Here is a 72,089-nt window from a genome sequence, read left to right on the forward strand (position 1 = left end):
CACGCTCAACGTTTATAACATCGGCGTGAATGCTTTTGCTGTCACGAGGACCTCTGTCAACATAAGGCGATCCGATGCGAACAATGACTCCAACCTTGGCCGATAGGAATTTTGCATCTGAAACTTTAATCATTTTCCCACCTTGTGCTTGCAGCTGACATGAGCTCCAGGCCTCTTTTTCGTGATTTCTTGTTTATTTTTCTGTAGTCTGCAAGACATTTTCTCTCCATACCCTCTGTCCGCTTCGTTACTGTGTATAGTAAAACTCTTCACTCGAAAATTTCCCAGCTTCACACCAACTATGTGTTACGACAAATGAGATGTCACTTAACTGATGTGTACTATGATTACAGTACACGCGAGGTGGCTAGTTTCTTCCTCCATCTCGAGTCGAATGCAGAGGTTCTGAGTAATTTTCACCACCTTGCATTCTTCTATAGTTGTTGTCTGCTGAGGAGAAAATAGCACGTAGGTCGTAAAAACGTTATGCTTCTGCTGTAATAAACCCTTGAAGGTTAACTGGTATTGCGTAAACAATTAGGTTTTGAATTGGTTTGCTTAAACAGGATACCAATCTCTTCTGATTATCAGAATACAAGAAACTGCAAACTATTGTAATTGACGTTACAAATCACAAATTATTTCCATTCTTCACACTTTCACAGAACATTGCGTGTTTGCGTAGTTAGTATCACACCAATTCTCAATTACATGTCCTAAAAACCAGAGGTTGCCTACTTAAATCTTCACCAGTACATACCTTACATCCGAACCACTTCGCTCGCTATCCAAGTTAAGCGCAATCCGGAGATCTACGATGTGCTTCGTCTGCCTTTTGGTTTAGCCACTGTTTATTCTTCTGCTGATGTTTAACACTTTTGAAATAATGAGATGATAGATTACTATTGAGAGATGCTTCTTACAGGAAATGCAAGTAAATTCACTTGTTTAGCGTTTCTAACATCAATAACCGAGTTTATCATTTTAGAAGCTGAACATGGCTTGTGCAAAGCAAGAAATACTGTCGACTACTGAATGCGTTGTGTAAACGAACAGTTTTTTGAATTGAATAAATTGAAGGCTCTCGCGCAATGTGTTGCTTCCTTCGACTGCATCTATATCGATAACGGAAAACTTCAATCAGTAGCACGCAAACACCCAGATTATAAAGTGCTAGCTGGAGGCGATTTTAGCCTACGAAGTATGGTCAGCGAGGCCTATGGATTCATTACAGGTGGTAGATACAGACAGTCTTACGAAGTACTATTGAACACATTTTCTGAACACTGCCTTGAGCAGCTGGTTCGACAGTCAACAACCAGTGGAAATATTTTGGACCTTAGAGCTGCAAACAGGCAGGACCTTACTGACAGCTTCAGTATAGAGGCAGGATTAGTGCTCCTGCTTTTCCTACTACGTTCAAGCTTCTGGCATTCCATGCCCCGATTCTTATCCATTCGATGGTTATCCATTCATTTTCTCATGGCCACCTCCGGTGCCGCAGTCCCTTCGTGGAGATCCCAATAGGGGACTATTCCGGATTCTTTTGCCAATGCAGAGATCATCATGACAGTTTCCTCAATTGCAGGCCTCATGTCTTGTGGATACCCCTCACGTGTTTTTATTGCAGTGCTTACGTTGCCTTCTTCACCCTCATGCCGTTGATCATTGCTAATACTTCGGCCTTTAGGGGCAGTTTCCTACCCCAAGGACAAGAGAGTGCCCTGAACCTCTGTCCGCCCCTCTGCCCTCTTTGACAAGGCCGTTGGCAGAATGAGGCTGACTTCTTATGCCAGAAGTCTTCGGCGGCGAGTGCTCATTAGTAATGAAAATTTAAGCAGTCACGGGTTTCGAATCCGGGACCCTGGACATTTTGACCCCTGGATTTCATGATGTAGAGTAGTGTACCATTAGAAAAGGGAATGGTAAAGTAGACTTGTTTGGTCTGTCAGTTTCCGAGGAGTATCTGGCAAGTCAAAAGATATGTTATCCTGTCTAACAAACAGGTTCCATGAAGGAAGAGAGTTGCCAAAAGAAAGGATAGGTGGTGGCAGAACAGGAAAGGATCGTAAAGAGGTAACTATTGGCATTAAGAATAATACTAAAAGAATCTAATAGCAGAGGACCATCCATGGAGGGGGGGTGTCTACAAGACGTTATTTGTCTTCATATCTCACAGTCAATAAAATTTCATGACATTTTGTGGAATAAGAATTAATTTAGAACTGAAATAATGCTTCGTGTCGAAATACAAGCATATTGTTTACAAACATTTCCCTTTGTCATTCGGGACACACCATACCGATACTACAGAAGAAGAATGATCTACAAACAAGAAACTGATTACGCAAAATTCGTGCAAAATGCTTTCATGACACAGTGAAGAGAGATGATTCTATTATCCTTTAGATTATGATACTATGAAGGAACATAATCAAACTGCTGTAGAGAGTTACTTAGACACGCAGCAATACTAGACTATTCCAAAACTATTAGTCAGTGAAATTTTCTCTGTTATGCAAATATGATGTACGATTTATGCATCATGATCCAAATTAAGAGCAAAATAAGGAAAGTAGCGTTCATAAACTCGTTGGAGACAGAATGTTCAAGAGGATGCTATCAAGTTACCTATTATTTGCTGGACTTCCTTTCTGACTTAGAAAAAAGGTCAACTAAACGATGGCGCAAATACTATAAATCTCTTATCGAATTCTCGATGGAAGCAAAATAAAACAGTTGTATGACGGCTATACTTACAGCATTCTTAGAAAAGAGCACAATATTCAGTAACATTCGTCACCTCATCCCTGTTCGTGGCCGTAGCTACACGTCTCCTTCCAAAATAAAAACAGTTTTATGATATCTATACTTACAGCGTTCTTCCAAAACAGCCCAAACTTTCCCCACTTCTTCCCTATTCGTGGCCATAGCCACATGTCTCAAGACCAAGTGTTGGACAGAACTGAGACGTCTTACAGAAATGGAAGGATCTTGTCCTCTAAGCAATTTTATGGTATTTCTTAAGAGCAAGGTAAAGTTCTAAAACAGAGACTATACTTTTAAAAATCAAAACGATAGTCCACAGAAAGTACTAATTGCAAGCCACCATTCAAAATTAATAACGAGTGTGTCATCCCATACAATAAATCAAAGGAAATTGTTAAAGTGTTAGGAAGTAATGCATACACTAGCAGTCTAGTACAAGTTGGCATCCTCTGACGAAATAAACCATGCCATCCAACAGCGCCAACATCTTCCCTTTTATCAAAACAAAGCATAGTAAGCAAAGGAGAAAGAAAGATGTTTCTGCTGCTAAAGTGTTTTAAAATTGGTGATGAAACAAAGGAGTTTCACGCAAATGTCCTAAACGAAAAATGCATAAATATAAAGGATAAAACTCGACAACAACAATCTTATTGTAACGTGCAACATATTTTATATATTCATTTCATATTTCCTGTAATATTCATAATAATGATTTAAGCTAAACAATTATTATAGAATACTTAGCACTGAATTTCTACAATTATTGTTTGTACTCTCCATAAAGTCGAAAACCATTCATTTAAAATATGCTATATAAAATAATAAATCTAAACACGCGCATCTTACAAGAAATCAGACATGTAACAAACAACATCGTATAAAAAATTGATTGTGGAGAAAATGCACAGAATTAAAGAAAGCAACATATGTTATACCAGCAATATTTATCATCATTTATCGACTTTTGAAAAAACTTCATCACTCATACCTAAGTATACTGTTACAAAAATCAAATTTTAATATATTTCATTACAACACTTCATTACCGTCAAATTATCTAGGGAAAAACCGAATAATTCATTTAATGGAAAACTGTATGTTTTGTATTTATCGAGTTTTGAGGAAAGGCTTCTATTGCTTTATTGCTAACTGTATTAAAATTTAAAAATTACGTTATGATACCAATACTACTCTTGTGGTCTCTGTGAAGGGAAAGTTCGTACGAAGAATGGTCACACGTGGCAGTTTGCATAAGTTAATTAAGTAATTGCTCATACAGGTATCGACTGTGGTGATATGGACAACAGCTGGATAATAAGGAGCTGTCCACGATGGTCAGTCTAAGATATCAGCAGAAGAGCTCAGACTGTCTCTTTAAAGCCACTGCAATAGCTTCCACCATATAAGTATTAACGTCTACGGCCATTGTATTAACTTTTACGGCCGTTGTTTTTTAACCCAAGCTCGGAATACCAACTGAAGTTCGTGAATTTTTCTTGAATCAGGATCAGAGAAACAAATTTTCTGGGATCAGAATGACGCTAACACTGCACTGACACTACCTGTAGCATATGTGTAATTTAGGTGGTCGTCCCCACAGCTGCATCTACCACCATACTCTGAAAATCACTGTGAAGAACATGGTAGATGCTGGTTCCCATTATACCAACTTTTAGGACTTTATTCCATTCTATTCACGGATGGAGTGCTAGAAGAATATCTGAATGCATAACTTTGCGTTGTGATTAATCTAATATTGTCCACCCCAGCTGGAGCGATAAATACCTAGCTGGAGCGATAAATACGGAGCTGCAGTATATACCTAGAGCCATCATTCCAAGTCGATTGTGGAAATTTCATGGGATTTCTTGTGTTTATATTCATGGGCCTGCCAGTTAAGATTATTTAGTATCTTTGTGACACTCTCCCAAGAATGGAAGAAGCCTCTGACCATTCGTACTGCACTCCTCTGTATGTGCTTCGTATACTCTCTTGGTCCTGTGTGGTATGGGCCCTACACACTTCAACAGTAGTATAGGATGCGTCGAACGAGTGACATCTATGCAATCACCATTGTAGTCTGATTGCACTTCCCGGGTAGTCTAGTAATAAATCGAGGTCTGCCACCCACTTTATCTGCGACAGAACATATGTGATCGTTCTATATCACATCCCTACAATGTGTTACACCCAGGTGTTTCAGTTGGCTGGCCCTTGCTGCGCCTCGCTGATAATTTAACTGGATACAACGGTATGCTGTTGTTTGGAGTGGGCAATTTAACATTTGTGAACATTTAAAAAGTAGTACAAATTTTGCACTACTTTGAAATCTTATCGAGATCTGACCACATACTTCTGCAGATTTTTTCAGTAGTTCATTATAAATCACTGCATCAACGACGAAAATTTTTCGTTACTGTTAATATTATCTATCACGTCATTAACATATAGTATGAACAGAAATGGTCCTAATACACCTACCTGGGGCATACCCTCAGTTACTGCTTCATCTGCCTATGACACTCCGACCAAAATAAAATGCTGCGGCCTTCCTAACAAAAAAACTCATAACCCAATCACAAATTCCGTTTGATACACCATACGATGATATTGTCTATAAAGAGAGTACATACAGTACTGAGAAAATGCATCTCCCAGATCGAGAACCACTGCATGAAACTACAGGCAAATGTACTTCGGCGGAAAAATCGAAAGCATTTATTAGCATACAGCAAACAACACTATCTCTGCTTGGGGAGGAGGGTAGGGGGGGAGGGGGAGGGATGGTAGAATATCGAATGTCAAGCTGCTGTAGATTATAGTGCGATTCTCAGATATTTGTGTGTATGTGTCTGTGTGCTAACATCTCTGTGGGTGCGTACTTGCATGTTTGTATGTGTTGCTCTTTGCTGGTATGAGCGCTCGTCGGTGTGTCTGTAGTTGTGTGTGCGCGCGTGTATGTGTGTGTGTTTGAGAGAGAGAGAGAGAGAGAGAGAGAGAGAGAAGGAGGGTACTTGGCGGATCAGTCTTTTCATTCCTGTGGCGAATAAAGCTGAAGTACACTGATCGAAATACATCGCAACACCAAAAAGTTATTAATGTAAAGTAATAAAATTACGGGAATACATTTGTCTAGGTAACATGTTTAAGTGATTAAAATTGCAAGATTTTAGGATAATGTAAGCGCGACATAAGCCATTGCAAATGTGAAATGCTCGTACATTAATGCCTAGTGTGACACTCAGAATGTTGAGTACAAGCCCGCAAACTTGCATGTATTGTGTTGTACAGGTGCCAGATGTCAGTTTGTGGGATGGAGTTTCACGGCTGTGGCTCATCGTCGATCAGTACAGGGAGAGTTTAGGTTGGTTAAGGATAATGCTGGTGTTGTCGTCCAGTAATGACTCATAGGTGCTCGATTGGAGACTGATCTGAGGATCGAGCAGGTAAAGACAATGTTTCGATGTTTTGTAGAGCATTTGGGTTACTAGTGGTACGTTGGCGAACGTTATGCTGTTGGAAAACACCCTCCGTGATACTGTTCATGAATGGCATCGTAACAGGTCGACTCACTAGACTGACGTACAAAATTGCAATCACGGTGCATGTGATAACCATGACAATGCTCCTGCTGTCGAACGAAATCGCACCCTGTACCATAACCCGTGGCGTGGGTCCTCTATTTCTAGCACACAAAAAGACTGGTTGTACGCCCTCAACGGGCCTTCTTATGACCAGTGGCAGAACCAACTTTCATTAGGAAACAAAATAGACTTCCACCCTGCCCTTCAGTCAGAATAAAAGTTGGTTGTGTCACTGTGGGGCCAAGAGCTTCAGAAATTTCTGACACAGATGGAGTACGATGTGCCAGAGCCATATGACAATACTATGGTCTTTCTTCTCGGTAACGTCAACTGGCCCTCATCTGGCCATACGTGTTGCGACTGTACATTCTAATGGCCACTGCTGCCAACAATCATGTACTTATCTGCCAAGTCTTTCTGCAGTATCGCAGAACGAACATCTAGTTTCGCGTAGACCTATTGCGCGACCTCGTTGAAACACAGTGTGATGCTGATAATGGCACCTAGACTAGCTCACCCAGTCAAACCTCTAAGGTAACTGATGCACACCACCATTACAGCGTGTAAAGCAAACCCGATTTTATTCCTTATCGTGACTCGTATGGAACTGGTGCCAAATTCAATAGATATCACCGTTCAGATATAGTAACACGCCTACATACTTTCGTTTATTTTGCAGTTCCTTTTTTGATGTTGCGCTTTTTTTCCGACAGTGTTGTTACCAACTGTAACTATGCCAAGAATGAGGTGTGGTGTAGGTAGATCAGTGAGCTAGAGATCCTGCAATGGCATATTTACAGTGACGGTATTAATTAACTTTAATAAGCAACCCGTTGCTCTGGTTGCCTGGGGATGTTGCTTAACCGGAGGCAGCTGAGAAGACAAACACAGTCCACAATGCGGTAATTTCTAGTCTAAGGTGGTAAAAGTGTTAGGATAGTTGTGTGCACAATCACAGATGGCAGAAGAATAGCGTAAACAAGGTGCAAAACTGCAGTGTATTTCTATAGCTGTCATTTACCTCCTGAAGGCTCATGCCAAATATTTTTCGACGTGATTATGGCCACACGAAGAGTATGGAGTTTGATCGCAGAACGGTAGCTGAAGTTCGATGCATAGGTCATTCCACTTCAGAAAGCGATACAGAATTCAGTATTCCAAGATCTACCATGTAAAGAGCGTGACGAGAATACCAGATTTCTGACATTAACTGTCACTGCGGACAACGCAGTGGTCGACGGGCGTCACTAAAAGCCGAGAGCAACGGCGTTTGCGTAGAATTATCAGTGCTAACAGATAAGCAACCAGCGTGAATTAACCGAAGATATCCATGTGTGACGTACGACTGACGTCTCTCTTAGAACAGTGCGGCGATGTCTGCCGTTCATTGGTTATGGTAGCAGACGACCGACGCCAGTGCTTTGCTAACAGCACGACATCTCCTGCAAGGCTCGTGACGATGTCGATTGGACCCTAGACGAATGGAAAACAGTGGCCTCGTCAGATGAGTCATGATTTCAGTCGATAAGAGCTGATGGTAGGATTCGAGTGTGCAGCAGACCCCACGAAGAAATTGACTCAAGCTGTCAACAGTGCACTGTGCTACCTGGTGATGGCTCCTTAATTGTATGGGTTGTGTTAGCATGGAACGGAATGGTCAATGACTGGCAGTCCTTATGTCGACTACCCTCAGATCATTTGCATCCATTCCTATACTTCACGTTCCCAAAAAACTGACTCAGATTTTATAGTTATTAATGCCCACTTTCACTGGACCACAGTTGTTCGTGATTGCTATGAAGAACATTCTGGACAGATCGACCGAATGATTTGGCCACCCATATCGCTCGACATGAATCCCATCGAACCTTTATGGGACATAATCGAGAGGTCATTTATTGCACAAAATGCTGCACTGGCGACACTTTCCCAATAATGGCCGGGTACAGAGGCAGCATATTTCTACATGTGAGTTCCAACGACTTGTTGACTCCTTGCCACATAGAGTTTCTGCTCTACATCCGGAAAAACGGGATGCCACACGATATCAGGAGGTATGTGTACATTACCAGAGACAAAGTCGGAATTAGAGCTCCCTTACACACCATAGTAAAATATCTTTTTCATTTCTTGGACATTGGACCTTGAACTCTTTTGTCATTGTTTTACAAACAGGTAGTCTAGACCTTGCTTTCTTCCTTTGTGATGCATGTATCTATGGATGTATTTTCAGATGTTAGTCTGTTGCATTCTTAATGTCCTGATGGAACTTAAGAATATACAACGAACAGAAACGTATTATGGGTGAAACAAAGAATCTGTCACACTGTTGAGGTGCAGAAACTGTCATGAACTCCCTTATGGAACAATTGTATGCCGGGTAGGAATTCTGCAACGAAACTTCCTCTTTCAAAGCAATGTTGACCATTAAAGTATCCAAACATGACTCTAAAGCCACCTACCTACTCCAGTAGGTCAACTCTCTAGTCTTAGGTACTTCTCAAGAGCTTGCCTTTGGACATCAGCGGGCTATCAACTTGTCATAGAGGCATGGGAATAATGAGACACTATCAGGTGAGCTGTGATGAAAGGCAGGGCAACTAATTCGATAAAGAAAGTATCAGCAATAATCTAAGGAGCTATTTGGTTCTTAACTTTAATCTTCACATCTTTTCATGTAATGGGTTGCTACGTCTCTCAGTTCCAAATGACACCATTCCGTGAATATTTTGCAATAGCCACTGAGAGTGGATTTCTATTCCCGTTGAAAAGATGTGGCACTGTGCTCACTTTAAAAAAAAAAAAAGAATTAGAAATCATTGTTAATGACGAACACCCCAAGGTATATAAATAAAAATTAAAGGTTTCTCATGAATAAGGATTACATTTTGCTATGGTTAGAATGGAACTACCTCACAATAAACGAATGTGGCTTTCATGGTGCCACATCAATGCATTTGCAATGAAATTCTTGCTCTTTAATCTGTGAAATTGCGACTTTCAGAAGTAAGAGTCACTGTAAATGTATGTTTTGTGAGACGTGTTAAGACATCAAGATCTAATAGAAATTAATTGTGAGTATATATCATGTAGTTACAAATTTTCATGATAACGTTCATGCATTGAAGTCCGATAGCAGCATACCAGTGCATACCTCATTACAACAGGTAGTGTTTACATATGGAGACTATTCAAAGAATTTAACTATTTGAACATCTTCATTCTCCAATAGGATACCTTATGGCTTTCTGTAGATTTCATATCTTTACTGATAGCATATACAACTGAGAACTGTAGCGGAAAATTTTCAGTTAGTTACTTTTAGTCTAAGAACTTAGAACTACTTAAACCTAACTAACCTAAGGACATCACACACATCCATGCCCAAAGCAGGATTGGAACCTGCAACCGTAACGGTCGCGCGGTTCCAGACTGAAGCGCCTAGAACCGCTCGGCCACACTGGCCGGCCTGTAGATATTGATTTCAACAACTTTTACATCATTACTTTCCCCTATTCACACAGTTAGTTACGTTCGAAATATAATTTATGATCATCGAGTCCAAATAAACCGATCCTTCTTCAAGTGCACCTCAGGAATTCTGGATAGCTGATTTAGTGTCGTTTACTATTCCCAATTTATGATCATAGATGAACTCAGAGCTCTTTACAGAAAGTACAGTTGTGGAGCTCAGTATCAAGACATAGATATCTGTAGGAAAATTAACATTGTCAGTCTGTACATGCAGTAGTATGAGATCCACTATACCGACAAATACAGTCGAACAGTATAGTATTTGATGTCAGTTGTACAGTATATCTCAAGACATCAAAGATTCATGTGGTACAAAGGCAATAGGATCTGTGGTGTGTTAGTGTATGAGGGCCTAGGAACGGAAGCCTGTGGATAGGAGAAAGGCACAATTAGTGGCTGTGCGTGTTGTCTGCATAAACGTCGTGTATGATAATACTATACTGGAAACAATTATCGTGCGATGAATAATCAAAAATTGGCGCGTTAAAGAAAGAGCAATTCTCTAATCTTCAAATCATCGAGAAGTTTAACCGTGCAAGTAGAGTGGTAATTTTGTTGGATTTGTTGCACGATATAGACAGAACACAAAGTACTGGACAGTAGAACATTATCTGAGTCACCAAAAAGGTTATTTTTACACAAAGCAAAGGCCGCAAACTGTTATTGATGTCAACATTTTGCTTTAGAGTTTCTAGATGCGTACGACACATTTTGTCACATGACAAACGTCTTACATTCAAGAAACGACTGCAGAAACCTACTCTAACATCCAATCATAAACGGCCTAGCTTGGAATTTGCTGATGAACATTTGTCATAGATTTTTGGATGGGATAAAATGAACTTCAGTGATGGAAATAAGTGTAATTTAGATGTGCCAGACGGATTTCAATATTATTTCATGATTTGAGAGAAGAGCAACAGGTAAGAATGAGCAGATATTTCGGTAGTAGAAGTGTTATGAGTGGCCAGCTTTCTGTGCTAACAGTAAATCGCCCATTGGTTGCATAAGCGCAATAATGAAATATAACATGTGCATGAAGATGCTAGAGATAGAACTCATTAGAATTTATGAGGACCTAGGACCGAAAGTCTGTGCTTTCAACAAGAAAATTCATTGTCCATGTCTCTGCTACAACCAAAAATGGTTTGAACATAAAGATATCGATGTGTTGCCCTCACCTGCACCTAGCATGGATTTGAACAACGTAGAAAACCTTTGGGGAAAACTTGCAACGAATTTTTATATCAGTGGAAAGGAATTTGATGGCGTACGTGAGCAGGAAAAAGTGATATAAGAAGAGTGAGCGACAATTTCACTGCAAGAAATATAAACCCTAACATAATTAATACCAAAGAAAATTTGAGAAGTAATTTGGAAGAACAGGGGTTTCAAGAGGCATCAACAATGCAACACAGCAATGCAAACATTAGATCAATTTCCATCAAGGAAATGGATTGCCTTATTTTGTTACTCCTGTTATGAATGAAACTATGTGACTCCATCATGATTGATTCTGTCTTATATGTATTTGCCAATTTCACATTAAATTCGATGGACGTTTGCTTCAGACGTTGTTCTGTTACTTTCATAGTAACCCTACCTCTATATTGATTTCCACTACAGTAGATGAGCTTTATCCTTTAGAAAAGTTTGCAATGTTTTTAGCTATATTTTTGTGTGTCAGTTGCAGCCTTAAGTGCCGAGTAATGACGTAGCTCGCTTGAAACAATTACTGCTTCTTATTTAGATGATACTATGTGTGTAACAACAACAACAGACGGTGTATTTGAATTTCAGATACAGTCCACTAATGAACGCAGAACCCGTACCAGAAATCCTTCTGTGCATCTTTTGTTGGTTATCAGACGGTTCCTGTTCATTTGGAAGATATGTGGTCTATTGCCATTCTCTGTAGATCTAAGAAATGCCTCTCTCAGTCGAACAAGTAAGGATATGATAAACTTTACGATATATGGAAGTTTACAAATCATCTCAAGCTGCACTTTCATATCTTATTCCTTTGCATTACTACCTAGGCAATCTACAACACATAAAACTTTTCTCGTAGACATAGTAATCTATCAGTTACTGTCAGCAATCGCTGTAGTACACAACACTTTTTACAGCAGGGTAGAATTTCAGAAAATTCTTAGATTGATATCCTTTATCGACAGTAAACTATTTAACATCAGTACTGCTGCAGATACTACATCGAAAGTGAAGTTCATATGGCTGCAGTTAGTGTTATTGCCTTTACTGTCATTTGCATTCTGCATTTACGTAACTCAGCAGATGACAAGTATAGGTCATGTGTTAGTGCTTGTTTGCTTCACAAAAAATGCTTCGTAAATGTCATAGTACTTTTAATGTTTGAAAATATGCAGTTGCTCGTGAAAGACAGACTTACGGTTATCAATGGTTGTCTCTTCTGCTGGTGCTGTGCTGCACAGTGTAAATGTAGTAGAAGTGCATTCCTTCAACATGATTTTTCGCTCGATAATATAATGAATGTGTTCCATCCACATAATATGTGCACATCATATGATGTTCGATCACTGAGAAAAGTATATGTAAGGGTCTGTAAATTTTCCAAACTAACCACGAGAATTCACGAAAAGGTTCTAATACTGTTATTAAGTGTGACATTTGTAATGACAGCATTAGCCGTTTGCCTTTTGGCTGCAAAGGAAAACATCTTTGGGCTAGAGGTTTCTCTTACAGGAGCTACAAGCTTCTCCTTGTCCAAGCAGATACTCCCTGTGTGCCTGGTGTTGGTGTCCACTCGCTGTGTGACGTCAGAGGCGCGCCACACAGCCTGCCTGGCTTCTGAGCTGAAGCTCCGTGACAGCCCAAGCAACAGGGACGTCAAACAGGAGCTGACGCTGCTGTTGCGACACACGCTCTCCATTAGGCCCACCACAACCCCTTCCGACGCCATTAGCCTAAGCCTGTACCACGTCCTTGTGTACATCTCCTTTGTGACGACTTACTCCACTATTCTGTTGACTTTCTTGCGGTGATGTCTACAAAAAAGTGCTAGAAGCTCAGTCTCAGAGTCTATATTTATGATAATTCACAGAAAAATGTTAATGGGAGCAGTGTAGTTTGCCTCCGGTTCCAGTTTGTAGAAGAGACAAAGCTGTTTCATAAAGGAGCACTGATCTTATTGTACTGACAAACCGATATCAGACATTAGTGGTGAATGATTTACTATATTTTATAATATTTCCAGTGCATTAAATGTTTCATAATTGATTTGTAACTGAGAGATAGCTACAGTCAGCAGAGCCAAATCTGAGTCAGATGTGTTATAGGTGACTTCACTATATCATTACCAGAAGAACTATACAAAAGATATCCCTAATCAGGCACAAACGTGTCACAAAAATAACAAAAACAAAGTATTTTGCCAAGGTTACAGCGTATTCATAAGAGGAGTACATGTTTTTAGAATTCGTTATAAACCTTCTTGGTTGCAGCACAAAAAAAAAAAAAAATTGCAACAAAGTCTGTTTTCAAATAATACAATTAAACACTGGTTTGCTGATTCATGCCACATATGGATTGGAAGAATTACATGTTCTTAGGTGGACAAACTCCTCGAAATGTTGCGGCTTAAGACAATAGTCAAATGCAGAGGCTTGTTCATCAGCAACTATCAGTGTTGGTGATATGGAAACACTACTTAATGAATCAGATGCAGGTACTTAGGATACTCTATTAGATGTCCAAGGAAACAACGTTACAACTAGGCAATTTCAGGTGTGGAAAATCTATTACGGGGACACGCACCTGAATGGGTTGCAGTTTTAGCAATATCTTCACCCTCATAGTGCAACTGATTTATAAATGAGAGATAGCTCAAAATTGTTACACACCATTAGGGTTATTAGTCAAAACATTTCCCAGGAAATCATTGAAATATTTATTATATTTTGGTACTGACAACAATATTTATAATAGTATAAAAAAGAACACTATTTCACTGTGGTACCATTTTCATTGGAACCACTGACTGCACAGCTTGGAAAAAAAGTCAGAGTACAGGCAACATTCACATTAGTGTTTTATGCCTCCAATTCCCTTCCCTGATGCTGATCTGTGAAAAAGGCAAGTAATTTATTCTACTATAACAAAAATATTTAAAAATGTAGCTCAAATATCACGACATCATCATCATGTTATAAATTTTTCAGGAAATGCAATAGTAGGCAAGGGATCTAGAGGAGGTCATTCTAAACATCTGTATCAATTTCTATGAGTTTCACTTCAGCCATTTAGGAGGATAGTGTACCTAAATGATGAAAATTCAAGATTTCGCAAAAGAAGATTTACAGATTTATTAACTTACCACAATGCTTGTTTAGACCATTCCAGCTGTCCTCCTGTTTCGTCATCCTCCATACTCTTTCTCTTCAATGTTATCTTTATCTTTGACCCCTTGGTAGCAGCGTCTGCAGCGTCTGTTTCGGTTACCCGCTGCTTATCAATAGCAACTAGAGCTGAAGCCAAATTCCTTCCCGTCTGGATGTTTAATTTCTTAATAACATTGATCGTTGAAATTGAACCTTCACTGAATGTTATTACTGCATCCATCACACCAATCTTACGCACTGTCAGCCCAACAAATACAGCTTTCGGTATTATCTGTCATATACAGCTGTTGAAGCTCTCATTTGCATTCTGAGAGAGACCATGCATACATTTCCTAAGTAGAATTTTATTTGTCAGATCCCTAAATATAGGCCTAATTGCCTCCATTACAGTAAGCGGTAAGGAATGTTTGTGGATGTATTGTATGAATTTAGTATTGCTCAACCAGTACTTGCACCACGAATCTTCCCCTTTTGCACACAAAGCATGTTGTACTGATTCATCTCTTGACACTCTGTGAAAACATGTTACCAAAACGGCTCGTCTCATGTTCTCCTAATATTCTACATTTATCCTTCCAGCTAGTCCATGATATTGAGTCAAAGAACCAATTTCACTATTTGTAGGACGACCTGGACCACCTACGTGTTTTCTGTGTGACAGTTTATTTCCACTGAAGTCTGTGCATAATTTTCTCAGCCGAGCTCCCATTGTTTTTTGTACATGCTCAACACATTCTAGGTTTTCTATCAGAGTGTCCCACTATGGTCTGTCATTGACAACAGTAGAGTGCCCTTTACAGTCTCAATCCCCAAGTTAGCCTATATTCCTCACACCACGATCATCTAAAATGTTACATCTGCCGTAGGTCCACTGATGGTGGCAGTAAACTGCACATCTGTCTTACTTTCCTTATAATCCGAGCACTTCCTTCATCTTCTCCCCGTCTTTCCATTCCCTCCCGATTTGTACAGGTGTATATTACTCGTATTTTTCAACATTTCGAACATATTGTATCGTTTTACAACCTTAAACTAATTATTAGGTCTATAAATCCAATGAAAGTAACTTGATTCTTCTTAAATCTAGCTTCCATTGTCAAGTGCAACTTCAGAAATGCCTCCCGGTAGCCCCTATGTTTTCCAAGACCCAAGTGACCATTTATGAAGGAGAGGTCCTCAGCGATAGAACTGACTTTTAGAAACAATCTATACGATGACATAGGTATACCTCCAAGGAATCACACCTATTGGGCCATTATCTGCGAGTTACCAACCAAAGAATTTTTTTAGAAGGCTTTAAAAATGCCAACCGTTTTACATATCTGCTTTGTAGCGAAAGCGTGAAACTACCGATTCAAACGGTAATCGTTTCTAATTTTGTTAGATATACTAACTTTTTATTCTTCAATGCTTTTCAAAATGACTTTTAATCATTATTTTGTACAACTGATTGGTTTAAACACAATTTTTTTCTCGGCGTTACTAGGTCACATCATTTTAAACAACATTTTAATTTATTCAACTGCGCTTATTCCTTTCACCCATTCATTCTCTTCCCACTTGGAATCCTTGGGCATGTGAATATAATTATTTTTGTTTATATACCGCAATGTTTCAACATTGTAAAATAGCTATCTGTCATTTAGACAAGAATATATGAAATAACGTATTCGGATTGGTTGTGCGACCATATAAAGAACGTATTATTCGTTACGAGATGTACATCTTTTTGGATGGCAGTTGTCGTACAGACATTTCAAAGAAAAATTCTCATTCGACTGTGAACAATATAACCTGGATGATCCTTTAAACGAAACTAGGGATTATCAATGAAACGAAATTTAAGCCAAATGTGAAGTAGAAATAATGAATACAAAAACATGGAGGAAAATCTCAGATGACAAAATGGAAGCAATTAAATCGAAGTTAATACATAACAATAATCAAAAACACATTACCAAGGGTTCCAAGTGGAAAACAACTGATAGGAAGAAAAATGAGAGCAAATGGTGCTGTTCATATGATGAGTAATATGACATGAGAAATGAATACAAAAAGGTACATTTAAACCAATTAATCAAATGAAAATAATGATCAATGTAGTTCCAATAAATATTTAAAAAAAAAGTATTTCAGTCTATCTGACGAAATTCGAACTTCTATGTCTGAAGTCAGTAATGTAACCATTACATTAAGCATATCGTCTGTCATTGGTTATAATTGTTAAGTCTATATAGCATTACGCGAAATTCTGAAAGTTTTTCATCGATTACCCGCAAATGAGGGCCCACCATGGTGAAAGACTGCTGGGTGTGATCCTCTGGACCTTTGCCTACATCACTGCATAGATAGTTTCAAAAAGTCGATTTTAACCAAAGTTATTTTGGGCAGGTAAATTAGTAAGTGGCCAGGTAATGATAGATACGTTCACCAGCTCAAATCGAGCAGTTAATTAAGGCAGAAATTGTGCTGACCAGTATACCTGGTGAATAAAACATAAACTCTACACTTCCTTGAGATTTAAATAGCAGAATCGGAAAGAAACCAAGTTTCTCACATCGAAAACTAAGATATCATCAAGGAATCTATTGTTAATCATCAGCCACGAATTTTGCAGTGAATTTTGCTACATATAAAGGAAGAACTGACAAATAACGAATAATAGGCATTCTTCAACAAGCATTGACTGACAATTTTGTAATGAACTCAGTAGCATATGAAGATCATGAATCCGATGTATTCAGTTAATGCGATTGTAAAGAAACCTTTACTCTATACAAAGTACCACAGTGACTTGTACACTGAGTACCAGAGTATTTATAACGAGCTTTTGCACTTCAAGTTAAACATTCACTATCCAAAATTGCCATAGGTTTAATGAGGATATCATTTAACGAAGTAACAGAGAGCAATCTGGTTATTGTATATTTAAACTTTTGTAGCCACATGTTTCACTGCCTCAATCTGTTTAAATGGGAAAGAAAGGAAACAGGAAGCACACATTTCTACTATGTATGTATGGGAATAGATATACGTTCCGATAGCCATCTCCCGTCTGCCTATCCCTATCCACACCAACTCCACCTTCCAGCTTTCTCTCTTCATCATCCCCACACCCTCTATTTATCATCGCTTGCTCCTCTCTCTCTATCTCGTTCGGTCTCCTCCCTCTCCCCCCCTCCCTGTCCATCACATCCTCCCGCATTCCTCAGTCCATCATCTCTCGCCCCTCTATCTCTTCACCCTGTCCAATACCCTGTCCCCCATTCTAAGTCGAACTTCTCCTTAACCTCGCACACAATTTTCTTCTGCATCATCTCTGTGTCCATCTCCTCCTTTCTGCTTGTAATGTCACTTAACTCCAACCTCTCTGTCCATATTCTCTTACCCTCGCCCTGATCTTGAGCCTTGTTTTTTTTGTTACTACAAATTCATATGCTGTATTAAAATTCTAATCACAAACCAATAAGCCACAAATACAACTCTTTTGTTTGGTAACAACGTTTCTGTACTACGATGTTAGCAATCAAAAGAGTTGTATTTATGGTTCTATTTTCTCTAAAGGTCTCTTTCATTTTCTGTAGGCAGTACCATCCTTCTCTGTCTGAATGTTCATAAAAATTACACACTACATTGTTGTTGTTGTTGTTGTTGTTGTTGCTGTTGTTGTTGTGGTCTTCTGTCCAGAGACTGGTTTTAAGCAGCTCTCCATTCTACTCTATCCTGCGCAAGCTTCCTCATCTCCCAGTACCCACTCCAACCTACATCCTTCTAAATCTGTTTAGTGTATTCATCTCTTGCTCTCACTCTACGATTTTTACCCTGCACGCTGCCCTCCAATACTAAACTGGTGATCCCTGGATGCTTCAGAATATGTCCTACCAAGCGACCCCTTCTCCTAGTCAAGTTGCGCCACAAATTTCTCTTCTCCCCAATTCTATTCAATACCTCCTCATTAGTTATCTTATCTTCAGCATCTTCTGTAGCGCAACATTTCGAAACCATCTATTCTCTTCTTGTCCAAACTATTTATTGTACACATTCCACATCCATACATGGCTACACTCCAGACAAATACTTTCAGAAACGACATCTTGACACTGATATCCATACTCGATGGTAACAAATGTCTCTTCTTCAGAAACACTTTCCTTGCCATACCCAAGCTACATTTTATATCCTCTCGACTTCGACCATCATCAGTTATTATGCTCCCCAAATAGCAAAACCCATTTACTACTTTAAGCGTCTCATTTCCTAATCTAATTCCCTCAGCATCACCCGATTTAATTCGACTACATTCCATTATCCTCGTTTTCCTTTTGATGATGTTCATCTTACATCCTCCTTTCAAGACACTGTCCACTCCGTTCAGCTGCTCTTCCAAGTCCTTAGCTGTCTCTGACAGAATTACAATGTCATCGGCGAACCTCAAAATTTTTATTAATTCTCCATGGATTTATTTCCTACTCTGAATTTTTCTTTTGTTTCCTTTACTGCTTCCTCAACATACAGATTGAATAACATCGGGGATAAGCTGCAACTCTGTCTCACTCCCTTCCCAACCACTGCTTCCCTTTCATGTCCCTCGACTGTTATAACTGACATCTGTTTTCTGTACAAACTGTAAAAAGCCTAGAGCTCGCTGTAATTTACCCCTGCCACCTTCAGAATTTCAAGTAGAGTGTTCCAGTCAACACTGTTGAAAGCTTTCACTAAGTCTACAAATGCTAGAAAAGTACGTTTGCCTTTCCTTAATCTATTTTCAAATGTAAGTCGTAGGGTCAGTATGGCCTCACGTGTTTCAACATATCTGCAGAATCCAAACAGATCTTCCCTGAGGTCGTTTTCTACCAGTTTTTCCATTCGTCTGTCAACACCTGCATTCTTTGGGTTCGGAATTATTATATTCTTCTTGAAGTCTGAGGGAATTGCGCCTGTCTCATACACTTTGCTCACCAGATGGTAGAGTTTTGTCAGGACTGGCTCTCCCAAGGCTGTCAGTAGTTCTAATGAATTGTTGTCTACTCCCAGAGCCTTGTTTCGACTTATGTCTTTCAGTGTTCTGTCAATCTCTTCACACAGTATCATATCTTCCATTTCATCTTCATCTGCCTCCTCGTCCATTTCCATAATATTGTCCTCAAGTACATCGCCCCTGTATAGACCCTCTATATGCTCCTTCCACCTTTCTGCTTTCCCTTCTATGCTTAGAACTGGGTTTCCATCTGAGCTCTTCATATTCATGCTAGTGGTTTTCTTTTCTCTAAAGGTCCTTTAATATTCTGTAGGCAGTATCTATCTTCCCCTAGTGATGTACGCCCATAAATCATTCTATTTGTCCTCTAGCCATGCCTACTTAGCCATTTTGCACTTCCATACACAGTACATATTATGTACATATTATATATATATTGAAAATTAGAATATAATACCACCTGCATATATTCAAAGTAATTGGTGAAGGACTACGGCAATTTATGGTTTTGAACAAACGTAAATGATATTTTTGATAACAGTGTTTCCGCTATGAAAACACGCACACCGAAACACACACACACACACACATATATATATATATATCACTCCAGTAGGTTTGTTAAACAACATGTGTAGTAGAATGTGTGTGAATTCATAAGAGACCAAACTGCTCGAACAGCTGATGTCATCCGTCCCTAGACTTACACACTACTTAAACTAACTTATGCTAAGAACAACATACACACACCCATGCCAAAGGGAGGACTCGACCTTCTGGCGAGAGCGGCCGCGCAGTCCATAACAGGGCTCCTCAAACTGCGCGCCCATTCCACGCGGCCGTAATAAAGACTCTCAATTTGAAAGCAATCGGTTTTGAACTTTTAGTGACTTAAAATTATGTACAATCGAACATACACATTTTTATTAATATACGAAGGTTATATACTCTTTTGCAATAACTTCAAATATGAGACAAACCAATGAAAATACACACTCTACTCATAATGAAAGTTCACTGATAAGATACTTAACTTCCCTTTTGGATATGTTCGGGTCATTAAGCTGTTACTGTGTTTTATCCACTTTCAAGCACAATTTTAAGTACCAAATAAAACGATTTAGTAATGCTTCTACGAATAATATTAAGGAAAAGCTCTTAGTGTAATGAATGAAGCAATCTACTTTTAGAATGCGAGGAGCACCTGAAACCAACGAAGTTTATCGATTTAGGAAACAAACAGCATTAAATAATAAGTATATTTGAATAAGGGATATTAATTCAATGTTTAAATAATCATTTGTACTTTGATGACTTTACGTAACTTTACGAGGAGTAGGAATAGAAACCAGACGTGTGTGATTCGGGCAAATGCCATGGTCCATATGCAACAAGATCAAATCCACACATATACATTGATTGTACAAAAGTCACTAAATACTAGATCATACTAGTAAAACAGTTCATGTTCTTTACATGGCCTGGAGACATTCAGAATCACATGCTGCTGGTGCGACGATGCTGGCAGTGACTGTGCAGCAATATCTCTTCGTGTTATGTGATCTATAGTCCTCCTCTTAGTGACATAATAATTATTCAGAGCATGTAAACACACCCCAAGCAACATCAAACGCAAGCCAATTGCAACCGAGGCTCATCCGGACACTTCAATTGCACTTTTGCCTCGACTGTCACTCCAGTTGTTCCGTCCTGCAAGGCTGGTCACGGAATATTCGCTTCGTGGCAGAATTGGCGCACTCCCTAGGCTTCGTAAGACAGTTTCAATTAGCGTGATCACCTCACAGACACAGAGCGACTTACTAAGCCTTTTCCTGACGAATACCGTATTTTTTTTTTTTTTTTCAAATGGTAGCGAATGCACTGGTGAGATTAAATAAAATAATTCTCAGATTTTTAAAAGAATCAAAATATTTTCTATTATTATTACATCCCGGAAATTGTAAGAAATTAATAAATCAATAACTATAAGATAAATTCCATGAAGACTTATTCTTCTAAATAACCAACAACGATTTTTCGTTTCAGGGAAACTTAGCTCTAAGATCACGACGATATGTAACGATTGTCCCACAACGAACTACATTTTACATTGATCTGAAGATGGCTCGTCAATGAGCCGAAACCGGTACTCAGTAAAGAAAATTTGCGACCTTAAGGTAGGATTTTTATCCACAAGTGCCATAAGAAACGATGTGGCCGAGACGACACTGGGAGCTGTGGTCGTATTGTCGGCCATCGTTGACGTCGCCGAACTCGTCAAGACTGAGGTTAGGACCACTCTACAAGAACGAGACATGTTCGGGTTTGTGGCCTAGACCATCAGTGATGGATAAAATACAGAAAACTGGAGACTAACGCGGGCGAAGTGTATGCTCAGAACAAACAGTTATAAGAAACGGGTGGTAGGGCACGTTTACTAGAACAGAAACTGGTGGAGAAGTTTGACGAGCTTCAACAATATCAGAGATGCAATAATATCAGGTCGTCCTGGATTCTACTCATTACTGATGCATGCTGTAAATGAGAAGCTAAGCTGCTGGAGACACTGAATGACACTGTCAGAAGTCAAGCCAATATTACACAGACACAAAAAAAGGTTTTGCATCACCCCGGTTCCCGGAACTCCTGAAGATAGACGTTGATTGTGGACATTGTGTCACTTTCGCAGTTGCTTTGACTGTTAAGAGATGCCAATAAACCCGCCCAAAGATGCAGACAACCGTGCATGAACAGAGCCTAACAGACGGAGGGGATCCTACAGCCCAAAGTTCCAGTGATTCCACCAGGAAAAGGCACACGGCTTGTGTCGTCTGTAGTTGAACCATGCCTGGACGCTCAATACCGCGGTTCGATCCCCTCCACTTTGTTAATATGCGCTGGGAAGGGCTCCCAACAAGGGAAGTGTCCAGGCGTGTGGGAGTGAACCAAAGTGATGTTGTTCGGACGTGAAGGAGATGCAGAGAGACAAGAACTGCCTCGGTCAGGCCATCCAAAGGCTGCTCCTGCAGTGGATGACCGCTACCTGTGGATTATGGCTCGGAGGAACCACGGCAGCAACGCCATTATGTTGGATAATGCTCCTCGTGCAGCCACAAGACGTCGTGTTACGACTCAAACTGTGCTCAATAGGCAGCATGATGCGCAAATTTACTCCCGACGTCCTTGGCGAGGTCCATCTTTGCAACACGTCACCATGCAGCGCATTGCAGATGGGCCCAAAAACTCTCCACATGGACCGCTCAGGATTGGCATCACGTTCTCTTCACCGATGAGTGTCGCATATGCCCTCAGCCAGACAACCGTCGGACACGTGTTTGGTGGCAACCAACTCAGGCTGAACGCCGTACACTCAGTGTCGATCGAGTACAGCAAGGTGGAGGGCCCCTACTGTTTTGGGATGGCATTATGTGCGGCAGATGTACGCCGCTGGTGGTCATAGAAAGCGCCTTAACGAATGTACGACATATGAATGCTATCCTCCGACCAATAGTGCAACCATATCGACAGGATATTGCGATGCATTCGTCTTCATGGACGACAATTCGCGCCTCTTTGGTGCAATTCTTGTGAATGGCTTCCTTCAGGGTAACGACATCGCTCGAATAGAGTGGCCAGCATGTTCTCTAGACGTGAATCGTATCGAATATGGCTGGGATGGATTGAAAAGGGCTATTTATTGACGACGTGACCCACCAACCACTCTAAGGGACCTACGCCGAATCGCCGTTGAGATGTAGAACAATTTGGATCAACATTGCATTATGAATCTGTAGATAGTATCCATCAACGCAAGAGGACGTGGTACTGTGCATTAGAAGGAGCTGTGTGTAGGAAATCTCTATTCCAGTTTTCTGTACAGGATCGGAAACTCTCGGAACCGATGGGATGCCTGATTTTTTGATGTTTGTAGATGCTTGTTTCCTACAGGAAAGAGTCTGAAATCTTCAGAGCGAAGAAGAAACTAACGAAGTGGCTTCTGACAATGCTAGAAGATCTCACCACTGAAGATTAAACGTTTTGAACAACGAGGTTTCGAGATTTGGCCACCAAACGTATGGACATTTTTTGAGAAGTTACTGACGAAGACCGAATATGGAAGTACACCAGTTTCCATGTCCTTGAAATACTGCGTTTTATGATTTAAGAACTTGTCAACTTTTGCTGCTGTTAGTCTGTGTGTTTATAAAGATACTGAGGATTATGGCTTGACTAATGTGTTGACAGTTTCGTTTCACAGCATAACTGATCCATGTTTTTATTGTTTCCTCTTTACATTGTCAGTTACTGTGCCAAATTAGTCTTACTTCCACTTTTCCTTAGCAATTCGCTGTCATATTAATACTGTTCCTGATTATCAGTGCCATTAAGTGTACATTCAGTGTTTATTCCGGTTATTTTGCTTTCAGTGCTGCTGTGCACTAATTGTTCTAACCCTTTTTAGAAAGTTTTTATTGTTTCCTCTTTACATTGTCAGTTACTGTGCCAAATTAGTCTTACTTCCACTTTTCCTTAGCAATTCGCTGTCATATTAATACTGTTCCTGATTATCAGTGCCATTAAGTGTACATTCAGTGTTTATTCCGGTTATTTTGCTTTCAGTGCTGCTGTGCACTAATTGTTCTAACCCTTTTTAGAAAGTTCTCTTTCCTGTCAAAACTTGGCTATTTAACGTGTGCTGCAGAACCTGCCGTTGGTCACAGAACCTCCATCCTTCCTTACGATACGTATCACTTGCACTTCCCGGAACGCGCATTCCACCTCCTTAGCATGTTTCGTGCTGCAGAATCCACTGTCGGTGGTCTCAAAATTTTCATCCTTCCCTATGATACGTGTCATTTGCACTTTCCGGAACACAGGTGTCATTAACAAGTTTCGCATGCTTTGTTCCGTTATCACCACTGACACAGACTCACAAATCTACATCTGCGGCATTCTTGTATGTTCTGCACCTGAACGCACTTAGCTCCATGTTGCACATTCAAATGTCCAATCTGTGTTACATTATCCCGGTGACGTGTGTAATATATTTCAAAACAAACGCACCCATGTAACACTTCTTGGAGAGACCTGGTTGAAACCAAGCGTTCCGCCAATTTCACTAAAGTAGACAAAGACATAATTCTAAGACATTTGATGTAAACGACGAATGGTAGGAATATACAGAGTGAGATTTATCACCTACTGTGCCATACACATCTCACAGTAACGAGGATAAGGACGTGGAATATTTGTTCACAGACATCATATTCTTTTAAGAGAAAGGGCAGGACATGGGTCCGGTACAAAGCTCCTAAAGTAGGCGGTTTTGGCTGCCTTGAAACTGCCCTTTCAAGTCTTGACTCGGTATACGAGCATACCATTATGGCTTGTAACACTAACATAAATTATCCTTATAGTAGTCCCTTCAGTGTGGAATCTAACCAGAGGGTTTCTTCTTCAAATGTGTCGCTACTTCAGGTTGGTACTACCCATCATACAAACGGTAGTCCCCATCTCATGGGTATATTTTCAACGAAATTACCAAACAAAGTGATTCTCAAAGACCTGCACTACGCATGTATGCTCATAACACAATTTGCATAACGTACTCCCTACAAAATCCAGGAAGTAAACAACAACTGACTACATACCAAGATTTCAAACACATTAATTTATTTAAACTTGGACAGAGGCACAAGAAATAGTTTGGCGATGTCTTCTGTTCCTTTCTGTTCCTCGGACATAAACTAAAATATCATGGGTATACCAATAAACTCACTTAACTATACGATACATATGCTTCCCTGAAGACCGGAAAAGTTAGAAGGAAACATGTATCTTGCCTAACAGAAGATGTAAAACAGTTTACGAAATTCAGAGACTCTTCACACTGGGCATACAAATTATTAAATATGCCTGAATATCTAATTGCTCAGAAGCAGAAACGCAACAGAGACAACCAAGCTGCGAGAAAAGCAAAACCCAGCTAAGACCGTAAATTAACCGGCAGCAGACACTCGCTCGCTGACCTATGGAAAAAATCTCTACGGGCGTGGTATAGCAAAGTAAAATCTGCAGCTGATTCCATTGTCACAGACGATGAAATGAACCGGTACTTAACATTACGTACAATCACAAGTGAACCGCACATGAAACAAAGACTCATTCGTTATTTCATGGGAGTAAACCACTGTAACCACGAAAAATTCCATCTAAAGCCTGTTACTTGTCTTACTAGCAAAACCATCATCACCTGCGTCAGATCAACATGTACATTTCATGGTGGCACCACTGTCCACAGGATTAAGTTTGTTACTGACCTACTGGCAACATATCTGACACTTAATTATCACACTGAAGGAGGCTTGTAAGCCCAAATCTGTCAGTGAAGACCTCCGTAAATTCTCTGTACAACCCATTCAAATTCTTCTTCTAGGTCACACGCAAGTGTTCTAACGTAACTCATCCATCCACTTCTTCCTTCTATTGGAGACTGGCTAGAGGAACTTCATAATTCTAACTGAAGGTCATCGTCCCATTTCCACATAGAAGAGATATGTAACTTTTGTGCTCCCACCAACTGGGAATCCAAATTCAATATTTAAATAGCATCAGACCCCATTATCAGCTTAGTGGAACGTGCTTAGCCAAAAAACCACAAATTCATAGTTTTTCAGTCAACCAGCCCACCACACCAAGGACAATTACCAGTAAAGTAAGATACCATATCCAAATTTGGCACTAGTATCACCTGGAGCAGTGGCTGAGCTAACATGGCCCACTGGCCTCAAATGGAAATGTCACATACTCGCGCTAATTTTATTCTTCTAACGGACAGAATCATGTCTAAAATTCCTTGTACCTAAACAGTGTAGACAAACATTTGACCTTACACAATGCCTCTGCGGAGTGTTCTGTCTATAATCACGATCTTCCTCTCGTTCTTTGATCATTGCATCTAAAATCTCCAAATCTGTACACTTAATCCTAAAGTTGGATGATATTTGAGGGATGAAATTACAATGAAATCGAGACCTTTAGCTGCTTACAGGTTAACGGGGACAGTTGAAAATGTGTGCCCGACTGCGACTGTGGGGACTTTACTCTGGCACGCTTCCCGTGAGACCCACATTCCCAACTTACTGACCACATACTACATTTGTTGTGCCTCTGCCAACTATACTCATTGCTCGCGGCAGTCAATCTACCTATTCCAATAAGAATTCGGGCAATGTGAGTGCATCCGCATTGAAGAAGATCATTGGCCGGTTAGCCTTATTTATATGAAGATGGTATCTGTTCTTTCGGACACTTCCGAAGGAACAGATACCATCTTCATGCAGATATTTGAGGGAGTTGAGGAAACATTATGCATTACTCGGATGCTGGATTAAAGGCATTCACTGTGTTCCCTAGTCTCTGCCTCTCACTTTCAACTGTTGTTACACATTTCTTATTTCTGTTATTCGCTCACATCCATACTGGAACAACCCTTCTACATAGGTGTTCATGGAGTCTCACAACCATTTCTTCTGGAATAACAGATCAAGCTACCTCTGCAGTAGACTATCCCTAGCATGTGTATGTTTCAAATGGTTACTTTGATAAAGAAGATTAATTAAGGACCAGACTTATATTTAAACCAAGCTTAAATACTGTGCACAAAAGGATTATGGCTTTAACTCCGGAATGTAATGTGGAGAATTGCATAACATTAAGAATGAGATTAATAGAAGGTATTAAACGAAACAAGTTCAAAATGAATACATTATTTTTTCAGTTGAAACGCAAAGTTGTGATGTACCTGACAATTCAACAACCTCAATTCCATTTGAAAGCGGCAGTGCATCGACTACACCAAGCGAACCATCTGGATTTCAGAGTTACTTGAAAGTCTTGAGAACACACCCTTTCAGCGCACCTGATGTTCAACAACGACCCACGACCTTCTAACTGAATGACAGTCACTGGCCTGACATTCAGTCTGAGTCACACATAAATCTACACAACTTGAGACCGATAACTGAAATGATCTGGCTAAATTCTGACCAAGGGTTTTCCTAAGGTGCTGGCGCTGCTAATATTGGTCAGCATCAGTTATCAGCTATAGGGTGTCACAATTTTTTTTCTTATTTTTATTTTAAACCTGTAGAACTGGCAGGCTGTCAGCAGCATTCTACGCTGCTCTCCATCCATAGGACACACAATGAGAAAAAAAAAACACTGGTAAGACACATAAGTTACAGAACGGTGGGCAATAAAACAGGAGACACATAAAGACAAACACGGAGCCGTTCACACTCGACGATAATCGACACTGCAAACTGTTGATACGACGCACAAACACTAAAGAAGACGATGGCACTGGTGAACGATGGAGTGTGACGGTGAACACTGAACACTAAACATGACGGCACACACGAGACACTGATGGCGGTAATCTCCGGCGCGCGAATGTCCACTTAGCGTGTGCGAGTCCGGGGACCTGCCAAGAGGGGAACAGGGGTAAGTGGGGGAGAGGGGAGTACAAGGATGCCAATGGCTGAGGATACGGGGGCAGAAGGAGAGGGACAGGGGAGGGGAAGCCCGGGGGAGGAGCGGGGGGTATCACAACTGTCTATCTGAATTATAAGACAAGGTACGTAAGTCAGTCAATAGATAATCTGGACCTGAGATGAACTGCTAAATATAGCCTTGTGTCCATCTCCAGACGAAGCTCCATCCCTGCATGAATTCGCTGCTGTCTAGGTGAATCGTACAGCCTGGTCTTTCCTTCCTTCCAGATAAGACAAAACCGCAGATCGCTGTGTAAGAACACTCTGCCTGTCAATGAAGTGACAGCTTCTTCTGCAAAATCCTGCCAAGAAAGTGGGTAGCATTAATGGCCTCTCGATGCACCCCACATTTTCTCTAAACAACTTCTCTCTATGATCAATCTGCCTGATTTCATAATCAGTTCTTCAATTGAGCGTTGTCACGTCTAGCAGCTGTGGTCTAATGCATGTGTGACTAGTGATGGGTTAACGAACATGTGCACTTACAGATTATGTTGTTTTACGGTGTTTGAATACGTGTGCTCGCACTGTGTAACCACGACTCAAATCTATTTAACAGGATTGACAACGACGTACAAATGTGTCAGCTTCCATTACGTTGACATGGCTTAAACACGTAATACCAGCCCTTGATAATGCCTAAGGCCGAAACTGCAATAGTGTGTAATAAAAACTTATAACAGTCACTTGCGTAAAGATGACGTCCTTCAAAAAGTTCTGTATGACTGTGAATCCCAGCTACAACATGTGTAATCCCAGCTACAACAACCATCCACTGCAACAGACTCCCGAGAAAGTAAGAAGCTGTGCTCGAGTCTAGGTTCTTTTTTATACAACGTTCCATGTTCCTTCAAGAAAGCGCTAGATTTTTATTTGGTGAAGATACTCCTCAGAACACGGAAGAGCGCAGGTCTCTCACTAATAAACAGTTCCTCCCCCTAGCACTGCTCACTACTTCTAATACCATGTCGTCATGTAGCTGACGAAATACCACTTATCATTAGATTAATCCGAGCAACCCCTACTTGCAGTTCTTCCAGTCCACAGTTACTGAAAAACTCTCTAGTTTATTATGTTAAATCAGTCAGGCTGCTCACATATAAATCGCTCTACCCTGCAATCAATGTAACAGTGCGTGGGAGGGTTCCTCTTTTTCAAGGAATCTTGCAGCTAGTTATACTTGTCATACCTCGCTGAACGATAAAAAAGATTCCTTATGTCCACCTCCTCCATCAACGTTGACTGTACAGGTTCCCTCTTCACCTGAGGCAGTTGCTGTGTTAACACACCCAAGGTGCTTGAAAGTGCCCGCTTAAGAATGGCAGCTTTATATGCCAGGAAAAATCTGTTAGTAGCTAAGATCGCCTAAAGTGGACTTTATTTTTGACAGGTAGTTTCTGCTGTTGTAACTGTCACCTCCTAGTCTTCAAAAAACTTGTGCTATAAAATGCTTTGCATCGTAAGTTAATGCCTCATGTCATGTTGTCATTATGGTTGAAAGAATTGCATGTGGTACTAACTTGTTTTGAAGACTTGGAGACGACACTACAACTGTCGAATCCTTTTGTCAATAATAAATATTAATTGACGCAGTCTTGGCTACCGAAAGTTTATCCCCATTAAAACACAGATCGGTCCTTCTAAGTTCTCATGCTCGTAACATGAGAACAAGGATGACAATGACACAGAACTGCAAATAACAGTACCCTAATGATACCGCTACCAACACAACTCTCAACCGTTCTGTGCTACCTAACTGAGGCGCAGGACATCGCTGGGAGTAAGGTCTGACTGGGGGGGTCTGTACATATGGACTCGTAGACGCCCCTAATTTAGTTCGACCTACATTGTGAACCATAAAATTACCAGATCGCTGAATGATACAAAACAAAACACAATGTCACGCTCCATTTTCGTATTAATTTAACAGCTGACATGATAACATAAAATTTCACGAAAATAAGCTCGAGCCCACAATCACAATAAAAAGTGGAGGGCTCACAAAGACAGTAAAATCAAAAATGTTAACCTAGTATACGTATATCATCCAATAAAAATACTTCATGCTATTTAGGTTAATTTTACAAAAGAAAGATTCAATATGACGTCCAAAGAGACAGACTAATCAACAAGAAAGCACAGTGTAAATCCACTACGAGCAACACCTTAAGCAAACACAGATGAATAAATGAAGAACACACACAGTACACAGAGACACTATAACCCTACTTCTCAAGCAACACACAAAGGCAACGTCGCCCGCATCTCGTGGTCGTGCGGTAGCGTTCTCGCTTCCCACGCCCGGGTTCCCGGGTTCGATTCCCGGAGGGTCAGGGATTTTCTCTACCTCGTGATGGCTGGGTGTTGTGTGCTGTCCTTAGGTTAGTTAGGTTTAAGTAGTTCTAAGTTCTAGGGGACTTATGACCACAGCAGTTGAGTCCCATAGTGCTCAGAGCCATTTGAACCATTTTGAAAGGCAACGTCAATCCCAAAACACATGTAACTAATACAGTTCCTCTCACAGATATGTGCGTTATAATATACAGACACCAACATCTCTATCAAGTTACATTCCAGTGTAATACTCTCACATGAAACACTATTCCTCAAACTACAGCCCCAAAGCGAACCACAAATTCTAGTTTTGGAACCACGCAAGTGGCGCCAGAAACGCAAAGGACACTCAATGGAGCAAGAAAGAATTTTTCACTCTGCTGCGGGACCGATGACCGTAGCAGTCTGGTCCCTTTAATCCCACAAACCAACTCTGCTGCGGAGTATACGCTGTTATAAAACTTCCTGGAAGGTGAAAACATTGTGTCGGACTAATATCGGAAAGCTGGACCCTTTCCTTTTATGGTCAAGTACTCTGCCAATTGATTTACCCAGCACGATGTACGACATTTTGCCACAGAGTAATTTCCGCCAGTACATCATTTCCTACCTTAGCAGCGCAAGCACCTTAGGACAACCCTTGGTCAGACTTTAGCCAGATCATTTCAGTTATCGGTCTCAAGCTGAGAAATGTGTTGTGCAGAATTGTGTGTGTCTCAGACTAACTGTCAGGCCACTAGTGACTGTCATTTAGTTAGAAGGTTGTGGGTCGTTTTTGAACGTCAGGTGCGCTTAAAGGGCATGTTCTGAGGACTTTCAAGTAACTCGGAAATCCAGAAGGTTCACTTGGTGTAGTCGATGCACTGCCTCCTTCAAATGTGAATTGAGGTTGTTGGGTAGTCGCACACATCACAAGTTTGCGTTTTAACTGAAAAAATTAATGTATTCATTTTGAACTTGTTCCATTTAATACTTTCAATTAATCTCATTCTTTATGTTATGCAATTCTCCACATAACATTCCAGAGCTAAGGCCATAAATTATCTTTGTTAGTCAGTCCTTTTGAGCACAGTATTTCAGCTTGGTTTGAATGTATGCCTGGTCCTTAATTAATCTTCTGGATCACAGTAACCATTTGAACCATACACAAGCTAGGGATAGTCTACTGCAGAGGTAGCTAGATCTGTTATTGCGTAAGAAATGTTTGTGAGATTCCATTAACACATATGTAGAAGGGTTGTTCCAGTAGGGTCATGAGAAAACTTGAACACTCATAACTGGTGTGAGGGAGTAACACAAATACGAAATGTGTAACAACAGCTGAGAGAGACAGGCAGATACTGTAGGAAGCACTGTGAATGCCTAATTCAGCATCCGCGTCATGCAAATTGTTTCCTTTACCCCCTCAAATATCTATATGAAGATGATATCTGTTCTTTCGGACGTGTCCTAAAGAACAGATACCATTTTCATATAGCTAAAGCTAACCTGCCAATGATCTCCTTCAGTGCGGATGCACCCACATTGCCCGAACTCTTACGGGAATCGATAGATCGACTGCCGCGAGTAATGAGTATAGTTGGAAGGGGTACTGCAAATGTAGTATGTGGACAGAGAGTTTGGAATTTGGGTCTCACGGGAAGAGTGGCAGAGGTAAGTACTCACAGTCGCGGTCGGGGCACACATTTTCAAGTGTCCACGTTAATACTTATTAGTGCCTCTAAGCAGTTAATGGTCACGATTTCATCGTGATTTCATCCAATTTTGAGAAATTAGCGTATAGATTTGGAGATTTTAGGTACATTGATCAAATAAGGCGGCAGAAAGAGAGGAAGATCGTGATTACAGAGAGAATGCTCTGCAGAGGCGTTGGGTAACGTCAAATGTTTGTCTACACTGTGTAGGTACAAGGCATTTTAGACTTGATTTTGTGCATTAGAAGAGTAAGGCTAGCACGAGTATGTGACATTTTCGCCGGTGCACAGAGCGCCATGTTAGTTCAGGCAGTGCTCCAAGTGATACTAGTGCCAAATTTGGATTTCGTATCTTAATTTTCTGGTAATTCTCGTTGGTGCGGTGGGCTGGTTGACTGAAGAAGTAAGAATTTGTAATTTTATGGGTAAAATCAAATGGAAGTTAGCTGAAGCGCTGTCCACTAAGCTGATACTGGGGTCTAATGTTACGAAAATAATGAGTTTGGATTCCTAATTGATGGGAGGACAAATTACAAATATCATCTATGTGGAAATGGGATGTTCTTCTTCAGTAAGAATTATGAAATTCCTGTATCCAGTCTCCAATAGAAGGTAGAAGTGGATGGACGAATTATGTTAGAATATTTGCTTGTGACCTAGAAGAAGAATTTGAATGGGTTGTGCAGAGAATATCCTGAGGTCTTCACTGACAGAATGGGGCTTATAAGCCTCCTTCATTGTTATACTTAAGTGTCAGATATGGTGCCAGTAGGTCAATAACAAACTTTATTCTTTGGACAGTAAGGCCACCTTGCAATGTAGATGCTGATCCGACGAAGATGATGATGGTTTGCCAGTAACACAAGTAACAAGTTTTTGATGGAGATTTTAGTGGTTACAGTCTTTTACTCCCAAGAATTTACGAATGATTCTTTGTTTCATTTGCTGTTCTCTTGTGATTGTACGTAATATGAAGCACTGGTTCAGTTCATCGACTTTGACAATGGAATCAGCTGCAGATTTTACTTTGCTATACCAAGCACGTAGAGGTTTTTTCTACAGGCGAGTTTCTGCTGTTGGTTAATTTACGGTCTTACCTGGGTTTTGCTTTTCACGCAGCTTGATTGTCTCTGTTACGTTTCTGCTTGTAAGCAATTAGATTTTGAGGCATATTGTATAAGTTGTATGCCCAGTGTAAAGTGTCTCTGAAATTCGTGAACTGTTTTACATCTTCTGTAAGTCAACATGCAGGTTTCCTTCTAACTTTTTCCGGTCTTTGGGGAAGCATATCTGTGGTATAGATGCATTATTTAATTAGTACACCCATGAAGCATTTTGTTGATGTCGGAGAAACACAAGGGAACAGAAGGAATCCACCAAACTATTTCTTGTGCCTCAGTCCCAGTTTAGATAAATTTATGTGTTTGAAATCTTGGTATGTAATCAGTTGTTGTTTCCTTCCGAGATTTTGAAGTGAGTGCGTTATGCAAATTATGTTATGGACAGACATGTGAAGTGCAGGTATTTCAGAATTACTTTGTTAGCTAATTTCGTTGAAAATATACCCATGAGATGGGGACTACCGTTTTTATGATGGGTAGTACCAAGCTGAAGTAGCGACAAATTTGAAGAAGAAACCCTCTGGTTAGATTTCACGCTGAGACGACTACTGTATAGAAAATTTATGTTAGTGTTACAAGCCATAATGCTATGCTCGTATACCGAGTCAAGACTTGAAAGGGCAGTTTGAATGCAGCCTAAACCGCCTACTTTAGGAGATTTGTACTGGACCCATGTCAGGCCCTTTCTTTTAATGGATATGATCTCTTTGAACAAATGTTCCACGCCCTTATCTTTATTACTTTGAGGTGTGTGTGGCACAGTAGGTGATAAATCTCTGTCTGTATATTCCTACCCTTAGTCGTTTACATCTATTGTCTTAGAAAGATGTCTCTCTCTCTACGTTTAGTGAAATTGGGGAACGCTTGGTAGTAGCCAAGACTCTCAAAGAAGTATTACATGGGTGCGTTTGTTTTGAAATATGTTACACAAGTCACCGGGATTAGCCAACAGAAAGTGGACATTTGAATGTGCAACATGGGGCTGAGTGCGTTCAGGTACAGAACATACAAGAATGCCGCTGATGGAGGCTTGCGAGTCTGTGTCAGTGATAACGACAGAACAAAGAGTGCGAAACATGCTAAGGAGTTGGAACGTGTGTTCCGGAAAGGGCAAGTGATAGTTATCGTAAGGGAGGATGGAGGTTCTGTGACCAACGGCAGGGGATTCTGCAGCACACGTTAAATAGCCAATTGGTGACAGGAAAGATAACTTTCTAAAAAGGGTTAGAACAATTAGAGCAAAACAGCACTGAAAGCAAGATAAACGGAATAAACACTGAATGTACTCTTAATGCGCTAATAATGAGGAACAATGTTAACAAGATATTGAATTGCTAAGGGAAAGTGTAAGTGAACCTAACTTGGCACAGTGACTGACAGAGTAAACAGGCAGCAATAAGAACATGAATCAGTTATGCTGTAAACCGAAACTGTTAACACATTAGTCAAGCCATTGCTAGCTACAATCCTCAATAACTATAAGACTAACAACAGCAAAAGTTGTCACGTTCTTCGATCCTAAAGCACAGGTTTTCAAGGTCATGTACGTTGGAAGCTAGTCTACCTCCATTTTCGGCCTTCATCGCTAACCTGCCACAACTTTTCCATACGTTTGGTGGCTAAATCTCGAAACCGTGTTGTTCAAAATGTTTAATCTTCAGTGGTGAGGTCTTCTCGCATTATCAGAACCCACTTCGTAAGTTTCTTCTTAGCTCTGAGGATTTCAGATACTTTCCAGTGTGAAACGAGCTTCTACGCACGTCAGAAAAGTTTTTCATCACAACGGTTCCGAGAGTTCCGGAACCTGTACAGAAAATTGGATTAGAGTTCAACATTAACATCACTTTCACCCATTTTATTGCTCATGAAAACCATTCCTTGTACGGTGTACCACTATTTAGAGAGACCTTCAGAGGAGGTGGCCCAAATTTCCGTACACAGCGGTCCCTCTAATACCCAGTTGCACATGCTTTTGCTTTGATGTATGCCTGGATTTGTCGTGGCATACTATGTACAAGGTCATGAAAGCACTGTTGATCCAGATTGTCCCACATCTCAACGGCGATTCGGCGTAGGTTCCTCATAGTGGATGGTGGATCACATCGTCCATAAACAGCCCTTTTCAATCTATCTCAGGCATAGTCGATAGGACTCATGTCTGGAGAACATGCTGGCCACCGTAGTCGAGCGATGTCGTTAACCTGAAGGAAGCCATTCACAAGATGGGCACTTTAGCGGCGCGAATTGTCATCCATGAAGACGAATGCCTTACCGATATCCTGCCGATATGGTTACACTATCGGTCGGAGGATTGCATTCACGTATCGCACAACCGTTAAGTCGCATTCCATAACCACTAGTGGCGTACGTCGGCCCCACATAATGCCACTCCAAAACAGCGGGGACCCTCCACCTTGATGCACTCGCTCGAGAGTGAGTGCAAGGCGTTCAGGCTGACTGAGTTGCCTCCTAGCACGTTTCCGTAGATTGTCTGGTTGAAGCCATATGCGACACTCATCGCTGAACAGAACGTGATGCCAATCCTGAACAGTCCATTCGACATGTTGTTTTGCCCATCTGTACTGCGCTGCATGGTGTCGTGGTTGCGAAGATGGACCTGGTCATTGACGAGGGGAGTGGAGTTGCACATAACGGAACCTACTGCGCACAGTTTGATTCGTAAATCACGACGCCCTGTGGCTGCGCGAAAGGCATTATTCAACATGGTACCGTTGCTGTCAGTGTTACTCCGAGCTATAATCCGTAGGTAGGGGTCTTCCACTGCAGTTGTAGACCTTGGGAGGCCTTAACAAGGCATGTCATCGACAGTTCCTGTCTCTCTGTATATACATGTCCGAACAACATCGCTTTGGCTCACTCCGAGACGCCGGGACACTTCCCTTTTTGAGAGCCCTTCATAGCACAAAGTAACAATGTGGAAGCGATCGATCTGCGGTATTGACCGTCTAGGCATGGTTCAACTGCAGACAACACGAGCCGTGTACCTCCTCCCTGGTGGAATGACTGAAACTGATCGGCTGTCGGACCCCTCCGTTTAATAGGCGCTGCTCACGCACGGTTGTGTACATCATGGGCGATTTTAGTGACATCTCTGAACAGTCAATGGACTGTGTCTTTGATACAATATTCACAATCAACCTCTATCTTCAACAGTTCTGGGAACCGGGGTGATGGAAAACTCTTTGTATCGTGTGTAATATTGACCTGACTTCTGTCAGTGTCATTCAGTGTCTCTTGCAGCTTAGCTTCTCATTTACAGGATGCACCACAAATGAGTGTATTCTCTCTGGTGTTATCTAGAATCTAGAACGGCCTGAGATTATGCGTCTCTGATATTGTTCAGGCTCGTCGAACTTCTCGAGCAGTTTCTGTTCTAGTAAACGTGCCTTATCCTCAGTTTCATATAACGATTTGTTCAGAGCACAGACTTCATTCGCGTTCGTCTCCAGTTCTTCTGTATTTTCTCTATCACTGCTGCAGTGACAGCATCACTGATGGTCTGGACAACAAGCCAGAACATGTCTCGTTCTTGTAGAGTGGTCCTAACCTCAGTCTTGACAAATTCGGCGGCGTCAACGATGCTGGGCAATATGACCACATATCTCTGTGTCGTTTCGCTCACATCGTTTCTTATGGCATGTGTGGATAAAAATCCTACCTTAATGTCGCAAACTTTCTTTACTGAGTACCGGTTTTGGCTCATAGACGAGCCAAATGTTGTTCATTGTGTGACAGTCATTAAATATCCCAGTGTTCTTAGAGCTAAGTCACCCTGAAACGAAAAATCGTATTTGGTTATGTAAAAGAATATATCTTTGTGGTATTTATCTTAGAGTTATTGATTTTTTAATTTTGTACAATTTCCGTCATATAACAATAGTAGGAAATATTTCGATTCTTTTATAAATGTGAGAATTATTTTCTTTAATCTCACCAGTGCTTTCGTGTTGCATTTAAAAATCCTGTATTCGGCAAGAAAAGGCGGAGTAAGTCACTCTGGGCCTGTGAGGTGAGCACGATAATTGAAATTGTGTTACGAAGCATAGGGAATGCGCCAATTCTAGCATTAAGAGAGTATTGGTGGCCAGCATTGGAAGAGGAAACAATTGGAGTTACAGACAAGGCAAAAGTGCATTTCAAGTGTTCCAGATGTGCTTCGGATGCAACTAGCTTGCGTTTGATGTAACATGTGGTGTATTTACATGCTGTAATGTATTATTCTGTCGCTAAGAAGAAGATAATAGAGCACATAACATGAGGAGCCACTGTTGCTAATTCATGTTCAGCGGAATCGCCACAGCTGCTCGGGTATCCGAATGTCTCCAGGCGATGAAATAAATTAGAACTGTTTTACTAGCATGAACTAGTATTTAGGGACTTTTGTGTAATACTGTATATGTGTGGATTTGAAGTTGTTGCATATGAACCACGTCATTTGCCCGAATCATATTACATACGTCTGATTTCTATCCCTACTCCTTTTACAGTTCCGTAAAGTCATGAAAGCACAACATTAAACATTGAATTAATTTTCTTCATTTAAGTCTATTGATTATTCAATGCCCTTTGTTTTCTAAATAGAGGAATTTCGTTAGTTTCAAATGCCCCAAGCATTCCAAAAGTACATTGCTTCATTCATTACACCAAGAGCTTTTCCTAAATCTTATTTGTAGAATCACTACTAAATCATTTTATTTGGTACTTAAAATTGTACTAGAAAATGGATAAAACATAGTAACAGTTTAAGGGCCCACACATATCCAAAAGTCAGTTAACTATCATGACAGTGAACTTTCGTTATGAGTATAGTGTGTATTTTCTCTGGTTTGTCTCATAATTGTAGTGTTTGCAAAACAGTATATAACCTTCGTATATAAATAAAAATGGAAAAGTTCGATTGTACATAATTTTAAATCTCTTAAAGTTCTTAAGCGATTGCTTCGAAATTGTGACACAGCATTACGGCCGCGCGGAGTGGCCGCGCGGAGTGGCCGCGCGGAGTGGCCGCGCGGTTTGAGGCGCCTTGTCACGGCTGCTCTCGCGAGAGGTTCGAGTCCTCCCTAAGGGCATGGGTGTGTGTGTTGCTCCTAGCATAAATTAGTTTAAGTAGTGTGTAAATCTAGGGACCAATGACCTCAGCAGTATGAGCACTTTGGTCTCTTAGAAATTCACACATTTGAACAGCATTACATCATTTACTTTTGTTCAAAATCTTAAATTGCTGTTGTTCTTCACCAACGGTTTTGAAATTATGACTCAATGTTGCATTCAAATATGCAGGTGGTCTGATATTCCAATTTTTAATATATGTAATATATACATAATATTTACTGTGAGTGGAAGTGCTAAATAGCTAAGCAGGGATGGCTAGAGGACACATGTAAGGATGAAGAGGCGTATATCACTAGGGTAAGATAGATACTGCCTGCAGAATATTAAAGATACCTTTGGAGAAAAGAGAACAACTTGTATGAATATCGAGAGCTCAGATGGAAACCCAGTTCTAATGAAAGAATGGAACACAGAAAGTTGGAGGAAATATATGGAGGGTCTATACAATGGCGATGTTCTTGAGGACAATATCTTAGAAATAGAAGAGGATGTCGATGAAGATGAAATGGGAGATATAATACTGCATGAAGAGTTTGACAGACCACCGAAAGACCTAAGTGGAAACAAGGACCCAGGAGTAGACAACATTCGATAGGCAATAGTACTGACAGCGATCCTGGGTACAATATAGTGTGACCTGGCAAAGGTTGCATCAGAAACGAGACATACCAGTGTTGAGTTTGTGTCTGTTCTGAGACGCCATGACCGACCTCATTTAAAGTCTTCTGTCGGGAGAGTTAATTGGAGTCGGAACTGCTGCTTGGGACGGCTGCAGGGTCACATATTGGTTTGGTTCCTGTTGAATCTGTCAGTAGGTGGGATTATACTAGACATGACCTACACCTCAACAGGAAAGGGAAGGATAAACTGGCTGGGCTAATAGCAGGAAATGTACGGGTTGGAGGCACTGCCATGAGTGGTAATGTACCAGTGATCATAGGTGTTGGAGCAGCACCTTTTTTAGAGTAGGTGGGACAGAACGAAGTCAAGTCCTGTGAGAAGTAAAGATTGAAACAAGGCACATTGGTTCAGCGAACACAGCTGTTGGTTAAAAATTTGCAGCAATCAGCAGAAATTTTATTTCCACCTGATTTCATCTCGGTAAATGTGAAACGCCAACTATCTTTAGTGCACCAAAAATATTCGAGGGTTTAGAAGTAAAACTAATGAACTGCTCATGTGCATTGATGAATTAGAGTCATCGAACCCAGTTGATATTATCTGCCTCTCTGAACATCATGAGACCACTGTTATAGATATGTTAAACCTTACAGAATTTAAGTTACCCTCCTACTTTTGTAGACAAAAGGTGGAGAAAAGAGGAGTTGCCACATTTGTTAAGAACAGATTTAAGTTTAACAATACTGACATTAATAAATTTTGTTTAGAGCAGCACTTAGAAGCATGTGCAACAGTGATAGAATTTCATAATAGGCCCTTCATAATAGTAGCCATATACAGAGCACCTTCAGGAGATTTCTACGTGTTTATGAACGGTCTTGAAGATTTATTATCTCATCTAAAATTGAAAAACAACGGACTAGTGGTTGCTGCTGATTTTATTATAGATGTCCTGAAAAAACACTGTCAGTGAACAGTTACTGAAATCAATTACATTGTCATTCAATTTAATTTCTGCTGTAAATTTTCCAACTAGATTATACAAGTGTTCTAAGACTGCCATTGATAATATATTCATAGACAATTCTAGGCAACTACGACACATTACAAAACCAGTAGTAAGTGGGCTATCTGACCATGACATGCAACACCTAACATTAAATTTCGAAAACTGTCAGGGTAAAGCATCTTTCAGAACTGAGTACAGAAGGCCAATTAAACATTAAAAAACTGAGAAATATAGGAGCTGGCTCAAAGAAATTAATTGGTTGGATGTTTACAGCATGCAAGACACACATGGAAATTACGAAACATTCATTAATAAAGTTAGCACCTTATTTGAAAATTGTTTTCCCCTGAAGGTAACTCAAATTACGCAGAAGTCTAATAAGAAACTATGGATCACACAAGGGATAAAGATATCATGTGAGACAAATAGGAAACTGTATCTGATACGTAGAGACACATTTGATACTAGTATTATAGCTCATTACAAAAATTACTGCAATATATTGAATAAGGTTATTCAGAAATTTAAACGCCTGCATTATGGGAAGAAAATAAATACAGCCAGGAATAAAATAAAAACAGTATGGGTTATAGTTTAGTCAGAGACAGGCAGGACCAGAAATGAGGAGGAAAAAATAGCTCTAAAAATAAATGAAACCCTGGTAACAAACGCATGTTGTGTTGCAAACCATTTAAACAAGAATTTTGTCTCTGTTACTGACTGCATGGGGTTGTCAGATTCAGTAAATAATGCAGTGGAATATCTGAGACCAGTCACACAAGCAATCTCAGTAAAATAGAATTGACACTTACTTCACCCAAAGAAATAGAATCCATCATAAAGTCCTTGAAATCAAAGCATTCTAGTGTTATAAAACATATCAACAAAGTTAATAAAAGAGTGTTCATGTGAGCTTAGTCATATCTTAAGTTATTTGCGTAATCAACCACTTGTCACAGGAACATTCCTGGACTGGCTTAAATATGTTGAAGTTATACCTCTCCACAAGAAAGGGGACAAAGAAATCAAGGTTATATTTCCTTTTCAAATTAGCCACCAGGTGTAATTTTCGAGTCCTTTCTTCACCAATAGGTGCTACCGCTATACGTCGCTTCACAATGTCCAATATTTTTCCACTTTTAAATAGGTACAATGATTGAAATATATTTGCAAACTACCATAAAAGGTAGGGCGTATTTTCGATTACTTCACGACACACTTTCTTCATACTTACGCTGTCCTAATAACATTTCTTCCTTGCTTTCTGTCATAAATTTTGTTCCTCTACAAAGCTAATGTGCAGAAGGTGTTTACGATTAATTTGCACTGGATAACCGAAAAATTGTACGTGAAGGAATTGTACATTTGAGGTAATGTTATTCATTGGGATTTTTGTGAAGTTGTTTCAAAAAGAATGATATCAAACCTCAAATAAGAGTATTTTATCGATACGCACACTACACTAAAGTGCTTCTTGCTAGGAATTATACGCAATGAAAGAAAATTAATTAAGCTTAGACTCTACATTGTCTTCGATATAGATTTTGACGTCCTCTGTCCAGTAAAAGGACATGTGAAGTACAGTCAATAATTCTTTCATACTAACAGTCTGCTTATGGTAATCAACTAATGGCGAATAACGCTATCGATTGAGTGGTTAAATATAGTACCCATGTTGTAGAAAGCTGCCTGTGAACGGCAGCCCACGACAGAAGCGGAAGAGTTCACGTTGAAAACTGAAGTCGCTGAATGTAACTTGCAGCGTACTAGGCATTTCTTGGGAAAAGTAAGTAGTATTTGTTACTGCATTGTTTTTTAACTCTTTTCTGAATATAAAGTGAACTGAGAAACTATCTGTTGTGACAGAATAACATCAATAAGAAAAATAAACTGTAATGGTCTTAGATGAAACCACTCTTATACGTAAATATGAACTGCTTACTAGGAATCCAGCTAAAATACAGTAAAAATGTTTATCCTAGCCCACTAGTGAACACAACGACGAATTATTTCTGAAAATTATTACTTGTGTAGAATTATTGCCCGAAACAGTCTAAGCAGAGAGGATGTCAATGACAGAGTAACTCAGACGAAGACACGTTTTACAGGTAAACAGAACATCCTCCAGCCAAGGGGATATACAACAATCCCGTGTCGTTAAATCACCCAATTGTGGCTCAAAAATGACTCTGTGTATATCTGGTGTTTTTGCGGTATTTTGTTGAAAATTATGTGTTGTGGTTAGGAATGTAAGATTCATATCATAGATGGAGCGACAGCACATTAAGGTTAAAGGCAGACAGGAAAATTGTATTGTATGACCGGGATTTGATACCGTGAATACAAACAAGATATAAAATCTACAAATTCTGCTGACAGGTACATTAAAAGAAGTATGTAAAATACGGAAATATTGAAAACTTCTGCCCACTATCAAAGTCCGTAGCGTGTAACGAGGGATGCGCTGTAGGTTTCACTTCACCGTAATGAAACACATTTCTCCAATCAGTTTAGTGCAATTACAATCCAATTACGTTTTCTTTAGCTCTACCCACTCTCGATGTGATGCATGTGATACATCTCCACGTGTTTCATTTGTCCTTCAGACACCTCTCATAGCTTTCGCCGTAACACAATCAGTGCCAGGAAGCCATCAAACTGAAGAGTACGTCGCGTATTTCTGAAGCGACAATGATTCACTTTCACAACTCACAAAACACCTTCCTGATTAAACCGTTACTTTGTTAATTGTTTACTTTAAAGCGACTGGTTTGTAATATAGGAATGCTTGCGCTTATTTTACATTCCCTGTGACATTCTGCGGCTATATTACTTCATTTTATTTTTTAGTCATCAGTCTTCTGACTGGCTTGGTGTGGGTCGTCAAGAATTCCACTGCTATGCCAAATTTAAAACTCAGAGTTGTCTGTGTAACCTACGACCCAATTATTTGATGGATGTATTCCAATTTCTCCAATTTCTGTCTTCATCTACAGTTTAACGCTCTCCAGAACCCTCTTGTATCATGGCACTTATTCTCTAATGTCTTAACATGTATCCTATCTTCCTGTCTCTTCTTCTTCTTCTCAGTGTTTTCCATACATTCATTTCGTGGCCAATTCCGCTTATATCTTGCGTTATCAGTCCACCTAATTTCAACAATCTTCTTTAGCAAAAAATGATAACATTATCTCCCGTTTCAGTTCCCCCACAGTCCCCACTTTACTACCATAACATGCCGTTCTTTAAACGTACCTTCTCAGAAATTTTTTCCTCAAATTAAGGCCTACTTGTGGTAACAGTAGACTTGCTTAGGACAGGAAAGACTCTTTTTGTCAGTGTTATTCTGCTTTTTATGTCGTCCCTCCTCCATTCGTCACTGATTACTTTGTTGCCTAGATAGCAGAATTCCTTAAATTCATCTACTTCGTGATCACCAATTCGTAAGTTACGTTACTCGCTATCCTCAGTTCTGCTACTCCTCATTACGTTCGTCTTTCTTCTAATTACTCTCAGTCCATATTCTGTATTATAGGATCCTGTAATTCTTCTTCAGTTTCGATTCGGCTAGCAATGTCATTAGAGACTTTTATCATTCATACCCTTTCATTTCGAACTTTAGTTTCACCCATGAATTTTCTTTTAATTTCCATCACTGCTTGTTCGATGTATCGATTCAACAGTAGGGGCGAAAGAGTACATCCTTCCGAATCCGAGCACCTCGTTCTTGGTCTTCCACTCTCATTTTTTCTTTTTGGTCCTAGTACATTTTGTATTTTATTCGTCTTTCCATATAGCTTACCCCTGTTTTTGTTAGAATTTGAAACAACTTGCACCTTTTTACCTTATCAAACTCATCTTCCAGGTCTAGAAATTATACGAAAGTCTCTTGATGTTTGTCCAGTTTTGTTTCGATTATCAACCATAACGTCAGTACTTTGTCCTCGCTAAACTTATCTCATCTAACAGATATTCAGTTTTCTTTTTATGTCTTCTGTATATTATTCTTGAGAGTAAGTTTGATGCATGAACTGTTAAACTGGTATTGCGATATGTTTGGCAACTTTTCCCACGTGCAAGCTTCGAATTGTGTGGATGAAGTTTTTTCGAAGTCTCGTGGTGTACGCCAGTCTCATACTTTCTACACACCAAAGTGAATAGTCATTTTCTTGCAACTTCACCCCATGTTTTTAGTAATTCTAATGGAATGTTATCTATCTCTTCTGCCTAATCTGATCATATGTCTTCCCGAACTCCGTTAAATTCTGATGCTAATGCTGGATTCCCTACCTCTTCTAAATCGATTCCTGTTTCTTCTTCTGGCACATCATCAAATAATTCCTTCCCCTCGTACAGACCTTGAATGTACTCTTTCCACCTATCTGCTCTCCCCTCTGCATTTAACAGTAGAATTACCATTCAGCTCTTGATAATACCGTTTCACCGAAGTCTGTTCTGACTTTTCCATATATGCTGAGTGTGTTATTCCGACATTCATTTCTTTCTCGATTTCTTCACGCTTGTTATGCAGTCGCTTCTCTGTAGCTTCCCCACATTTCCCACTTATTTCATTCCTATGTGACATGTCTTTTTGTATTCCTCAGTGTTCCTTAACATTTTTATACTTGCTCCCTTCGTCGATCAACTGAAGTATTTCTTCTCTAACCCACGGTTCGTTCGCAGTTACCTTTCTTCAACGAATGTTTTGGTTTCCAACTTCTGTGATTCCCGTTTTTAGAGATGACCAGTCCTTTCCAAGTGATCAGGGTACTCAGCTACTCATTATCAGCGTATCAGTAGACTTAGAGAACTTCAATCGTATCACTTCATTCCCCAGTATTTCAGTACTGCACTTCCTTGCTGATTGATTCCTCCTGACTATTTTCTTAAAGTTCATTCTACTCTCCATTATTTCTATATTGTGATCAGAGTCTGTATCAGCTCCTGAGTATGCCTAAAGATCCAACATGAATATCTGATTTTGGAATCTCTGCTTTAACACAATCTGATCTAACTGAAATCTTTCCTTACCACCAGAGCTTTTCCAAGTACAACTCCTCTTCCAGTGATCGTTGAAGAGAGTATTTGGTATTACTAGTTGAATTTTATTTTAGAACCCAGCTAACTTTTCTCTTATCTCATATCTACTATGACGCCCATATGCTGCTCTTTGCTGTATAAACTCATTTAGCCGCGAAGTTTGTTCCTTTGGATTCTGTTGGAAACTCATTTTCGGCGAGGCTGTGAGTCAGCGAACTGATCTGACGTTATCGGGCAGTTGCTCCTCTGAAATACTGTGTCGAAATGACTGCATCATCCAGCTCTATATCCGAGAAGAGTATCATTACAACAGATCACTGTTTCATTATAATGACGAGCCAGACTGCAGAACGCTTTTATAAATTTATCCATCTTAATTTCACACTCAGGTACTCATAATCTTCAAAGTATACTATAATTTTGAAAACACTTGAGGTAGCGTTGACTCTGCACGTGTCACATCTACCACTCGCAGCTTCTTTTGTTATTTTCAAACTCCGGTTTTAACGTCATCTGTACATTTTCAGTAAAAGCTTTTAGCTCCAGGTGCACATTTCTGAAAGACTGTGTGTGATTTAGTCGTTTTTTCTCCAAAAAGTTCAAGAAACAGATGTTGCTTGCCACGTCAGCCGAAAAGTAGGCATTTTCCAGAAAACTCAGTTGCTGTTAAAAGCATGGAAGGTCGAAACAAACACATTACTGACTGAAAAGTAACAAAATAACGGAACCAACAGGTTCCTACAATAAACAATATTGAAAGTGTCGGTGGTCCAATGACTCAATGTAATTTCTAAAGGTGTAAACAGACGCAGCAGGTTTATAACACATAGACGGTAAAACCAACCTTCAACATTTTCCTCTCGATACACATGATACATCAGTGTTTAAGGAGGTATGTAATGGAATACGTAAACATTTATTTAAAAAATCATTACAGCCATATTTATTAATGCAAAAATCTAGAATTTTGCAGATGTAAAGCAAAAGAGCTGTGTTTTAGCGGAAAAATATAATAAAAAATGCTGGATTAATATTTTGCCAGATATTTTAATTCTTAATTTTTACTGTCATTTTTATAAAAAGCCATAATTCAAATTCTAATCATGCAATTATCTGAAACTATTATGTTATTGTTCAGAGACAGTTTAAAGACTACTGAACTACAGTTATTAATTTATGGTACAAATTGTGTAATTAACTGAATTTTTAATTTAGCACATCCAAAATTAACTTTTTTTTCTACGTACAATCATCTAAAATTCAGAATGTAATTTGCACGATCTCGTATATTTTAGTTGCAAGATGACAGCAACACGTTGCGAACCGTTGCTGAAAATTTCGCAGCATTTGCGCATTTACCTTTCGAGAAATGGTTTCTAATAACTTCAAAATAGGTAAAACAGGAATAATGAGGTTCAAAGATTTTATTCACATACTTCTACATGTAATAAGCTTACCTCAATTTTAAAATCCTCCATACTAATACTCGTCATCTTCCAGGTTTCTCTTCTCTGCCTTTCGAATCTGCTGGGCCTGTATTTACAGGTAAGACACTGATCTGTTTGCTTTTTTGATCCTGCTCTCGTCGATGGTGCAAAATGCTTTCGTTGTAAACACCCCAGGATCTATACCAACTCTCGTCAGCACTTCAATTCTGCCTTTATTTCCGTTATTGTAACATAAAACTGCATCACGGACACCTTTTTGGAGTACTTCAAGTCAACTGAACGTCCTTCTTCAGCCTCTAATCCAAATTAAATTATTGAGGCTTTCATCTGCATCTTGTGTCTTTCCGTGACTACACCCCCTCAGTAAATCAGGGTTTGCAAGAAACCTGAATGTGGGCTTAATTGCATTCTTAACAAGTTCTAGTAATGAATGTTTATTTAAATACATCACATTTGTGTTGCTGAACTTACAGCAATCGTCTTTCGGACACAGATTTTGCACTGGTGTTTGGTCAGTGGATAGTTTGTGGAAAAAACTTGCCCACACAGCACGCCTCATTGCCTCTAAATTATGTGTGTTTTTCCTGATAGTTCTCCCATAAGATAACTGAAGAGAATCAGTGTCTTTCAGAGTAAGCCTGCATTTTCCTGCTAGTGCTTTTCCATCCTCGAGTACTTCACCTTTCTTCTCTTTCAGCAAGCGATGAAGCCTACGACATCTTTTGGATGCGCCCAAGACATCCCAAATTTTCTATTGTTACATTGTACGGATTTTTATTTGTTAGAGCTTTGAGCGAAGAGAAGTCCCGATCACCAAGATATTAAGTATATATAACATCATAGTGGTCCTAAGATCTGGAGAACTTCCTCATAACTTCAGCAGCTGCAATGCCTTCACTTGAGCCACTATAATTTCTTCATTTCGAGCTGCTTCCTCTTTCTTGTTGGTAAACCGATTTCCATGAAACCTCCATTTCCTAAACACAGTTTTTCCAACACCCATTATGCATAAATATTGACTTTTACTTAAATGTTTGCGAATTCAACCTTCCTCCTATTAACATCTGTTAGTATTGTCGAAACGTAAATAACCAACACGTAAGAAATATTTCGGCCAAAGATATAGATGTCAGCCAGATAAAGATGTCAGCCAAAGATTTCGAAAGAAAATAGCGTTCACATTGACAAAAATCCCCCTGAAGCAAGCAGTTCCCCAAACGTCACAAACGGTGGGAGTGGCCGCCAGTGCAGACTTCATCAGTTTAACACTTTAAAGGCGTTTCTAAATTTGCTATCACATCGACTTTTTGGACCAAAATCCGTTACATCTCCCCTTAAAAGGATGTCTTTAATTTCATTGACAAAAGTATATTATTATATTGTGTTTCTGCTCGAGAGCTCACATTGAAATCCACAGGATGGGGAGGTGCCGAACCCAGCATACGATGACTGCGGCTGGAAAGTGGGCTGATTTGGTGTCAGCATCGGGATCCCCATGAGTAGCATTTTTTCCGATCCCGCTATCGATATTACTGCCAGATACAAAACCTGCCACACTCCACCCCCACCCCCTCACGTCTCCCGTCCCCACCTATCATATGACTGTATGGAAATTTCATATGGTTAGTAATGCTACTGCTCTGGATTCTATATTTGAACACATAGCTAACGCACGTCTTAGAATAATCCAGCTGCTTGCAGACAGCTGCTGATGTTGCATAAGTTTCAGAGACAATGTACACTCCTGGAAATTGAAGTAAGAACACCGTGAATTCATTGTCCCAAGAAGGGGAAACTTTATTGACACATTCCTGGGGTCAGATACATCACATGATCACACTGACAGAACCACAGGCACACAGACACAGGCAACAGAGCATGCACAATGTCGGCACTAGTACAGTGTATATCCACCTTTCGCAGCAATGCAGGCTGCTATTCTCCCATGGAGACGATCGTAGAGATGCTGGATGTAGTCCTGTGGAACGGCTTGCCATGCCATTTCCACCTGGCGCCTCAGTTGGACCAGCGTTCGTGCTGGACGTGCAGACCGCGTGAGACGACGCTTCATCCAGTCCCAAACATGCTCAATGGGGGACAGATCCGGAGATCATGCTGGCCAGGGTAGTTGACTTACACCTTCTAGAACACGTTGGGTGGCACGGGTTACATGCGGACGTGCATTGTCCTGTTGGAACAGCCAGTTCCCTTGCCGGTCTAGGAATGGTAGAACGATGGGTTCAATGACGGTTTGGATGTACCGTGCACTATTCAGTGTCCCCTCGACGATCACCAGTGGTGTACGGCCAGTGTAGGAGATCGCTCCCCACACCACGATGCCGGGTGTTGGCCCTGTGTGCCTCGGTCGTATGCAGTCCTGATTGTGGCGCTCACCTGCACGGCGCCAAACACGCATACGACCATCATTGGCACCAAGGCGGAAGCGAGTCTCATCACTGAAGACGACACGTCTCCATTCGTCCCTCCATTCACGCCTGTCGCGACACCACTGGAGGCGGGCTGCACGATGTTGGGGCGTGAGCGGAAGACGGCCTAACGGTGTGCGGGACCGTAGCCCAGCTTCATGGAGACGGTTGCGAATGGTCCTCGCCGATACCCCAGGAGCAACAGTGTCCCTAATTTGCTGGGAAGTGGCGGTGCGGTCCCCTACGGCACTGAGTAGGATCCTACGGTCTTGGCGTGCATCCGTGCGTCGCTGAGGTCCGGTCCCAGGTCGACGGGCACGTGCACCTTCCGCCGACCACTGGCAACAACATCGATGTACTGTGGAGACCTTACGCCCCACGTGTTGAGCAATTCGGCGGTACGTCCACCCGGTCTCCCGCATGCCCACTATACGCCCTCACTCAAAGTCCGTCAACTGCACATACGGTTAACGTCCACGCTGTCGCGGCATGCTACCAGTGTTAAAGACTGCGATGGAGCTCCGTATGCCACGGCAAACTGGCTGACACTGACGGCGGCGGTGCACAAATGCTGCGCAGCTAGCGCCATTCGACGGCCAACACCGCGGTTCCTGGTGTGTCCGCTGTGCCGTGCGTGTGATCATTGCTTGTACAGCCCTCTCGCAGTGTCCGGAGCAAGTAAGGTGGGTCTGACACACCGGTGTGAATGTGTTCTTTTTTCCATTTCCAGGAGTGTATTTGAAACCGAGCTGTCAGTACTGTACCAGCCAAAGTAGTTTCCTGGAAATAGGCCTGCAGAACACGTTACTTTAAACGAGAGACGCTTATTATGAAACAAGATAAAGTTTGTGCACTGCTGTGAACTCTCGGGAGTCATTACCCCAAAGTATTGATAATATGTATTTGCCAAATCAAACGTAGCACTGCTCCCATTTTTTTTAGTAAATGTATAGAGATATGACCTTCCGTGTTATAGCTTAGTTAATTTAGTTATGTCATGTTCTGTAAATCATTTTCACGATTATTTTATCGATATGATGTGGAGCAAGTCAGATTGTGAGACACACACACACACACACACGCACACACACACACACACACACACAAACACACACACACACACACATCAATAGCCCAAATATTAATATTACTGAAATCTTTTGTTGTACACATGCCAATATTTTTAGAGGTACAATTTTTCTTTTTTTTACCAGTTCTGAAACAGAAACGCGTCCATGGAATAGACGGAGTTGTCCAAAAGAAATGATTTTCAATAGATTTCAAACTTGATCTGCTACCTGCAAGATACTTTATTTTGTTGGGAAACTGGTCAAAGATTTAGGTTGCTGAATAATGTAATCCTTTTTGAGCAACTGACAGCTTTAATAACGGATAGGAGAGGTAGCTTTTCCTCTAGTGTTGTACGTATGAACATCACTGGTCTTTGCGAATTGAGATGGATTATTTAGAATGAATTTCATTAGCTTACATACATTCTCTGATGGTGTAGTTAAAATACCTAACTCCTCGAATAGATGCCTACATGACGTCCTCGGGTAAACACTACTAATTATTCTCACTGCTCCCTTTTGTCTCCTGTCTTTATGTCTAAGTGGTGAGTTACTCCAGGAAACTATGCCACAAGACATTATTGAGTGGAAATAAGTGAAGTACGTTACGAGGCTGATCTGTTTATTACCAAGACTAGCAATTATACGAAGAGCGAAAGAATCTGAACTTAACTGTTTGAGAAGCTCACTAATATGCTTCTTCTACTTCAAGTTGTCATCAATGTGGACACCCAAAAATTTGGAGAAATCAACCTTGTTAACTGAGCCGCGTTCATATGGTATATCAATTGTTGGTATGACTCTATTCGGTGTACAGAACCTGATATAGTGAGTTTTTCTCAAAATTTAGGGAGAGTCCAATTTCTGAGAACCACTTAATAATTCTTTAAAAGACATCCTTAAAAATATCTTCAGCTTCTTTTTCTGGAATGGGATTTATTATAACACTCATGTCATCTGTAAAAGATACTAGCTCTAATAGCTGAACGTTAAGTGAGAGGTCATTGAATTCACATGAATAAGGAACAGCAGAGGACCCAAAATTGAACCATGTTAACTCCCTTCGTAATAACTCCCTATTCACTAGAATTTACCACCCTCCCAACATTATTTGCTTTGTGTTCGTTAAGTATGATTCAAACGAGCTGTGTGTCCAGCCTGCAATTCCATAAAATCTGAGTTTTTCTAAGAGTATGACATGATGCACACAGTTAAATACCTTGGAAAGTCCACAAAAATTACCTACTTGTGATAATTTGTTATTTAGGGCTTGTACTATTTGATGGGTAAGTGTGTAGATAGCATTCTCAGTCGAGTAACCCTTCTGGAATCCGAACTCTGATATGCTGAGTAAATTATTTTCACTTAAATGTGAGACTACTCTTCAATACATAACTTTTTCGAATATTTTAGAAAATGAAGTCAGTAACGACATTGGTTTATAATTATTTAAGTCACTCTTGTCCCCTTTCTATTGAAGAGGTTTGACAATTGCGTATTACAGTTTGTCTGGTTCCTACTCATAAACAAGCGCACAATAATAAGACATTTTATGCATTATAATTTTATTTTTGGGAAGTGTTTTTAATTAAATTAATAAATTTTCCGCATCTGAAGCAAACAATTACGTTAAGAAAATCCACGAATATGTATGTTGTGAAACTGTTTGGAAGGTCTTGGTTCTTAATGGTATTGAGCTTCTATGTAGTTCGAAGATCTAGTGCACCTATCTCACAAGTGAAGTAGAGTGAAATAGCCTTATAAAAGGGCAAACTGCAATACTTGCAATTCCTAGTTTGTTAGGTACTTCGGGCTAACTTCAGTACAGACAACTGTACCACCACATTTCGGCAGTGACACGTAACGTGAGCTGTACAACAGTGTTTGTTAGAATTTTAGCCCTTTATGGGGGTTTCTACAACACCACTTGTATAAGGAACTTGCATCTGGGGCGTTTGGAGTTTTGATTTCCGTCACTGGAGCTTGCTGTTGAAGAATTTCCTGTTTGTATCCTTCTAACAACGGCTGTTGATTGTTCATTCCATGATAGTTTTTTCTAGCTTCAATATAAAGAGTGACTACAATTATTCCCACTGTATCATTATGTCCTTGATGCAGACCAGAGGAAGTGAAAATATTGACATATATGACGTATGCTTTTAGCTCTGTGTCATATCCATGATCAAGTACGCGGCTTGATTTTTCCTCGGTTTTGGCCACGTATCTTACCTATATCAATGCTTGTTTTCAAAACAAAAGAATTAACACTACTGTATAATACCCACATATTATTAGATATTTTGATGTTTTTATGGACAAAGTCCGCATAACGCAACCAATATTAAGTCTGCGGCTATGTTTGTACCCAAGTTAGATTGTTTCATAAGTATTTCCACCTAATTTTCACAGAATGCTTGTAGATGGTAATTTACCGTTTGCTACCGGTACCTGTACTACAGGTCTTGAAACTTTAAACATCCGTGTCATTTAGAAAATCAGAGTCATTAAGTTTCGAGCGCTGCCATTTAAATATGAAGAAAATTAACAACAAACACCTTTACTGGTCATACTAACCCAAAGAAAAATCGTGGGCTTAAACAGAACCGGTACGATTCCTGTCACTTTTGACATTTCCTCCATCATTGGACGATAATTATGGTTCCACTATTGACTCTGCATTAATACTTTCTTAAATGTTGCCTACTTCGCTCAATCCGTGAAAGCTCATTTATAATTCAAAAGTTAGTCTATAATGCAACATGACCATAAAAAAAACAAGTGCATATTAGAAATTTAAAACCGAGTCAGTACGAGATGAGGGAGGGGGAGACCATGTGAGTTCATGTTAGCAAATGATGGCCACTTTCTAAGCCCATATCTCGTATTCATGTGATAACTTTCAAGCAGAAACTCAATCAAGTGACGTACCAAAGGAATAGAGAAGTAAACGAGTGGTAACTAACATTTGATCAGTGTGGTGGGGGTTCAAATTTTGGCAGGGGGGCTGGCACTGATCTCTACAGCCAATATAGGAAGTAACTCGTACTTTCATTTAGAGCTAGTGGATTGTTCCATTGGAGTTGTGTTTAATTATTCGTATTTATCATTCAATTAAAAGTGAAAAATCGGAACTTTCAGTTTTTACATTGATGGCCTATATTAGACAATAATAAACCTGCTGTTGCTTCGTTAGTTGGAAGCTGTTTAGCAAGTCAAAAACTCGGAGGATTGTTTTTGGCTTGAATGGCCTATATTAGACAATAATGTACTTCCGGTTGCCCCGTAAGTTGGAAGCTATTTACCAAGGCAAAAATATTTGTAATACCCAAATATTATACAAACGCTTTACGCAATGTTATGCTTCCGCAGTTCTGAACACAACTGAAAGCTGACCCTAGCGTATATTCAAGATAATATTACTCGCCTCACAGCAAGGTCTATTGTATATACCAGAAACTGTGGCTTTAATCTGATGTGGACATTACAAACTAGTACGATTATTATATTCAACTTTTTGCTTTATATTTAGCTTTGCTCACTCATGACTGGCGTTTATATTGTCTGATGCCAGATGGCGGACATTGTGAGTACAGTGTTTACTCCCCGATTCTGGTTCCTTCATCCCACCGGCCAGGACGTTACATTTTGAGGTTCTCCCCTTTTTTCTAGTTCTACTAAGGTGCAGTGATTCGGAGGTCTTCTGCTGACTGGCTCGACCGCATGTTATGCGTTAGCAAGTATAGTAAATGAGTCGCTTTGTTACTATCTTCTAGCTTTTATAGATGTCTTACAATATACCTCTTTCCTCCTGTCCATTCATGTTATATCTGAAGATGAGATTTTAAAATCCCGAAAACGGTCGTGGCCTGAATAAATACGAGAACAGTTCGAAAAGTAATGTCCGATAGGTCAAGAAATGAAAACCACAGTAATGGTAAAAACTTTTTTATTCAAACAGTTGGCGACATCTTCCAGCTACCTCTCTAAATAGCTGCCGCTCCAACTTAGACATTTGTCGTGGCGTTGTAAAAACTTTCCAGTACCCTCGTCACAGAAAGAAGGCGCCCGTACTTCCTGCCAATTCTCTACGCTGGTGTGCCTTTCGTTGTTTATGCCCAAACGTTTTCTTCATAAACAGCGGGTTATGTCAGCAGAGATGAACAACGAAGGAAGCCAATTAAGAGACGTATTACGGGTGACCAAAGACTTCTCACAGAAAACCCTGCAGGAGAGTCTTCATTGTCCCTGTAGAATGGGACTGAAAATTGTGTTGAAGAAAGAAATGCACGGCATTTACGCTAGGTGGGTCAGTATCTCTGGGCACTCTCTCAGAATAACTAGTGTACCGCAAGTCCTAAATGTCTTTCCATATACGGCAGAGCATTTTTGGCAGCTGTCAGTATACCTAAGAACACTAAACAACAGCTGCATTGATTACTGACGGAACAGAAACACAAAAAGGGCTATGATTCTGCCTCATGACACACTCAGAAACCATCTCCCACATCTCTACATTTACTGCTACACCCTCATAGAGCCAAACACAAGACAAGAAAAGAAATGTTTCCCACCAAAGAAAATATTCTAAATTTTCACAGTCCATCACAATGAGATGGAGCATCTTATCGAAAGAACCTTTTATTTTAAAGGAACGATACAGTACATAGTTACCTAGCATAGAAACTTGTGAAATATAAAATTAATCGTCTTCCTTTAGCAACTACAGCTTATTCTCGTTGATCACAACCGCAGTTTATTCCACAACATTTGCAACTACCTGATACTACATATATGAATCGCACAGGAGTCAGGTTTACTGTTTTGTGGAAGTTAAGATCACACCCTATTATATATCTACTTCGTTTTGATTTTTCACTGTACACCTTTTCCTCCAGTACTGATGCTTGTAATAAGTGAATCCAATTGAAGAAGTCACACACGTACAGCTGAAGGCTCATGCTGTTTTACATAAGAGAATTTCACAATTTCCTTTGCGGTTTCCTAGAGAATGTTACAATGTCTTGTGACAGATAACACTTTCACAATAACCTCTTCATTATAATTTTCTCTGGAATGGCCAAAATTGGGCGCGCTGTCTCGAAATACCAATTCCCGGTTTTCATGAATAGGTTTCCACCTGCGAAATAGGTGAGGAACTTTCTCAGTGAAAACAAAATGCTTATCATCAAAGTCCCGCCCATTGATGGACAAAGATCTCGATGACTGACATGTTGTTTGTTTGTTGTTGTGGTCTTCGGTCCTGAGACTGGTTTGATGCAGCTCTCCAGGCTACTCTATCATGTGCAATCTGCTTCATCTCCCAGTACCTACAGCAACCTACATCCCTCTGAATCTGCTTAGTGTTTTCATCTCTTGGTCTCCCTCTACGATTATTACCCTCCGCGCTGCCCTCCAATACTAAGTTGGTGATCCCTTGATGCCACAAAACATATCCCACCAAGCGATCACTTCTTCTAGTCAAGTTGTGCCACAAAGTTCTCCTCTCCCCAATAATCTCCAACACCTCCTCGTTAGTTATGTGATCTACCCATCTAATCTTCAGCATTCTTATGTAGCACAACATTTCAAAAGCTTCTATTCAATTCCTGTCAAAACTATTTATCGTCCATGTTTCACTTCCATACAGCGCTACACTACATACAAATACTTTCAGAAATGACTTCTTGACAAATCTATACTCGATGTTAACAAATTTCTCTTCTTCAGAAACGCTTTCCTTGCCATTGCCAGTCTACTTTTATTTCCTGTCTACTTCGACCATCATCAGTTATTTTACTCCCCAAATAGCGAAACTCCTTTACTCTAAGTGACTCATTTTCTAATCAAATTCCCTCAGCATCACCCGACATAATTTGACTACATTCCATTATCCTCGTTTTGCTTTTGTTGATGTTCACCTTATATCCTCCTTTCAAGACACTATCCATTCCGTTCTAATGCTCTTCCAAGTCCTTTGCTGTCTCTGACAGAAATACTATGTCATCGGCGAACCTCAATGTTTTTATTTCTTCCCCATGGATTTTAGTACTTACTCCGATTTTTTCATTAGTTTCTTTCACTGCTTGCTCAATATACAGATTGGAAAATAGCTGGGAGAGGCTACAATCCTGTCTCACTCCCTTCCCAACCACTGCTTCCCTTTCACGTCCCTCGACTCTTATAACTGCCATCTGGTTTCTTTACAAATTGTAAATAGCCTTTCGCTCCCTGTATTTTACCCCTGCCACCTTCAGAATTTGAAAGAAAGTATTCCAGTCAACAATGTCATAAGCTTTCTCTAAGTCTAAAAATTCTAGAAACGTAGGTTTGCCTTTCATTAGTCTACCTTATAAGATACGTCGTAGGGTCAGTATTGCCTCACGTGTTCCAACATTTCTGCGGAATCCAAACTGATCTTCGCCGAGGTCGGCTTCTACCAGTTTTTCCATTCGTCTGTAGAGAATTCGGGTTAGTATTTTGGAGCCGTGACTTATTAAAATATGGTTCGGTAATTTTCATATCTGTTAACACTTGCTTTCTTTGGGATTGGAATTATTATATTCATCTTGAAGTCTGAGGGTATTTCACCTGTCTCATACATCTTGCTCACCAGATGGTAGAGTTTTGTAAAGACTGGCTCTCCCAAGGCCGTCAGTAGTTCTAATGGAATCTTATCTACTCCTGGGGCCATGTTCAGACTCAGGTCTTTCAGTGCTGTTTCAAACTCTTAACGCAGTGTTATACCTCACCTTTCATCTTCATCTACATCCTCTTCCATTTCCATAATATTGTCCACAGCTACATAGCCCTTGTATAGACCCTCTATATACTCCTTCTACCTTTCTGCTTTCCCTTCTTTGCTTAGAACTTGGTTTCCATCTGAGCTCTTGATATTCATACAAGTGGATCTCTTTTCTCCATAGGTCTCTTTAATTTTCCTGTAGGCAGTATCTATCTTACCCCAAGTGAGATAATCCTCTACATCCTTACATTTGTCCTCTAACCAACCCTGCTGAGCCATTTGGACGTCTTGTCGATCTCATTTTTGAGACGTTTGTATTCCTTTTTGCCTGTTTCTTTTACTACATTTTTATATTTTCTCCTTTAATCAATTAAATTCAATATTCCTTCTGTTACCCAAGGATTTCTACTAGCCCTCGTCTTGTTACCTACTTGATCGTCTGCTGCCTTCACTACTTTATCCCTCAAAGCTACCCATTCTTATAGTGTATTTCTTTCCCTCATTCCTGTCAACTGTTCCATTATGCTCTTCCTGAAACTCTGTACAAACTCTGGTTTAGTCAGTTTACACAGGTCCCAACTCCTTAAATGCCCACATTTCCGCAGTTTCTTCAGTTTTAATCTGCAGTTCATAACCAGTAGACTGTGGTCAGAGCCCACATCTGTCCCCCTGGAAATGACTTACAATTAAAAACCTGGTTCCTAAATCTCTTTCTTACCATTATATCTATCTGAAACCTGTCAGTATCTCCAGGTTTCTTCCATGTATACAACCATTTTTCATGATTCTTGGTTCAAAATGGCTCTGAGCACTATAGGACTCAACTGCGGTGGTCATAAGTCCCCTAGAACTTAGAACTACTTAAAACTAACTAACCTAAGGACAGCACACAACACCCAGCCATCACGAGGCAGAGAAAATCTCTGACCCCGCCGGGAATCGAACCCGGGAACCCGGGCGTGGGAAGCGAGAACGCTACCTCACGACCACAGATGCGGGCTCATGATTCTTGAACCAAGTGTTAGCTATGATTAGGTTGTGCTCTGTGCAAAGTTCTACCATGCCGCTTCATCTTTCATTTCTTACCCCCAGTCCATATTCACCTACTATGTTTCCTTCTCTCACTCTCCCTACTCCCAAATTCCAGTAATCTATGACAATTAAATTTTCGCCTCACGTCACTATATGAATAATTTCTTTTATTTCATCATATGTTTCTTCAATTTCTTCGTAATTTGCAGAGCTAGTTGGCATATAAACTTGTACTACTGTAGCAGGCGTGGGCTTCCTGTCTATCTTGGACACAATAATGCGTTCACCATGCTGTTTGTAGTAGCTTACCTGCACTCCCATTTTTTTGTTCATTAATAAACCTATTCCTGCATTACTCCTCTTTGTTTTCGTATTTATAACCCTGTATTCGCCTGACCAAAAGTCTTGTTCCTCCTGCCACCGAACTTCACTAATTCCCACTGTATCTAACCTTAACCTATCCATTACCCTTTTTAAATTTTCTAACCTACCTGCCCGATTAAGGGACCTGAGATTCCACGCTCCGATCCGTAGAACGCCAGTTTTCTTGCTCCTGATAACATTCTCTTGAGTATACCCCGCCCGGAGATACGAATGGGGGACTATTTTACGTCCGGAATATTTTACCCAAGAGGACGCAATCATCATTTAATGATACAGTAAAGCTGCATGCCCTCGGGAAATGTTACGGCTGTAGTTTCCTCTTGCTTTCAGCCGTGTGACTGACATAATACTCTCGAAATAGCCCTAACTCATGTCGCTCATGGCAACAACACTGAATTCGCACGAACGTGCCGCTCATTATTGATTCGTATTCCACTCTTTCCTAGAACCATTAGTGGCTCCACGACTTGCGGCTACTTTGTTTGTTATCTTATGTTCCCCACACTTCTTTTAAATTCCATAAATTGCTCAATTTTGCAGAACTGCAGTAGCTCTGTGCCCTCGGACTGATTTTGTTCCTCCAAAATTCGCATGCTCTTAAAGAGGGAGGTGTTTTCCTTTGTTTTTAAGTTTGTCTGAACTGGAACCAGCCTTGTGATTTTACTTATTACTGTCTTTTAAACTTCAACAACCTTTTAGTCTATCGGTTAATTACGACCACAGAATTCCTCTCGCAACACTGCCATGTCTTTTCTGAATTTTTTTTTTTTGACTCCACCGTTTTGTTTCCTACCTGTCAGCCTTTGCCTATGCATCTCTCAACTGTGATTTTTCTGTCTGCTTCAGATTATCTCCAGTCTTGTTCTGCTTGTTTCCTGGTTGCTCGCGCTATCCCATCTGTCTCTTCCACCTTCTTCCTGCCTGTTTGCACATTCTCTATTTCTGCTTCTGCCTTTCTAAAATTTGAATTCCTCATAGTGAAATTTCTACCGTGTTTTAAAAATTTGTACTGCTTTGTGCCACGGACGAATCTGTCTCACAAATGTAGCTAGTTTCGATTATTCTGTTTTCGCTTCAGGTGTCTCGGATTTAAGACAATGCCTACCCTTAAGAAAATTTCGACTCGAGTTCCTTATGCTCTGTTGAGTACTGTCAGCTTATAGTTTTCCTTGCTACTCTTGGCCACGTTCAACTACCTCTGACTATGTTTATGAGTGAAATCAAGATGTCTACATAAAGCGAATACTCAGAACAATTTAGCCGTGAGTGAATGACTTTAAACATAAAAACATCTTTACACATAATAGAACAGACCTTAATACCAAATGTAATTTTCCCTTTTACATACCACAAACCTTTTGTTCGAAATACAAAATACACATGCTTAGGGCTAGGATGTATTGAGGCTTATGGTTACAGCTGATTCACAAAATGGGAGAAAATGGTCTCTACTGCTCTGTATACCCCAATAAGGGGGTATCGCTGTGCCATCCTATCTGCAAGAATCTAAAGGTAATCAAAGGCAGGATTTTGTATCAGGGACGACACCTTAAGTAAAGGGTCCTGTTGTTGAGTAGAGTGTCATATTCGTTGCAAATACATAATGAAATAATCAGTAACCTACGATGTAACTACGCCAGTGCAAAATCCAGACACCGCCGACACAGGAAAGCTTAACTTGGTAATATATCAGGCCACATTTACGTTTCAATGGGACGCCTGATCAGGAAAATTCTAGAAAATCTCCCTTTAAGAAAATTTTATTTACTGTAAATTTTCATAAAGGTTATTGAAGAGCCACCAACGATGAAGCATACAGGAAATGAGATATGCAGTGACGTTAACAAAAGAGATGCCAACACTGTAGGAGGAGTGAAACTAAAGGAAAAAAGGGTGGAAAAATAGTAGCACGAGAGACTTATCTGTGCAGCTCATGAAAATAAATTAAAGAAATAATTTAAAATAGGTATGAAATCAGTGACTCAGGTTGCTTATCCATAACGCACGAGAAACTAGCTGTTCAGATTACGGATTGTACTGCTGTGGGTGGAAATGTTACATTCCCCAAGATGAGGGAAGTATGATAAACAATCCCGACTCCTCCGACACTTCATCTGCAGATGCCCAAAATACTACTACCTACCGACCGAGCGAGGTGGCGCAGTGGTTAAACACTGGACTCGCATTCGGGAGGTCGACGGTTCAATCCCGCGTCCGGCCATCCTGATTTAGGTTTTCCGTGATTTCCCTAAATCGCTCCAGGCAAATGCGGGGATGGTTCCTATCAAAGGGCACGGCCGGCTTCCTTCCCCTTCCTTCGCCACATCCGATGAGACCGATGACCTCGCTGTCTTGTCTCCTTCCCCAAAACCACCCACCCCACCCACTACCTCCTACCGTCCAATTTCATATCGACACATGACAAATGTAACAAAATTTAGGAAAACTCGGGGAAAGGACGCCTAACGTTCCCGATTTTGCGTAAAATATGCACATTTTACCATCACGAGGTGGCTATGTAGCTGAAGCAGTGTTACTCTGATTGGTCGGGCTGTGCCTGCCATGTGCTAGCTGTCGGGGTGTAATTTCATGGGATGAAATGAAGTTTGGGAGCGAAATCGAACCAACGTGCTCACTCTAGAAGAGTGACACCACAGTGTCTGGACCTTTTAAGATCAAAAATGCGAAACCGCTGTTCTCAAATCATCTTGAGGGGATGAAAAGGTGGACGCGGTGTCCACTGTCCAGCATGTGAACAGGAGCTGATTGTGATCACATGACAGCGTCGGAGCACGCCACAGCATGTCTTCTGCGAATGTTGCTCAACAGGCCAAGGGTGGAGTGCTTGATCAAATGAGCACAAAGACTGCCCTCTGCTGACAAAGGAGATCGAATATCGTACAGTGGCCACGAAAATTTCTGTCCAAGTACACACATTTATTTCCCACAAACTGAAACTCATTATAATGGACAAAAAATGAGTTTATATCACAGCGTAATATGTGACGGGTATGTTATTTCATCAGATCAAGTTTTACAGAATAATGTACTACCGGAGCCAGACTCTTACCACTGCCATGACGTCCAGCTGAAGGCTCAAAATATCCCACAATTCGGCGAGGCCGTTTTTTTACAAGGTCTTCCGGTACAGAACTCCTTGTGAAAAAAATGTAGATATCACAAAAACTGCAACAACCGTTGAAAAACAGCCGTCTTTCAAGCTTTAATCTAAGTATAGTTGTAAATTTTCCCATCAACACTGACTCGCAATTTGTATTACTTAAAACACGTGTCAATGTCTCATAAAATAATTAGTGTTCTAATCGAAAAAGGTCGTTCATAAATAATTGTAACTCCAATCAGGTGCCAAAATTTTCACTACACTGTGGCGATTCATATTTCGTAGGTCACACAATTATTAATGAAGTCGCTCTATCGCATCCCATCCTAAAGAGACCGCTGTGACTCGTGTTACAGTCGCCTGAAAAAGACTTCTGTAGCAACGTTCCTGCCGTATCCTTACCTGCAGGTTCCTTGAGGTATTTTTCCTGTAAAAATGCTCCTCTCTTTCAGCTCTGTGAAGTAAATGGTTTTAGTCGTGTAATAACTGCCAAAGTACCAGAAAACGCCCCTTATAGAATACTGGGATATATTCAGAAGGAAAGCTTCATTTTCTGATGAGGTTATTCATTTTATTTGATAGTCAAATATTACAATAACATAAAAATAATCTCATTCTGCAAAGAAATTCATTTAATCAGTTGTACATAATTTCCTCTTCCAAACAACTTTCCTTCTCGTCAGTGTACAAATCAGCGGATAAGAATTCATTTCCACTCTTTTTGTTTCAGGATCTCTAGCTGGCAGGAGAATATCAATAACAGCAACAGTGATTATATTGTAGAGATAGACCTTCCGACAGTTAACTCACTCATTTGTCGCTGACGTGAGCGGCTAAGGGAACAGGGTTCCTAATAATTACCGTAAATATAATTCTTTTGTTAACTGAAAACATACTCAATATAATTGAAAAGAGTCACTTGTAATGAAGTCCCCCGATTTTCCAGATTCAAAAAATAAAATATATAATTTTAGAAAATAATTCCCCTTTTCTTAATAAATCTATACATTATTTTCCCTAAGTATATAACTCTATGTTAATATTCACCACCAATTCTCGATAAACTTCCGCTTTTATTCTCTTTGAAATTAAGATGACCAAGTGTGAACAACATCATACCAATCACTAAGTTCTATACATACAGCAGACACCGCATGGTTTCACGGTCTTCAGATTGTGATCAGCCGTTACATGAAAAATGACACACAATCTTTGTCGCTGCTTGATGCTCTACACCTATTTCTGACAAATTTGTGGTACTCGAGTTTCATAAATACGCGGGAACAAAGTCTGGTACATAATGTATATATTCTCACTCTTTTACTTAGCGATCATCATCTGAACTAGTTCTTGATGAGGAATTTTATCGATGAATAAGTTACATCCACAGTTATGTCAGTGACATCCATGCTAAACACTGGACTTGAGTTACATTCTTTTAAAACAAATTAGGTTCCAAAAAGGGGCCATTTGAACCGTGAAATCATTCATTTGACGAATAAGTGTCCTAAAAGAAGTTTATTTGAATTTATATACTTTGTAATCTTTGTAAACACTGTTCACTTTCTTTAGAGAAAGGAGTATATGGCGTAAGCCAACTTAGTTATCTCTTTCTTAATTTTGTAATCTTACACGTCTGATAATGTATGACAGGGCTTTCTTTAGACCTCTTAGCGAACATTCAATATATCAGAAACTTTACTTATGTTATGGGGACAACAATTTGCAGTTCGGCACACCTACACTCATTGCTGAAAATTTCAGAAGTGCGGTACTGCAAAATCTAAACTGAGTATTCCTTGGAATGTTAAACGTGTTGTCTTACGCTACAATTGTGTCAGCCGCGCATGAACAGAATACGTATGCAACATACTGCTATCCTTAATGCACAGCATTGATTTCTTATTACCTGTTAGGATTTTAATTTAAACCTTCTTGAATGGACTGTAGATGAAGCTGTTTTTGATCAGAAAGATACAGATTTAGGCACTAGCCATCGCCAGGATGATACATCCACGCCTTCTGGCGTTCTAGGTGACAAAAGTTGAAATGTATTTACTGACAGTAATGCAAGTCAATGGAGTAAAACATCACCACCATGCAGCAGAATTAAAATGGACAATATAATGAAAATCCCTTCTGACCCATATGGAACTGTCTCTCGAAAATAGGTCTACTTCATCTTGCAAAGAATGTCAAAAGGGATGGTCATTGTACCTATCTAGGAGGTAGTAACAAGACATAAACTGTAAGATTATTACGCCAGAGTCAATGAATACATTTAGAGAACGCAGATGAGACAAAACTGACCATTGTTATTCTACTACAGCAGAGACTTAAACAAACGCATTTAAGGGGGCATCAACAAATATTTCATTACTTAATATTTTTATAAGTGTTAACTTTAAAAAAAATTATTGCAGGGACAGGTTACAGTAATGGGAACTTTTAGATAAAACAATTATGAAATTTCACCAGAAATGACGGCTTCCAATATCGGTTAAGTTTTACCCTCATCAAATGCTTCGGAAGACTGTTGGAGAACTATAGGTTATGTACCCAAAAAGAACAAAGTTATCACTGTCCACCAGCGCTCGGCATTACAGTGCCACAATAGATGAACGACGAAAAAGGAACCAGAAATAGTTTTATTCAGTAACAAAACTAAATGAAGAGGCGATTTCCTCGACCAGAGGATTCGTACATAAAAATGTAAGAAACCATCGATAGGATAGCCTTTTGAGCTAAGAAGTAATATCTGATAAACAGAGAGTTACAGTCAACGAATTAAGGTAAGATATGATACATCCTTATATCGAGAAGAGTGTGAGCAATCCATTCCCCAAAAACAACGTTCTGTAAGCCTTGGTACGTTCTGGAATTACTCGCCAACAGACGAAGATTATAGAAGCTGGAAAATGATACAATAGATCTTACATGTATCCACATCGATCAAACAGAAAAAAGTTCATACATGCAGTAACTGCACAAAATATACGTGCAAGAACGTAATGCAATTATTAGTGAAGCACTTTTTCATGAGCTGGGATTCTGGCATGAACTCTTTCAATTTGTTCTCTAATCTCAGAAAACTTATTACATAATTTTTGGTATTGTATTTATTATACTAATATGAAAGTCCCCAAATTATCTGATTCGTCCTGTGTCATCAGCTCCATCATACTCAGCCACTGACGCATCCAGGACCACAATACAGAAAAGAATCCATTCATAACGCGCCAACATTACCTTGAATAACAGGGTAAAACTGTTGAAGAGTTTCAGATACTCATAATACTATGGAGTCCATACTGACGTCTATTCTACCAAAGTAGCATGACCAGTATCTAAGTCCGCTTGCAAACATGATTTGCAGAGCAGACCGCAGAGTGGTGCAAGGACGCCGGCTGTAGGTAGTGGCTGCACTTAAACTGGGAAAATGTCGTCCAGCTAACAAAAGCCTTACCATTTGCTTCTGGGCAAGGCCTTTTTTTTTACTATTCTGGAATCTTCTCCCGAGAGAATGACAGCACAGTCTACCACCCTAATTGACAAAATAACGCGCCAAGGTCATCAGTGGGCACTGAAAGAACTCATAGCGAACTGATCAGGCAGACCATTATGACCATCGACTTACTATGAATATAAACCCGTCCAGGGGACAGCAGAGTCACTTGGCGAGGGATGACTGCTAGTCAGACACACATATGGGCAGGTACTATCAGCGAGCATGCTGTCCGTGTGCAGAAAGGGGAGTGTGTGTGGTCTACCTGAGTTTGACCGAGGGATGACTGTAATGGCCCAGAGGCTTGGCATGAGCATTCTGGGACTGCAGAACTGCACGTCTTGTGCTGGGCTCGAGAACTGATGCGGTAACTGTCTTCAACACGTGGTGAAACCAACATGAAACCACATCCAGACGTCGAGGCGTTGATCGGCCACTCCTCATTACGAAAGTCGGACGTCTTAGGCTGGGCATACTGCTAAAACGGGACAGGCGGTGTAGTGGTGAAAGTAACATCAGACTATAATGGTGGGCAGAGTACAAGTGTGTCAGGACACACATTGCACCGAACACTCCTAACGATAGGCCTTTCCAGCCGACGACCCATGCGCATGTCAATGTTAACATCACCACATCAGCAACTATGACTGAAATGGGCACGTGGGCGATAGCGCAGTGGCAGAGCGTTACATGGCCTGATGAATCCTAACTCGTTCTTCATCATGCCGATGGGAGGGCGGTGAATCCGTCATGACCCAGGGGAATAGGCACTTGTATTCAGAACAGGATAATCTGGGTACATTCACATGAGCATCTGTGAGTCCAGTGGAGCTCTTTCAAGGTCCCATGATGGACGAGGAGTAACGTATACTGGTTGTAGACCACATTCCTCCCTTCATTACAACCGTTATTTCCAGCGACAGTTGCGTTTTACAGCAACATTAAGCACTGTGTCACAAGGCCAGGTGTGTAATGCTGTGGTTGAATGGCGAGATCCAGTTGATTTGCTGGCCACCAACTGTCCACATCCCAAACCGACCGAACACATCCGGAATGTTACTGAACGTGGTGTAAGATCTCATTGTCACCACCCACTGAATTTAAGGGAATTAGGTGACTGGTGGGCGCAGATGTGGTGCCAACTCCATCCAGCAACCTACCGAGCCCTCAATACTTCCATGTCTCGATGCGTCGCCGCTGTTAACTGTGCGAAGGGTGTACATATCGGCTATTAGGTACGTAGTCATATAGTCCTATTGGATCAGGGTATAGCACTGTAAACCCCTGCCAAAACCTGATCCCAACGAAATTCTACACTGTGCCACATATAAGAAGATCAAACCGATGGCTTGAAACGAGGGTACTTAGTCTAAGAACATTTTAAAACGTTTAGTGAAAATAAGAAGTTTATGTAAAAATAAATACAGCGAAATTTATCTCGAAATTTATACGCATACTAGATACATAATTTTCATTCATAACATAATATTTAATGTAAAAGCTTTCTTTGTGACTTTGAAATGATTGCACGGCGACCTTTAATGTACCTGTAAAGTACATGGTCAGTCGATACAGCCGTTACCTGCGTATTTAAAGCAGCTGTATGTTGGGAGAAGGCTTTATGTGCTTTCCAGCACTAACCCATGTGGTCTGAGATCCGATCGTGTCTCATCCCTGTATTTGTGGACTGATCGTTATGACAGGACATGTTTGCATATGGAGATAAGTCAAGGAAGTCTATTATTTACCCTTCTTTTACCGCTTGTGAGGTTATCTGGTAGCTTTGTTTAGGTTTCATATATATCCTGACATAAATGCAAAGTGCTTACAGTCGAGTAAGCATTTCAGGTAACTATGAAATTCACCATCATCATCATGGTCTTCAAGGATTAGGCCAATGTTTCTCTTTTTCTGTTGGGTTATGTAGCATTGCAGCTTTATTTTTCCTATTATAAGTCACACAATAGCCATGGACTTTCCAAATCAGTCTGTAGTATTCAATCATAATTGTAAAATGTTCAGCATTTACTTCTTGCCTAACACAGGTGATTCTTTTATGGTCCCTTAATGAGTATTCAAATACAAACTAGAGGATTTCATCTGTGTTGATTCAGTTTTTCAGAACTGATTTACTGTTAGGTTCTCACATTCGCTACCACACAGCCGCAGAAACATTTATACTTATCTGTAAAACTTAATTAAGTGATCTTTCTGAGCGTTATGCTTCAATGTACATTGGCCACTTTTAGCTGAGAATTAGCTGTCTAGGAAAGTTTAAATTTGAACTATAGATACACTCCCGGAAATGGAAAAAAGAACACATTGACACCGGTGTGTCAGACCCACCATACTTGCTCCGGACACTGCGAGAGGGCTGTACAAGCAATGATCACACGCACGGCACAGCGGACACACCAAGAACCGTGGTGTTGGCCGTCGAATGGCGCTAGCTGCGCAGCATTTGTGCACTGCCGCCGTCAGTGTCAGCCAGTTTGCCGTGGCATACGGAGCACAATCGCAGTCTTTAGCTCTGGTAGCATGCCGCGACAGCGTGGACGTGAACCATATGTGCAGTTGACGGACTTTGAGCGAGGGCGTGTAGTGGGCATGCGGGAGGCCGGGTGGACGTACCGCCGAATTGCTCAACACGTGGGGCGTGAGGTCTCCACAGTACTTCGATGTTGTCGCCAGTGGTCGGCGGAAGGTGCACGTGCCCGTCGACCTGGGACCGGACCGCAGCGACGCACGGATGCACGCCAAGACCGTAGGATCCTACGCAGTGCCGTAGGGGACCGCACCGCCACTTCCCAGCAAATTAGGGACACTGTTGCTCCTGGGGTATCGGCGAGGATCATTCGCAACCGTCTCCATGAAGCTGGGCTACGGTCCCGCACACCGTTAGGCCGTCTTCCGCTCACGCCCCAACATCGTGCAGCCCGCCTCCTGTGGTGTCGCGACAGGCGTGAATGGAGGGACGAATGGAGACGTGTCGTCTTCAGCGATGAGAGTCGCTTCTGCCTTGGTGCCAATGATGGTCGTATGCGTGATTGGCGCCATGCAGGTGAGTGCCACAATCCGGACTGCATACGACCGAGGCACACAGGGCCAACACCCGGCATCAAGGTGTGGGGAGCGATCTCCTACACTGGCCGTACACCACTGGTGATCGTCGAGGGGACACTGAATAGTGCACGGTACATCCAAACCGTCATTGAACCCATCGTTCTACCATTCCTAGACCGGCAAGGGAACTTGCTGTTCCAACAGGACAATGCACGCCCGCATGTATCCCGTGCCACCCAACGTGCTCTAGAAGGTGTAAGTCAACTACCCTGGCCAGCAAGATCTCCGGATCTGTCCCCCATTGTGCATGTTTGGGACTGGATGAAGCGTCGTCTCACGCGGTCTGCACGTCCAGCACGAACGCTGGTCCAACTGAGGCGCCAGGTGGAAATGGCATTGCAAGCCGTTCCACAGGACTACATCCAGCATCTCTACGACCGTCTCCATGGGAGAATAGCAGCCAGCATTGCTGCGAAAGGTGGATATACACTGTACTAGTGCCGACATTGTGCATGCTCTGTTGCCTGTGTCTATGTGCCTGTGGTTCTGTCAGTGTGATCATGTGATGTATCGGACCCCAGGAATGTGTCAATAGAGTTTCCCCTTCCTGGGACAATGAATTCACGGTGTTCTTATTTCAATTTCCAGGAGTGTATTTAAACTGTCCTATCTGTTCAGTTAATTACCCATTTATAAAAACTTGGCTGTTATGGATTCCAGTCCTAGAAACGACATCACTTTTAGTTGGTCTGTTGCTTTTCTCGTTCGGTATGTAGCGCCCATTCGATGCAATTTATGTATTGCAGTTTGAACCATTCCTTCTCGTCTTTCTATTGTAAGCTGATAATTAGCTAACATCTGGGTTCCGATTCTAAAAGTATCACTTATTACTGTGTCTTTTAATAAAATCAGCAACAGATAACGTTAATATGAATGTTGGAAATTATGAGAGACAGTGTTAAACTCTGCATGTCTTCTTTATTAGTATCTACAGCTTCTCCCTACAGTACAGATACATATTTTATTACTTTTGTATAACGACTTAATTGCTATAATCAGATGTGCTGAGACGCCTACAGTCCTAAGTATTCTCATTTCATTTTCCGTTTTACCCATCAAACGCCTTTTCATACAGTAAGAACACGAGCTACGTTTTCCACAACCACATTTCGCTTCTAACACACCTACTTCATCTATTGATATTAATCTATAATTAACAGTTTTAGAGTAGAGTTTGAACAGATATTTAGCAAACTTAATCCTTGGTAGTTTGTATATTGCAGTTTACCTCCTTTTTGTGTAAGTGATGCATATCAAAGCATCATTCCATTCGTCTGGCACGTTTCGAACCAGCCAGAAATCATTTATAAAATTTAAAATTCTGTGTTCTACCGGATTATAAAAATATTTAGTTAACTCTAAGTTTATGTTGTCAGTACCCAGCAGCATTTTGTTTCTTGTGACTTGGAAAACATTTTTGAGTTTTTTTTTCATTCTTATCAAATCTACAGAGCAAATTATGAGCCCATAAAGATTTAAGGTACTTTGACCATTCATTTTTGGATACTATATTTAGTTTTAAAGGAGCTCTTTCCAGTTATTCACGTTTTTCATAGTTTTGTAAGCATTGTTTTCTCCTCTGTGAATTTCACATTCTATTTAACTCAAACATCAACCCAAATTTCCTGTTAAATTTTATGTCTTTCTTCCATTAATAAAGCAGATTTACTTTTATCATTATCTCTGTTATTTATATTCTCAGGTGATGACCAAGCATTTAGACATGTCTCCATGTCTACCTGTTATTAGTTTCCTGACGTACTTGCTCCAAATAGATAATCAGTTTTTAGACTATTTATTTTCCCTTGTTCCTGATACTTCAGCACCTGCTCACATTACAGTTTCTTCTTTTACTTGTTGCTTTCTGATTACATCTGAAATTCCTCATCAAGTCTTTATTGAGACAACAGTTTGATACTACATTCTTGGAGTAGATACATCTTATATTTGTTGTATTGGGCTGACATGGTATGTTTTTGAATAAATTTATATCACTTCCTAGTAAATAAAGTAATCTGGTCATACATCTAAGCTTCTGTAGACTCCTGTATCTTTTATTTTTACCAGTTAATTCTTATTTGGAAAAATGTTATTGATAATTCGATGTGTGTGTGTGTGTGTGTGTGTGTGTGTGTGTGTGTGTGTGTGTGTGTGTGTGTGTGTGTGTGTGAAAATTATCTCTTAGTTTGTTTCCATAATTATTTAATTTATTTTTATCTCCTATACCTAATACATCTTTAATAGGTCTTCAACCAACTAAGCTATTTAAGTCTACAAAGAGAAGGCTATAATTATTTAGCTGTTTTCCTAATACTGTGTTCTCTAACAGGTCATAAATCTCATCAGTATTTTGAGCTCTTCTGGTGCGGACAATCACAAGATGGAGACATATATTCTCTCAACCTTACGATGTGCAATTACTAATGTTTCATTTATAGAAGTGTATGGTATTTTGTCCTTTAATATGTACCACACTGAGATGGAGACTCCAGCAAGAGCTCATTGTTCTTGTAATAGATCATCACATAACTACGAAACTCGATCGTCCTCTATTACCTCTTTGATGTTTGAGTCATGTTAACAATGTCTATGTTAGCTTTGCCTAACTTTTTTTTCTCATTCTGCTTCTTTATTGGCACATATATTACACTCCATGTTGCTTTTTTAAAGGTTTATAATATAAGTGATTTGTCCCGATTCCTAATCCTATTTCTTTTAGGGGTTACCATATAATGATCAGTAAAGTATGAAAGATTATTTGGTTTTAAGCAATTTGGGTATCCCATGGCTACATTATAAACGCTGTGCAGCATAAGGTCAGTAGTGTAGTTGCAGTCCTTTAAACATTCAGTCCAGCTTTTTTGAGTTCAAACTTGATTTGTACTAGATAAACTCGCTTATCAGCGGCTTCGAGGACTGTCGGCTTGTTGTGCCAGTTTTTATTCGCCACGTCTATTTTATTTCCCTGATATCTCCAATATCTATGAGCATTCACTAATATGCGACCTGGGGAAGCGTCCAGTGGGACACCAGCCAACTCCAACCAGCTAATAATGTGATTATGCAACCCTCTTTATGAACATGAGGGTGAAGCAAAACATTTGCCGTAACCGCAAAATCACGGAACCTGGCAGGCATGGATCTGCAATGGCCTTGGGTGGCGCAGTCTGTGAGTATGTCTCACTAAATCACAAAACTTTCTCCTGACGACAACTCTCTTTGACGAATGTTGAGCATTTTATGCTTTTGTATACAAAGTAATTTATGTAGCTTACAGTTGGCTATTCAGTAGTATAGATGTTTATATATATAATTACTGCCTAAATGTTACGTTTTCCTTTGTATGTTCGCTTTTTCAGATGAATAGTGTTTACATAGAGTGCTATACATTTATGCTCATTTTTTTATTTCTGTGGTACTGAATTTACGTAAATAGTAATATATGTTATGTGAATTTCAGATGATGGATTCTACTAATGTCAGTAGCGCCAGACCGCCAGCTGCCACTGTGCGTCTTCTGTTGGATATCAAAGTTTTCCTGTTCATGTGTAAGATATGTGGTCTAATGCCATTCTCAGTCGATGCAATAAGTGGCTCTATCAAACGAACAGGATGGGATGTAGGGAAGAGTATCATGTTTGGAAGTATGCAAATCATTACCAGTGGCACTTCTGTGTGTTTTCTTATTTTGTTCCTACCTAGACTATCTGCTGTACAGAATGTTCTGGTTGCCGTTACTGTAAGTTATAACATCTTGCCAGTATTCATAGTATTACATGACACTTTTTGCAGCAAAAAAGAATTTGAGAAAATTATACGTATCCTCTCTTTTATCGACGGTAAATTAAACATCCTTGATGTTCCCGTTACATCAAAAGCGAAGTTTCTGTGGCTGCAGTTAACCTTACTTTTGTTAGTGTTTTTAGCGTATTTCATTTTCCTGCTTTATGCAAGGTCAGGAGTAGGGCATTTCCTAGTAATCTTGTGCTACATAAGAAATAAAACAGTTAACATCGTAACACTTCTACGATTTGGAAACATGCAGTTGCTTGTGAGAGAGAGACTAAAGGTTATTAATGATTGTCTGTTAGACTGGTGCAGTGATGCACAGAGAAAAAGCCACAGAAGTAATAGATTTAATCAACATTGCTTACCCAACAATAAAATTCATATAGACTGTCAAGACAATCAGTGCACATCATATAAGATTCGCTCTTTGAGAAAAGGCTACGAGGCAGTCTGCGGATTTTCCAAAGTAACCACTAAGATTCACGAAATATTTCTGGCACTCTTTTTGGTTGAGTTAATCCTGACTACGGCCATAACCGTTTGTCTTATGGTATTAAAGGAAACTTACTTCAGAACAAATGTCTCTGTTACAGCAGCAACGACCTTCACATTATCACTGCAAATTGTTCCAGTGCTCTTGGTGTTGTTCCCGGCTCACTTTGTGACGTCAGAGGCGCGCCGCACGGCCCGCCTAGCCT

The sequence above is a fragment of the Schistocerca americana genome, chromosome 4 (genome assembly GCF_021461395.2).
Source record: "Schistocerca americana isolate TAMUIC-IGC-003095 chromosome 4, iqSchAmer2.1, whole genome shotgun sequence".
Taxonomy (NCBI): domain Eukaryota; kingdom Metazoa; phylum Arthropoda; class Insecta; order Orthoptera; family Acrididae; genus Schistocerca; species Schistocerca americana.